Source organism: Natator depressus, chromosome 6, assembly GCF_965152275.1.
Source record: "Natator depressus isolate rNatDep1 chromosome 6, rNatDep2.hap1, whole genome shotgun sequence".
Taxonomy (NCBI): domain Eukaryota; kingdom Metazoa; phylum Chordata; order Testudines; family Cheloniidae; genus Natator; species Natator depressus.
This window is the reverse complement of record NC_134239.1, coordinates 35,981,750-36,053,838: the sequence shown is the minus strand read 5'-3', so window position 1 is coordinate 36,053,838 and position 72,089 is coordinate 35,981,750.

Here is a 72,089-nt window from a genome sequence, read left to right as displayed (position 1 = left end):
TCCATTTGACATTTCTGATCATTCACAGAGAATAGTAAAGGTAGGTTTCTTGTGAATATCAGTTTGATGTTTCAAAAGCTGGGTTACAATTTCCTCTGGTACAGCTCTTTCCATATATATATTTGATGTTAAGATTGCATCCACTGCTTCTAAAAATGTCTATATACTGAACTGTATAACCTTTACATGTTAGTATAGACAAGTGACACAGTATTATGAATCTTTATGAGGTACATGATGGAATGTTCACCCAAGTTATGTATAGCACATACTGTTCAGGGTTAACAGGTTCATCCTTCAGTAGATTATTAATGCTTCAGTGATACACAAAAAGCCAATGTTTGCAATAGTTAGATATGGTTTAAAAGCAAATCTCTCTAGCTATAAAAAGCAAATTCTTCTAACAGTTACACTGATTGACAGACAAAATGCACTATGGCTCAGGCTTTGATTAGAAAGATGACAAAGGCAGGAAGTAAAAAATCAAAAACTTTCTGAAAATTTGGGTCACTGCCATTTGCTGTTAAATTCACACTATCATTATTTTAAAAGGAGATTATTTGTCCACAACTATTAACTCTTAAGATAAAATATATTGTATATTCCCTGACTTTGGCTTTTCTACTTTCTTTTGTTTCCCTCCTACATTCTCTTATTTTTGTGCCTCTCTGTCCAAAGTTTTAATGTTTTAAAGGGCGGAGCTTATTTAAGCTTCTCTTTCAATGCCTTTGTGCTAAAACAGCATCAGTAATTAATATCAGGGAGTTTATTTCTAGGTGATTATAGCACACTTTGAGTAATATTACAAAGGCATATGTCCAAAGATTGAGTGATTAATTGTTGCAGAAGTATGGTAACTATCCTGTAGCGCACTGTCTGGGTTTTCCTTTCTGGCATTATGAAATGTATAAATAAAAAATTAGTGATCAATGAACCCCAGGAAGTTCAGTTTGGAGAAACAGACTCTGCAATTTTGTCTTATCCAAAGACACTCAATCTCAAGCAGAGCTGGGTGGGAAATGGTTTTCCTGGCACATGAGAATTTGAGATTTTGAAAAATTTTCCCATTCTAAATCACAGGACAAAAATTTCAACCTCAAAAACATTCATGAACCAAAAATTCAAAAATAAAATAAATAAATTAATAAATAAACATTAAGTGAGTCAAGAGAAACTTTTTTATTTCAACCTTTGATTTTTTTATTTTTTCCTTTTTTAAAAAACTATATATTAACTTAAATTTTAAAACAAGATCCTAAATGGAACTTTTCATAAGAAATTATAAAAACAAGATGTTTGGACAGCTTTGAAACTTTTTTCAAAAAACTTTTTTTAAATAGGGTTGGTTTTGACAAATGCCGTTTCTGTGAACAGCTTCAGTTGCAACAAATCAGCATTTGCTGACCAAAAAAACTCCCGAAAAAAACAAAAAACAGTTTTATCGACAAATTCCCAACCATCTCTAAACCAGGATGAACTGATAACAAATAATGGAAACACTTAGGATGAAATTCTGTCCTTACTGGAAGAAGTAAATCTGGATTGGGTGGAGTGTTGCTTGATGGATAGTTGCTTAATTATAAGTATTACAATGCTTGAGCACAGCAGCCTGGTTCAGGCTGGACATCCTCATGTGTAGCGTAGTGACTTTCCGCTACCTTTGAAAGGAAACAGTTTGTCCCCATAGCTAATGTGGGCTGGGAACTGATGGCCTAGCCATAGGTGCTGGAACTAGGGGTGCTGCCGCACCCCCTGGCTTGAAGTGGTTTCCATTATATACAGGGTTTACAGTTTGGTTCAATGGCTCTCAGCACCCCTGGGCCTACCGCATGTCTCTTTGGGCCCACGCTGCAGACAACAGTTACTAGAATTCATACACTGACGTGGAGTTGGGACTAGAACCCCAGTTCTTCAGCTCCCAAAACTATAGATTTCTACTACGTACACTAAGAATGATCTACCATAACATGTACCATTCCTATACCATGGTGAACCTCTACAGAGTAGAACAGTAATAACTGTATAGGCCAGCCACTAGAATGTAACGTCCCCATCTCCCATACACATCCACAGAGCCAATACAATAGTGTGCCAGCTCTTATGAGTGTCAGGTCTCTTCCTGGCACTCTGGAGCACTAGGACAAGAAACCAGACAACTTACTGCATAGGTCTGGTATACCCCTTTCGCTAGAAGCGTAGCATCCACACCGTGCAGGGCAGGATTTGGTCCTCAGTTTGGATACACCTCCAAAATTTCAGTAGCACATCCTAAATAAAATATAGCTTCTCTGGTCTAGAAATTTGGCTAAAAATAACACAGCATTTACCATCTACATCATTGTTCATTTTAAAAATGATGATTCTGATCTCACACCACTTCTACCTCTGTATAATCCTACTGATTTCAATGAAGTTGCTCCTGTATACATCTGATTCTGATCGGTCATATGCTGACCTGTTCTCTCACTCAGCCTTACAACTACTTTGTGAAGTGCCAAGAGATCAGATTCTCCTTGCAAAATTTCCAATTCTCCCACACAGACATATGTCCTGCCCACATGGACATTCTCCAGGGACAGCAGTCTTCTCTCTCCCAGCATTTTGGTGCTTCTCCTTGGGGTAACAGGCAAACCAGGGAGTGGACAGTCATGCAAAAACAAGGTGGGTAAAAAACAAATCAGAACATTTTAAAATCTCAAAAAGTGGTTGAATTTTATTCTTATTTTCATACAAAATCATCTTGTTCATCTAGTATGAAAGAAAGGAAAACAGGCATGTGCATTTACCGGGCACCAGACATGAGTATGACATGCTGATACAACCAACCGGAAAGATCCAAACTTCCAAAGTCATTTCCTCTTAAAGAAGTATGGATTCATAGAGTATGGTGGATTAACTGGTTAAATTCAGCACAGGAGTAATGGATGCTGAAACGTCTGACATTTAATTTAAAGTATTTTCTAATATTAAGCTGCTGCATTATAGCCTGCAATTTTCTACCATGTCAATAAATTAAACTTGTTCTGATATAGTTTGGACCTTCAATTATAATGATGCTCCAACCTTGTCAGACTCAATCAGGCATGAAATGGTTTGATGATCCTATATACAGAGGCACTCTTACTCTAAAATATAAAATGGTAAAGGTTAAACCTGCAGTTAAAAACAAGAAAAATGGCTCTCCTATGACACTAAAATAAGGAAATTCCCAATCCTCCCCTTAGGAAGTTAAGCACCATACTTTAGCTCGAGTGATTAATAATTTTTCTAAATCATTACTTGCCTCTGCTTATACTACAGACATAATAATGACAAGCAAGCTCACTTTGAAAAGAAGAAACCACGACCTTTGTTCAACAAGACACTGGGCAAACCCTGAACCTGCCCCAGAAGAGTGCAAAATAATGCCCTTATTATGGAATAAACGGTTGTAACTTTACAATATCGGCAGTGTTAGGGGCAGTGTGTAACTGCATCACCAGATGAACAAACCAGAGATTTAACTGTGGTTCAGAGGTGCTATTCGCTCCCAGAATGCTCCACTTCTCATCAGAGGATGAGTATGCGACTTAACTCCTTTTTATGGAGCAGCAACTCTGTGCCGCATGCCAGGCCAGCTAGTCCTGTTTGTCTCTTCCCCCTTCTCACCCACTTGTTCACAGAGGGGGAGCATCAGGTAAAATGCACTTTCTCCCTTCCCCTCCACCACACAGCCAAAGTCACACCTGAGTGGGGGCTGGGAGGGGGGCAGGTTTAGTTCCCCTTAATGATGTGTAGGGCAAAGGGCTGGGAGTTGTCTACGCTACTATGACCTGTGTAGTTTGCAGGTGGAAGAACAGATACACAAAAAGAGAACTTTCGCTTTCTAGTCATAAATAGTTGCAGTCATTATATAAGCCATTTCAAAGACATCTACTCAAGTTATTTGCAAGGGCGACTAGCTAGATACTGTGACATACTGTAAACCGTGTTACCCCCTGTGCCCACATGTTCACCATTGGTATATATTTTGTACAAAGTATGCCTTGTGGGGTATTATTTGAAAAGTTTTGATTTGATGAACTTCATTATCCTGTTGAAATGTATGTATCAATGTATATTAAGTTATGAGAGATTTTGCTATACGTTAGTCACTGAAACGTATTGTGAGCCTGGGAATGCCCACAGACTAGCCCCTCAGAGAGGACAAAGGAACTGTAAACACAGAGGCCTTACATGCCAAACCTAATATAGACAAAAGGTGCAAGCAAGAACTTGCAATTCATAATGAAGGACTGTCAGCAGAGCACCTACATGATGCGGCTGCCTAAACCCCATGACACAGCAAGGATTTTTCTAGCATCTGGAGAAAAGTATAAATGAAGGACAGTGACATCACCACTGGGCCTGCCTCTTCCCCCCATCTGTACACAAGGAAGCAAGATTGTCTGGAAAACAAAGAGATATCCATTGAGCTTTTGGGAGGGGCTGGACCTAACTGTAAGGCATTCCAGTTAGCATGAACGTCTGTGAAGTTTTGGGTGAGAGAAATTATTGCTTTAAGAATTATTAGCCTGGTGAAGTTTAGGATTAGAAGATTTCAGTTTTGCTATTTTATTTCCTTTTGTGACCAATTCTCATCTTCTATGCCAATACCACTTAATCACTAAAAATCTATCTTTCTCTAGTTAATAAATTTATTTGGGTGCTTAATCTAGACCTGTGAGTTTGTCTATAGTATTAGGGGGATCTGTTCAGATTACAGAGTCCAAGTCACAACCTAGCCAAGACAATGTAAATGCATCTTTTGGAACAAGGCCATTTTATTATTGCAAAAGACTGAAGTTATTAAAAGAAAATCCAAAGGCTGGTTAAAAGACTTTATGATGGTGTTAGTAACAAATTAAATGAGGAATTCCAGCTGGTAACCTAGACACACAATAGTGCAATTCCTAGCATAAGCATGGTTAATGCTGAGAAAAGCTGTATGTATCCTGAATACAGCTGCAATAAATTCTTGCCAACCTGTTTTAATCTATGTCTCAGAGGGTCTTGGGAAGTTCACCTGATATTTTGTAGTCTAGAGTATATGATTATTTCAAGACACTTAGCAGAAATGCAAGAGACACAAAGAGATAATCCAAAGTATCTGGACCAAAATATTCTTGACATCAAAAGGCATTAAACATGTGGAACCAAAAGAGTGACCAAGGTGGTCCATGGAATGCCAAATGACTCAAGTGTCATGACTGTTTCCCTCCCCCCCCCGCCCCCAAAAAACAACATATTCCACTGAGGGCTTTTTTGTTAAAACTAAATTACTAACCATCCCTGTTAAGAAACAGGGGTCAAATTCTCTGTTTGTGTTATGTAAATGAGCTTAACACCCTTGACTTCAATAGAGTTTGTTTTCCCCATTTTACTCCAGTGGAGAATTTGACTTCAGATAATTCGTAGACTCCTAGAAAATCACCATGTCTTAAAGTGTTCTCTGAAGGAGAAAGAATAAATGTTTTGCTCTTTTTTGTCATCTTTCGGATCTACAGAATCAGTTCTTTCTGACCAGACCTCCTTTTTGTTGCCTTACATGATGAGCTACTTTAACTCAGTGACAGTGGTGAATGTTGCCTGTTTTGATTAAACTGAAGATTTACTCTCAGAGTACTGGCAGTTGTTTTGAACACAATAAGATTTTATTTTTAAATTTACTTCCACAATATTGAGGTGTCAGACAAGTTAGCAGGACTGGAGTAGAAAAGCTTTGAAAGAATTTATGTTCTTTTGCCTCTCCCTTCATGTTAATCATCACTTGAGAAGCTAGCTTGATCATTGCCTATCTCCTAAACTTTTTGGGGGGTTACCACAGCCAGTCTGTGAGTTGGGAGGCATCTGAAGAGACCAAGATTTCCAACCTTTGTCACAGGGGAATAGTCAATAAAAATGCCCAAGCTATTATTTTGAGAATCTCCTGCTCAATAAAACTTATTGCTGCCTTTTGTGACTCTGAAAATCCTTTGCCAACAGTCAATAGCAGTTAGGAGTATTCAAGCTGTTTTCTCATTTCAATTTTAATTGCTGTACTTCAGCTTTGGACAGAACTGCTGACATAATGTTGCTATTGTACACAGTTTCCAGGAAGGTTTATGTATACTGCACTTGAGAGAATGGTACAGAAAGCTTTGCCAGTAAATAAGTACCGGATATCAACACAGGGATAAATCTTCCCCTCTACCCCTGAGAATGGAGAGGACCTCTGGCACACAGAGGCTTGCGGGGGTGGAAGGAAAAAGACAGAAGGGAGAAAAATGTCAGCTCCCTGACCCTGCAGAAGTCCCTCTCTGGGTGTATCACATAGACTGGGCTCTCCAGATTGGAGGAGAACGAATCCAGAACAAGAATATGGCCATTCTACATAGCATAATTCCCTTCCAAATTTATAGAGAATCCCCACCTAAGACAATACTGCTGGTGGTGAATGTCCCAACTGCTAATGAGATATTTAGAAGCTGTAGAAAACAGGGAGGCATTGGAAGCCCAGATTTTCATGAGGCCTTCATAGGGACCTTCGTAGACTTAAAAAGATTTGAGGGAGTTGAATGCCCTGCCTATTCCATGAGGGGAGAAAACCCTGCTTCTGTATGCAGTGTTGGTGACTGAGAGGAAACGCCACAAGTGGAAGCTTAAGAAATTTCCTGCCACATGGATTTTCTTCTTTACAATTCTTCCATGTGTAGCACACCAATTGTCAATCATGTTCAAAAATATGTTTACGTTGTATTATGCCAAAAATTAGAATTTTTACAGGATGCACATAGGTTAAAAGTGGCACATCACCTATTATTTGTATTGCAGTAATGCACAGAGGCCCAATCTCTGACCAGGGCCCCATTGTGCTAAGCTCTGTAAAATGTTAAAAAAGAAAAGAAAAGAAAAGAAAAGAAAAGAAAAGAAAAGAAAAGAAAAGAAGCAAAATGGCAAACAGCTTACAATCATATAATGGGAGCATAAACCAAAGGAGTTATAGTGTGGTTTTCACACAAAAAGACTGTATAAATATTGGGTGATAACGTATACGTTAATATAGCACATCAAGATTAGATGTCTTTCTAAAAGATATGCTCTATCTCAACCATAAATTGTAGGGCTTTATGCAGGAATTGATGGGTGATATTCTATGGTCTGCATTATCCTGAAGTCAGACTAGATAACAGCTGGGATTGTCTCTTTTCATTGTACAGTGCCCAGAACAATGGGTCTCCAATCCTGATCGGGGCCTAATACTTATTTAATAATAATAGCCCTTATAGGCCTTAAAGTCTATGACTTTATGACAATATAGTAATAATCCCAAATGCTAATATTAGGTCATTTGAAGATTTGTTTCACATGTAAAAACGTATTCACTTGAAATGGATTTGTAACAGAAATCCAAAACTGAAGTTCCAACCACCAAGTGAACCTTTTATTTGAAGGGGCAGAGTGTCAAAATCCAGACAAACTCAGACATGAATTTCACCGCCAGGCTCCATTTGTATTGCCTTACTCAAAAAAATTATTATTAGGGCCACTGTTCTTGGTTAAAATTGGGAGAAAGTGCTAAAGCTCAGAGAAATCAGGACAATTATGAGAAGCCTGTTTGGTGGTATCTAAACTATATTTGATGAACCAGACAGGATTCCAAGTTTCCACCTCCCCACCTGCTCCCCAAATATCTGAATCCCACTCCCCACCCTCACGTAAAATAGGCTTGACTCAAGAGCATGTGGCAGCAGCCTGGGTAACAGAATCCTTCTTGCCCCCTCCCCAGAGCCTCAACTACTGCCATGGGGCAGGGGGCAGCTGGCTGATGGAATCATTTGCCCTTTAATCCTGTGCATACTTAACTACTGATCCCATCCCTCTTCACAGAGGAACTCTTTACAGAGCCAGGCTTTAGTTTTTCTTCGTTACTGTCTTTAAATATGACTAGGAACCCTACCAACGCCCTTGCTGGCCTTTACCTAGCTCTTCCCAATGATGCAACTCCAAGTACAGCTGGCTGAAATTTTTTGATGAGATTTTACTTTTAAACAAAAACTTTTACATAAAATTTTGGTTTCCTTCAAACCTTTCCAGCTTTTCAAGGTTTTCAAAAAAAAAAACAACTAAACAAAAAAACCAGAAAAACTGAAAAAAGATTTTTTTTTATTTTTCACACAAAAAAGTTTGAGAATTTATTGAAGATAGGGGAAAGAAAGATTTTTTTGTTCCTTCCATAGAAAGTTGAAGTAAATTCTGACCATTTTCCAACCAGAGTTGATTCTATCCCCACTGATCCTCTACTATTCCTATCCATTTACAAACAGCACCAAACGTAGGGGGAAAGCACTGATATTAGTGTTTGTAACCCAGAGTCTCTCAATGCCAGCTGGCAGAGGGCATGGCATAACACATCAGACCTGATACACTCATAGTCCCAACACATTGGTGTCATAATCTGTATTTAAAAGGTGTCATGTGGGGTATCCTATGCAAACTGGTAACACACTGGTCATTAATATTATTGCATGATATATGTATGGGTGAGTATAAAGTATTATAGATGTGTGATGGAAATATGTTCTTTAAAGGTGCTTAAACCCAGCCAGTCCTAGACAAAGGAATGTTGTTTCACCTGTTTTCCTGTGCCTCCAATGTAAACTGAGCCAGGTAACACCTCATAGGACAAAGAAAAGTACATCTAAACAGAAGGTAAAGAAAGCTATCAAGCTAAACAAGCAGAGATGTAGTAGGGTGGGAAAGACTTCCTAACGATCATGATGGGGGATGGAGCCTACACCCCAAAAAAGCCTTCCTGGCTCTTGAAACAGACACTAGACTTCAGAAGAAAATAAGTAAAGGCAGGAAGCCATTTTGGCATCCATTACTGGGCAGACAAAAGAGGCCAGAGCTCTTGTAATCTGAGAAAGGTGGATCCTTCAGCCAAGGGGTTGAAGTCTCTGAGAACTGACTGTAGGAAAGAGACCTGCTTAGACAAAGATTGTAATTTGCTGAAGCTAAGTTTTAGGCAGTAGATAGGGTGTTGTGTTTTGTTTTACATGTAACCATAACTGTGCCTTCTATTCTTGTTTATAATCATTTAAACCTCTCTCCTTTGTTAATAAACTTATTCTTGTTTTATTACAAAGGCATCTCTGTGCTTTGTGTTAAATTGAAGTGTAGGTCTTCAGCTAAACTAACAGACTGGTGTGTGTTCTGCTTCTTTGGAGGCAGCAAACGTAACTTCTGTGAGTGTCCAGTGAGAGGGATTGGGACACTGCAGAAAGAGGTCTCAGGGGAACTCAGGAACTGGGGTTCACTGATTATTACCTGCATGGCAAAGGTTGGACTGACAGAGTCATGATGGGTTTGCTGGCAAGGCAGGCAAGCAGGTGTGTCAGGGTGCTGAAACATAGGTTAGCAACAGCAAAGCTCATTCTCACTGAGACAGAGTGGTAGCAGAGTGGCTCACAGTTCTGGGTGACCCGAGCAAGACATCACAGTGCCTTAATGCATGATACCCAGGGAATCCATGATCCTCACAACAAAGAGAGCTGGTCAAAACTCAGCCTTTCCATTCCATCGGAAATTCCTACATTTCAAAACTTGCTTTTGTACTAAATCAGAATGAAAAGTTGAAATTTCCTACAAAACAAAGTTTCAAAATAAGTTAATATTGGAAATATTTACTTAACTTTATTGAAGCACTTTATTTCAATCAGGTCAAAGTGCTTTGCTTCCAATGTATCATTTCAATGTTGATATAATAAAAGCACTGTGACCTTATTGAAACAAAATGTTTCAGTAATTTTTCAGAAATTTTGATGAAATCAAAATGTTCCTGTGAAATGTTTCAATTTAACTGCTCCATCAGAAAATTTTCAACGATCTCCAATGACAAGCTTTATGCCAAGTTATCATAGTACCTACAACTAAGAATTACCAGAGTTTAACTGCTAACATTGCATCAGAGTAAGTGCACAATTACAGCATGTAGGTTGTAATGAATATAGAATAATTTCTTCATGAGTAATCAAGGAGAATGTTACTACCTACTTAAGTCAATTAACAGTATGTCCAGATCCCAGGTTGTGCTATTTCTTGTTCCTCTTTCAGTCTTTGCCTCAAGAATGAGGTGTCGGAGTTTTAGTGCCTCATTTATTCCGTGAAAGATGGGAGTAAACTTTACTACTGTGACCTTTTCTATGTTGCTTATTTGAATTGCTGGCCATGCCCTGTTCTCCCTGTTCAAAATAGCCATAGCCTGTATAAGTTCATGTATGTGAAAGATTTGGAATAAGCAGTCAATCAAAATACAGAATATTAAAAATTTTAAAGTCCATCTTTACAACTCTTTTAAACTTTATAGTCTTTACTGACTTTACTAGGTAGTAACATTCTCCTAGATCACTGGTGATGAAAACTGTAGCAGGAATACAATTTAACTGCTTTGCTGCAGCATTTCACTGCACCATCCTTATGTGCCAACATTCCATGGTGTCACTGGCTCATCAAGACAGATGAACCAGGCAAATGGGACTACATTGCAGGTGTATTTTGACACATGTTTTATGACCTAGTGTCATTTACAATATTTGTATAATTTTGTCTCCTTTTTATTGTACTACTGAATTTGTGACCTTGATGTGCGCCTCAGATATTGTAACCCAGCCCTTGTATTTACCTTCCCATGCATCTCACCATCCGCTGCAGTTCAGCTGTCCAGCTATATCATGTTTTCCATTTCTTCCAATTCATCTTGCAAATATTATCCAGCATTACTCCTTCCTCTTCCCCTCACCCCCTGCTTTGATAGACTTCTAACTCTTTTAGAAGGATGTTTGGGAAAGTCAGCTCTATGTTTTTTTTCTGAGATTATACCTGAAAAGTTGAAAGTATGAACATTTGAACTAAAAGGAGAAACACAGTAAGGAGAAACAAATCAGTAAATTCAGATGGACCTTCAACCACCCTGGGTGAAATAAATGTCTGATGATCAGATTTTCAAAAGGGCTGAGTGCCCAATGGCTTCCAGGTGAATCGGATCTGCTGGGTGTTTGCCACATTTGCAGATGAATAAAAGCGCCTAATGTATTCAAGCTTAGACACCACCCTGCTTATCCTCATTTCTGGGCAACTCAGCGCCATCTAGATATTAACAAACTGGAGAGAGTTCAAAGCAATGCAACAAAAGTGGGGGCATGAGCGATTGATTTATGGAGAAAGCAGAAAAGTATCAGAAATGTGTAGACATTGGTTAAGCAACATCCAAGGGAAGGACATCAGAGCCAATCATGAGTATCTTCAAGGTGTAGACATCCAGAGGAATAGAAGTTATTTTGGGTGCTACAAGGGGTTAGAAATGGAAGTAATAGGTGCTCCCCAAAGAGTGTTTACCCTCTTCTCCTGAGCTCTCTAACATGAAACTCTACAAAGTGCTGTTTTCTCCCCCAGCCCTTGTTCAACATGTGTGTCTCAACCCTGGTTAGAGTGCAAAGTGTTAGGATCTTAAATGCCAGCAATATGAAAACATCATCCAGCAATATGTTTTCACATCAGACGCAAACCCTGACATTTCCCATCTCTCTCAGAGTTAGGACAAGATCAGCTCCTGGTTAAAGAGCAGCTGAACTAAAGTAGACTCAGGCAAGACTGAGGGAATTACAGTGGGTGCCAAAACAACTTGTCAAAATTACAATCACCTTCAATAGAGCATGCTTCTCATTATAATCAAAGAGCATAAGCTTATGCTCAAATAAATTTGTTAGTCTCTAAGGTGCCACAAGTATTCCTTTTCTTTTTTCATAGATATTGAAATACTCCAGCTAGTATAACATGCAGCAGTCCACCGGTTGAATATCACTCTGGCACTAGGATCACTTCACAGAGGATCAACTTTAAAGGTCCTGGTCACAGTCTTCAAAATGCTCAATGGACCGGACCATCCCAGACATCGAGCAGGGGGTTGGACTAGATGACCTTCTGGGGTCCCTTCCAACCCTGATATTCTATGATTCTATGATCACTTCGCCCTCTATAATAGCTGCAGTCTTCAAGAGCAACACAACTTTCAACAGCAAGACTGAGCATAGTGGGAACTGGAGACAGAGACTTCTCAGTAGCTGGTCTACAGCTGTGCAACTCCTTTCCACAAACCTTACCCTCCTCAGGACAAAATGCAAAACCCACTTCTGAGTTTTTCTGGAGTAAGTAATAAATATCTCCCCACCCTTGGAAATGGAGAGAGAAGGAGAAAGATAGGATCGTAACCCATGTGTACACCATCTGTGTGGATACATGTGTTTTGTAACATGCTTGGATCCCAAGGTGCTGAGTGTGGTATAAATAATACTCTAGTAACCACAAATCCAAGTTAAGGTACTGAGTACCAGGAAAAATGTCCTGACCATCAGATTTATTAGGTTCTGAGTAATCTCCCAGGAACATGATGGGAACTTAAAAGCATGTAGGTTACAGTCCTGCATTAGCAGACAGCTGGACTGGATGACCCAGTAGGCTGTTTCTAATTCCACTGAAGATGCACACTGGTTCCTTTTCTGTCCTGAACTAGCCCGTTTGACTCTCATACACCTTGGGGTTGTTGTTTTTTCTGACAGAGGCTGAAAAAGAATGGATATTGGTCTCCTTCCACCTCTTTACTTTAATGTTACAATTTAAACTAAATGTGGGAAAACCAACTGCATTCCTCTCTCAGCCACACAGGTGTGATCAAATGCAAGCTATACTGAATGCGTCAGGTTGTATCACATGTAAAGCTTCCTCAGCAGCTGTTTAGAAAAACCTCATTCTCTACTACAGACCAAATTCAACAATAATTAGTTTTGATTCCCAATCAAAATATTGTAATGTTGGATTTGTCCAGAGGCATTAAGAGAGAGGCAGTAAAATGCTATTACATTAATTATAATTATAAGGCAAGAAGAGAGGGGGAGTTCTTTTTGTTACACATTTACCAGCAAGACCTGGAAACAAGTGCATATCTGTACAAATGCAGGTTGTAGAAAAAGCACATATATATTTTCTCCAGTAACTGTCTCAGGATATTCACTTTTTCATTCATGCACAGTATTTGCAAGCTCTTGCTGCCATTATAGACCATGAACAGAGAGTTAATAGATCTCAGACTGCCAACCACCTCTCTGCAGCAAGCTTCAAAGCAATCATTGCCTGCTGCTAATTAAAGCTATGACTTTTCCTCAGTATGATAAGAAATCCTTTGCATTCCTCCTCCTCTTGTTTTATCCTCTCCAAGGAGCTAGGCATATGTGAAGCTTTTTAGGTCTTCACATCTTCCGTAATGAGAAGAAAATCTCTATGGGGGAAGTGACAATGTGAATTAGACAGGGGGCAAGAATGGGAAGAAAGACAAAGCAACTGCAAATTTGAAGATCTGAACAATAAAAACCTCTCGGGCTATGTATTTAAAGAGCACATGCTGTATAATTTGCAAGTCAACTTATTATTAGTTCTGCATTGCATAAGAGAAGCATGCACTTATTTTTGTATAAACCACTGCAAATAGGATCCTTTTGGCCACAGAATTTAGAGATGTTTGTTTGAATTAATTTTTTTTCTCCCAGGAGTTTCTACAGATATATCATAGCCCATAAATATTACCTACATCACCTTTCCCCACACATATCTGTAACCCATGCCTCCCTGGCGTGGTGCGCTGTTCTAGAGATTGATGCGTCTGCTACAGCCTTGGCTAAGAGCCACATGGCTTTTAGTTCATGCAGTAGAAACTCATACACTAAACTTCAGCAGTCCCAGGTTCGATCCCACCCACTGCCAACTGGTCTAGGGGGACAGAGCACCACACCAAACAGGCATGGGTTACACTTATCCTCTTAGTTAGCCTCTTTTCTACCTTTCCCCTCTCTCTTCCCTTCTCCCTCCTTTTTTGTTCTGACTTTATTATCATTTACCCACACCACAATACATCTCTACCTTGGGAAAATTTTCAAAAGTGATTGAGGCACTTAGGATTCTAAATCCCACTGACTTTCAATTGGACTGTGGCCCCTAAGCCACCTAGGCACTTCTACATTTTTTGCTCATCTATTATGATAATGCCACTTTTGTTTTCCACTTTCTTTATCCTTCCAATATATTATTCCATTATAAGAATGTAAACAAAAAAGTCAATCAACACTTTTTACTGCACCTGTATTCAAATTTTTTAAAGAAATGCTTTTTTTTTTTTTTAAGAATGAGCTACAAAAATATGTTGTTATCCAAGTCCATTGCCCTCACCAGTATTGGATTGATCCTTCTGAGCATTAGAGAATTAGACTAGGCACGCCTCAGAAAACAATCACTCAGAGACTGAACCCACCCAGGGATGAAGATGGGAAGAAGTCCTCCAGCATCAGATTGTCAGGGAAGAAAACTAAGCATTTGGAAATAAACCTGTACCTAAAACATTGATCTGAGATAGCACTCTTGAATTTTTGGAAAGTTGGGTCTAGATCCAAACTGTGCAGATCAGTCCCATCTCTACAAAATATATAAACAAGGCAATTAATTTTGCAGACTGGATGGATATGTTCACACAGTGGAAAATTAGGATAGCTTTGGATATTGACAGTTCTTTAGTGAATCAGGAAAACATGGGGACTTAATCAGTGTTTAGGGTTTTTTGTAAAGCTACTGACACAAGATACTATATGTTTAGCCAAGTCTACCCGTTTAAGAAAATTTGAATTTGCGATATAATCTGAGTGTTTAATGAGAAGTAGGATGCATAACCTTTCGGTAGCTGATAGACCATGTTAAAGCTTTCTAGTTTAATGTACAGAGAGGTTACTTAAGAAATGTAAAACTCATACTAAACCTCATCAATAATAAACAGGAACAGAGTTCTTTTCAATAAGCTTTATCCCTTGGGTTTATGCAAGAAGTGTTAGTGCAAGAGTTTCACTTGTCAGCTCTGCCGCCTAGCAGCCTAACAGTAAAATTGCAGTTAAGTACTCTTATTTAAATGCCCAAACAAAAGCGGTAGGAAAGGTAGAGCACACTAATTGGATATCGGAGCTGCTGATACCGTGTTAATAAATGAAAAGTTGCTTCCAATGTAGGCAAAATATGAGAGGGCACGTAGGCCAGCTACTGTATGTGCCTAGACTGTGATTACTGAATTTAATCTCCCTAGTATATAGTTTTCTCCATAATACTAAGCAGTTTTATGGAATGAAAAAAAAATCTTTTTAGAGCACCTAAAAAATAAACGCAGCTTAATAAAACACTGTTTTTATGCTGCAGTTACAGAGTTTTAGATCTGACTTTATACCTTAAAAGTGATTGAAAATTTTAACATTTCACTCCCTAGAAGAGCTGTCAATCAAAAGTCTCTTTTCTATTAGCACAAGGCTAGAATTTTGAACAATGCATGAAGAGGTAAACTGCTCCTGTGGGGCTCAGCTCAGCAAAGTTGTGACTGGGGTCCTAATGGGGAACCAGCTGTGGTCACTTAATTAGGGTGAACTGCAAAGAAAGGGGCAGACAATCCCCATAAAGCTGGTGGATATTCCAATACTTAGATTCACCAAGCCAGCATAAAACAGCTTCTTTATTACCTCACCGGTTACTCAGAAGTCCAAACAACACAGTTCCTTTAAAGTGATCCAGCCTCAGGCCTCCATCCAGGTACCTAAGTCAAATATGATTATTTCTGAAAATCGTATTTCATCATATAAAAAAAAAAAGGTTCTACCAATCCCAAAGGATCGGACACATTCCCTCCCAGGTTACTGAATATTCCAGATCTTACCCAAATACACGCTTACAGCCAATTCTTATTAAACTAAAAAATTTTAAAAAACAAAAGAGAGAGAGTATGGTTAAAGGATCAATATACATATAGACATGCGTTCAATTCATTGAGGTGCACATTCATAGCAGAGATGCAGAGCAGAGCAGAACTTTGCAGAGCTTTGTAGTTGCAAAGAAATAGTTCATAGGCTATAGTCCAACGTCCAAATATCATATTCAGGGCATACCAGCATAACTGGGACCTCAGTCTTGCGACTCAAACTTCCCCTGATGAACCCTAAGCAGATCTGAGATGACAGAATCAGGACAAAACTCCACCGAGTGGCTAATCTGACCAATCAAAATTGGCAATGCACAAAAACTGAAAAACAAACAAACAAAATTTGCAGAAGAGAGACAAAACAAACAAACAAACACAAACAAGCCCCCAAAAACTTGTTTAAAAGTTTCCACGAAAATTTTTGAAAAAAGAAAATTAAAGAGAAGGGTTTTCATAAAATTTTTCATTTTTGATCAAAGGCAAAAATTTTGATAGAAAAAAATGCTAAAATTTTTTCAAATAGATCCATAATATTTTGTTTTCTAGGTGCAGTAGGCAGGATGGTGTCAGTATCAGTGTGTTACTATGGAGATTTAACCTTCTTTTTTACAAGCCCAAGGTCTCTGCATAAGTGGAATTATTTACAGAAGTTCAACATTAAATGTCTTAATTTAACTGCTGTGGATTATAATCCCATTAGAGAGAAGAGTACTGGTAGATCAGACTTTGAATAAGTTTATTTTAAAGAGAGCTACTATATTCCCCCTCGCCCCTTGACCCCCTTTTGTTTTTAATGCCAATGTTAAGCTTACGGCCCCAGTCCTGCAATGAACTCTGTACAGCCAAAGGAGTCTGCCTATGCTACTATAGAATCAGAACCTTAGATCTGACAAACAAATCAAGAACATCATGAATTCGTTCTTATTGCCAGATAAGGCCAAACAGATCAATGTAAAGGAACAGGAGACGAACATTAATCTTCCCTTTGCCTTTGACATTTGTTCACATAATAACAGGCTATCAGGAAGATATTATTTGTTTCTGTTTCCTGGGATGTAACAGCTCAATAGCTAAGTAAATTTATAAGAGCTTTCAAATGCCAAGAGAGGATTACTACTCAAACCGAGGCTCTTCCCCTCTCTTTCCCTCCCCCACCCCCTCGAAGGATCCTCCTTTTATTTATTCTTCTTGTTTACCTAAGGGCTTAAGCTCAGAACTTGTCTTATCAAATTATTCTTTTGCAGTAGGTCCCAAGCCTCTGACATTTCACAGCATATGCTTCCCAGTAAGTAAAGAAATACATGTGTGCATGTGTTTTACATTGGGGAGGGGAAACCATGTGTTTAAAACCATAGGGAAAGAGGTAATTAACTCAAATTAAAGTTTGCAACCCCCAGAATGTAGTCCAAGAGGTTCAAAACCTCAAGCATCATCAGATTCTTCCAGCTCTACCTTCAGCCAGTCAGTACTGATGACTAGTGGGATATCACATGAAGTTCCCATATGTAAGATAGTGCTGCTGGGACTGCCAAGCCCCTGGGATATTAACTATTGATTGGGGATGCCGGATTTAAGACACCTTGAAAGGGCCTCATTTTAAGAGGGCATACGCTCAGAACATTCTGAAAATTCAAGCTTCTTTAAGATATATAAGGTTGCTCATCTCCTTCCTATGTGGCATCTACATTACTGGAGGTTTGCAACCATGGTAGCCCATTCTGTATGATCCTCTACTAATCTCTTTGTGGATGAATAAACCTGATTCACCCAGGATACCAATTTGACCGTCCAAGATCTTTTTCTGCCTCATATTCTTTTGCCATCAACTTTCCCTTCTAGTCCTTATAAACATGCACTGTCTGCTCAGCTTCTTGAGATGTGCCCTGCAAATAGCCCCTCTCTTTTTATAAGAGCTGAACATCAATCATGCTGAGTTCCAACATTCTCCAGTACTTTTTCATTGGTTATATAGTCTATCCATGATATTTTCAGAATAATTCTATAACACCATCATTCAAAGGACTGTAGTTCCTTTATTATCGACTGTTTGAATATCCATATCTCAGGTTGAGGCACCCAAAACCAGTAGCCACTTTTTAAAATCTTGGCACGATATGGCAGAGCCCCCAGGTGCAGAGGCAGAGGGCATATTTATAGTACCTGAGATATTAATACTTGGCAGCCTTGTTGGCAATCTCAACAGAGACAGCAAAAATTCAGGTTTTGATTCTCCACTGTTTTGCTCCTTCGGTAGAATCTGCACAAGAATGAGCATGGAGAGTGAACAGCCCTCTTCCTCCTAGGGTTGCAGCATATTGGTGGGGAGGAAGGTAGGAAACTTGCACTGTCATGGTGCTCCTGTTCCACAAATAAAGAAGGAACTTCAGACTCCCAGGTTGTCAAACCTGGTATCTTTCAACAGCACCACTCTCACTACAAGAATTAAAAATTAATTAAAAAGAAGTCACTCGTATTTCCCTGTTTTGTTTTTTCACCTTGTTGACGACCCCTTGCTTTCTTCCTAAATTAAACACTAGCCCTGCTGGTTAAGCCTTTTATCTCCTATAGTTTTGTGATTTTTAGTTCTCCGAGATCTATATCTTTTCTCATACAGATTACTTGTCTGCCTTACATTTTATATCATTTCTCTTGAGATATCATCAACAGTAATGATCAATAGGTGAGTTACTTATAATAATCCTGCTGCTGGCAAGCTCTCAAGTGTGAAATTTCTTCTGACGCTTGTGCAGTTGTCAGAATCACGAGCAAATGGCAAGGAGTTGGAAGATCCATATCTTGCAGGATTTTTAAGGGGACGCTATCATCTTAAAGATCAGACATACAGACACATCTGGCAAGAAGGAGAGAATCCGTGTATAGGAGGTGGCATAAAGAAAGGCAAAATGCCAACAGTGGAAGACAGACAAAGGGACCACTTAGGAGAGAGGATGCAAGGATCGAGGCTATAGGATGATAAAAGAAGAGGAATGGAGATGTGCTAAGCATTGAAGACTATGAGAAGAAAGCGGAATTTAGTGCAGAAGGACAGAAAAAGATAGCAAAGGGAATCAAGGATAGGGGAGGAATTAGAGATATGAGAGAAACTGGCCATGTAATTTTGCTCCTTTAGGGAGGGACTGTTGGACCCCCAACCTGGCTTCTACTAAAGGCTGTTTTCCTTACCTAATTGGCTAGATGCAAACTGGGTGATTTTCTGGCTGACTGATATTCTCTAGGAGGGAGGTGTCTAGGGCTCTACCTCATCTACCTACTATGGGAAGACGGGGCTTTCCTCTTCCTCTCTCCAATCAGAGATCATCTCTTGGATCCCCTTCTCCCTCCTTTCACTCAGGACAGGGCAGCTCCAAAAATGTATTAAATATTTGTATTATCGTATTGCCTAGGAGCTCCAGTCATGGACCAGGACCCTATTGTACTAGGCACAGTACAAACAAAATCCAAGACAGTCACTGCCACACCCTAACATGACCAGAGTGGGCTGGTAATTTCCAGCATGACTGGTGCATTTAGAGCAATGGAAGACATTTCTGGTTTCCACCTCTACTTCCCCTCCTCTGATTAAGAGATTTGGATATGTAGACACAGGGCAGAGTTAGCTGATGTTGGGAGATCACTCAGAATGACAGCAGTTCTCTCAATAAGCATTAGGGAGGCTGCAAAGCAACCCAGCCACTCCAAAAGCTGCAACTGAAAAGCACGAGGAAGATGACTCCATGCCTGATCACAACATTTTGGGCACTGGGGTGGAAAAACACATTATTGGAAGGTCTCTTCCCCAACCAATGGCAAAATGGGTTATGAGTGTGTCTGCAGCAAAGGTCTAGTGATTTCAAATGTGCATTTTTTTTTAATTGTATTTTTTTTCCAAATGTCTAATACCAATTTTTCAAACTGATTACATTGTGCTGTGCCTTTAAATGAAGATCGATGTGCGAGATCTTTTTAGACTGGACAGAAATGTAGAGACCATGGATGGGAAACAAGATGATTAGGTGGCAGCTAAAGAGGTACAAAGGACAAAGTGTGCTGAAGATGTGTGAGTTGGGGGGAGAGGGCGCGGAGCGGGGAGTCCTCAGATTGCTGTGGGCACTCTCCAGTATAAGCTACAGATCCAGGAGCAATAGAACTAGCAGGAATAAAGTGATGTTTTTTCTTGCCTTACACAGTGTTGTATTTATTTGATTTATACTGAACTAAGAGGTGGCTGTCACAGACATCTAACCAGGGACCTGACTAAAAAAATATCAGGACTGGGACCTCGATACTGGAAAGGAAAAACAGAAAAAGAAAAGAAGCACAGCAATCAGTATAGATTTTCTCTTACAGTTACTAGAGGCCATAGCTCACTTTCGGTCTTTGTGCAAAACACCCATAGATATCAGTGGGTCTTCCACGCGAAAAGCAAGGGTGGAATAGGATCCTATATATTCTGTTAAACTTGCAACATTCCAATAAAGTAATTGTATTTCACCCTAGGCAGCATGGAAGACAAACATCTGTCTGTTTTACTGCAGGTAGGTTTGAAAGCTTCTCTCATCTATTAAAGATGACACGAAGCAGATCAAAATATAAAACGAGGTATATCTATGTATATACAGCTCGAAACCAGGAGACCTAGATGAGGAGTGAAGCTCATCTTGCAAACAGCTCATCTTGCAGAACTGTTTGGATGCCTCTTTAATTCATTATTGTTATGGAGGATATGTGTCATCTAAAGCAGTCATAAAGAAAAGCAACAAAATCATAGTGATTATAGCTGAGGGAACTTTTCCTCATTTTTCCCCAAGAGCTGATGTCACTATGCATATTTTATCAAACATTAATCTTAAAATCAAGCTGCCCCAGTTTGAGTCTTCTGTTTAGTGAAAACTGCAAAAGAACAGCACAGACACAAAGCTCAGAGTCCTGTGGGAATGCATTCTCAATTCAGATAAAACAACCCCACAATTATTTATGTGGAGATACTTTTCAGACAGCTATAATTCATCCTTGGAATGCATTTTGGGATAGATATTCTGGGATGCACACCTTCTGGTATTTAATCTGGGACATGTTCAGCTGGAGGTATTTCCACGCCCCCCTTGTCCCTAAATCGTGCTTTATCGCCAGTGAAACAGCATGCTCAGCACTACAGCCCCTTTTAGAACTACTTGGAGAGGCATGATCTAGCAGTCTGAGTTCAGGACAGAGTGACGGGCCCTCAGAAATTCTCACACGGACTCCTACCATGATCTTGGGCAAATCACTTAACTTCTCTACTTTGGGTTTTCCCTGGGTAAAATGAGGAAGAAAATACCCCATACAGATTTTGTTAAGCTAGGCGGTGCCCTCAGCACTAATAGGCATGCTTTATGGGATGGGGTACAGAAGAGCCATGCTGATCTAGAGTTCCCAGAAGGACTCCTGGCCGACTCAGTCAGAATACTTCCTGGGAGCTACGGGGCAATTTGCACCAGAGCAGCCTACGTTAGCCTTGGAGATGGTGCTGCAGGATTCCCAGCCTCCACACCCCACCAGCTCTGCTAATCATGGCCTTACCCTCATCCCACCCCTCCCCTATTTCTCTTCAGGCTTCTGAACCTGTGAAGGCATTGGGGTGGGTGGAGGGAAAATTTTCCTTGTGCTGTCCTCCCTCCCCTGCTCTTGTGCATCCACAACCTGCCCTTTAATATCAGAGAAGTGCTTTGAAGATGTCGTGTGAAGTAGATACCTACTACCTATTCTACTGTCTTCATAGAAGCAGCTATTCCATTAAAAACAAAATCTCAAAGAACGTGATGACACCCCTGTGAACAGATGAGTAAATATTGGCTGCAATCATAAGTCTCTCCATATTGAGAAGCAAACAGGGGCATCACTGCTCATTATGCTTTCTTTTAACAGCAGCAACGTGTGCTCAGTAAGTGGTTTAAAATAAAACAAAAACAAAACATCTGGGCATGTTGGAATTCTTAACAATTCAGGGCCCAAAGGCACATTAGCCAATGAGTGACAGTCATTTGATGGCAACCTCAACTTCAAAACCTACTGAACCAATGTCAGGTCTAACTCCTGCAGCCACACACACTCTCTAAAGGTTTCCTGGGAAAAGTATTCTGCTGGTTTTCAAAGTCCCCAGTCCTGTCAGTGCACATTGCAAGATAATGCATGCTTGTCCACGCTGGATTAGCAGCCCCCTCCTTTTCCCTCTGGGGCTATTAATGATGTGCCAATGGCCATGAAATGAGAAGAAAGTCATTTGAAAGATTTAAAGTATATTCCCAGCTGAAAATTAGACATAATGCATTTTCTTTTCTGTGGTCCTTAACAAAAAGGCTTTGGAAAAGTCTTTATGCAGACAAGGTAGAAACCATGCAAGCAGTAATAAGGCAGATAAATCATTTATGAAGAAAATGAAGGGAGAAAATTTCCTAATGCCAATGCAAGAAGCATTTCCCCTAACATATGGGGCATAATAAATATATTCTATTTTAAAATAAGCAAATGGATAACTGCAATGACCAAACAAACATTACAGGAGGAAGATGTGAATTATTATAGTAAATTGGCAGAGCGCAAGCAACCCAGTGCTCACTCAGCCTGTTTTCTTAAGAAGCAAAATTCCTGCTGAGAAAATAGGACCCTACCTGTCTCTTCAGCTACAAATCAGTTGAAGTATTAAAGCAATGAGTCTTGAGAAGCAGCCTTGAAAACTTCATAAGCAGGGTTATTGTGCTTTATGAAACTATGAACATTACACTCCCTTATCTTTTTTTTCATCAAATGGATAAGGACTGTTTTCATTTTCTAATACTGTCTAATCACATCAATCAAAGACAAGGTTCTTTATTTTATTGTTAGTTTCCTATGCCAATAAAGCATTTTCTCTGCAGGAAAAATACAAAGTGGGTTATTATTAGAGACATATTCACGCTAGTAGAGATTTGGGGCCAGAATCTCAGCTGGTGTAAGTCAGCAGTGCCTCCTTGACCCACATGAGTTATGCCAAATTATACCAGCCGAGGATCTGAGCTATGGTGTCATTATCTGATTAAAATATGACCATGCAAATCATTGTTGCTACCACTGTTACATAATTGCAACAAATCTTATACAAAGTGTGTCAATAGAAAGGGTTAAGTGGCTCACAGGCTAATGACCCAGAGCCAACCTTTAGAGACATGTTAGAAAAGTATGTGAATGGTCATTAGGGCCACTCCATGCTAGATAGGCTAGAACCTTGAAATGCAAATCTGTATTGTTAGAGAATTGGAGGTGATACTAACTGTATATGTATACTTATATCTTGTTAGATGTTAGCCATATAAACAGACAGTTCATGTCTGTCACTGTAACTATTGATTCAGAGATCCAAAGAAAAGGAGTACTTGTGGCACCTTAGAGACTAACAAAGTTATTTAAGCATAAGCTTTCGTGAGCTAAAAGTGAGCTGTAGCTCACGAAACCTTATGCTCAAATAAATCTGTTAATCTCTAAAGTGCCACAAGTACTCCTTTTCTTTTTGCGAATACAGACTAACACAGCTGCTACTCTGAAAAGAGATCCAAAGGACATCTTAACATTCAAATGAACTGTAAACATAGTAATATCACTATATTCATCTCTCTTTGAAATGTATAGCAAATCACCTGTGAATGGTGAAAAAACAGGCAATTGCCTTATGTTAATCTATGTAACTAATTACCGGTGATGCTTAGGAAATAAGTCTACTTCAAAGTCTCCATGATTCCCTATTGTTCGCCTAAGGACTCCAACCTGTCAGAGAAGGCCTGGAACTGTACAAAAACCCCTTGGGTCCTGATCCTTTTTATCTCAGATCTGCTTGATGCTTCATGTGAGGGAAGCTTAAGCCGTAAGGCTGAGATCTCCAGAGTCCCATCTGGACCGCCCTGAATATGGACATTGGACTATAACCTATGGGCTGATTCTGAAAGAACTCTTTTCAACTACAAAGATCACCATCTCTGCTATGAATCTGATCTCAGAAGTGTACTCATGTCTGTATGTATATTGATCTTTTAACCGATACTCTCTCTCTTTTCTTTTTTAATAAATTTTAGTTTAGTTAATAAGAATTGGCTGTAAGTGTGTATTTGGGTAAGATCTGGAATATTCATTAACCTGGGAGGTAATGTGTCCGATCCTTTGGGATTGGTAGAACTTTCTTATATGATGAATAAGATTTTCAGTAATCCTCATCATATCTGACTTGGTGTCTGGGTGGAGGCATAAAGCTGGGTTACTTTAAGGGAACTGTGTTGTTGGCTTCTGGGTAACCAGTAAGGTATTATAGAAGCTGTTTTGTGCTGGTTTGGTAAATCTAAGTGTTGGAATATTGACAAGCTTTGGGGATTGTCTACCCCACTCTTTGTAGTTCACCCTAATTGAGTAACCTCAGAGCGGCTCCCTGGGGACTCTGGTCACAGTCATGTAATAAAAAGTTGGCCTCTATAAAGTATTGGCTTTGCTTGAACTTGCTTACTTGCAAGTAAAAATGAAACTTCTTGGTGTTTAAGTTACCCCAGAGATTCACTCATGCCTACTATTTTGGATTAGATCCTCTGAGCTCCAGAGGGCACTGGGGAATTAATCATTTTGCTTCCTCAGCACCTATTCCTGCCCCCTCAATAAAAGTTTTTATGCTAATAAAGTTCAGAATCAGTGAAAATACACACACAGCAACTTACAGGAATAGAAACGGGCCTGTTTTTACATGCAAGTAGTCCCTGATATTTACTGAATACAAATTCATTGCCGTGTATTCAGACTGCACATTCTTAGAAATTAATAGAATTCGCTGAACTTTACTTAATGAGACATGACAGTGAATAATTATTTGCCCTTTGTATTATCCACTGTTAGCTATTCTGCTCGTGCATGTATTAAACATTAAAGTAGATCACAAGGAACTCCATAAACTTGAAGCCATTGAATGGGTTTTTTTCATCCTTCCATATTTCACGCTTTATAAAAAAAAAACCTAGCTCGCTGAGAAAAAACACAGGAGCCAGGTGACAATCTGGAAGCGGAATTCACCTATGCTTTTCCACAATATTCTGATTCTGAAGTATGCCAGTTATGGGCCTGACCGAAAGCCCATTGTAGCCAGTGGAAAGATTCCCCCATTGACTTCAAAAGGCTTTGGATCTGGCCCTGAACACTTGGCGATTATAGTGCAAGCATTTTTTACAGTAAAAAATAAAATAAACTGTAAGCAGAACCATGGAAAGAATTCCTCTGAGTTAGCAGTGCTAATTAGCTGCAGACACAAATGCATTAACAATTTTATTAATTAAGCAGTAAAACACAACAGTCATTCATGGCAGAAGTAGGCAATCCAACAACAGGGATACAAGCCCCCTCCCCCCCCCACACACACACATACCCCCTCCACACACAGTTTTTTCCTCTTTCATGAGGATCTGCACTCTGCAAGCATAAGATCTGCAGACGGTTCAACTTGTTCAGAACTCACAGACTCCTGCTGCAGCAGCCCCACTGGAGCCTGATAGAGAGTGAGGAACAAGATCAGGCAGACAGACTTGACCTCTTTCCTACTTACAATTCATAACCCAACTAAAGGGAAAACCATGCTTAAATAATATTCTTTTGATGAAGATTAAGCAAATGAGCAAGTATAATTAGTAAAACTATAATTACAGGTACAACGTTCCCATTACTGCAATAAACTGAGAGTGCCTGTGGAATAAATTCAAGCTTCCTTCCTTCCAGAATAACCAACCAGAGAAAGAAATGCAAAAGTCATGAATAATTCAGGCTTCAACTTGCTTTATGCAAAAAAATTATGTAAATTCAGATGAGTCCCACATTTGCTGAAAAACAACTCATTGACTTTCAGAATGGTTAATGGATAAAATTTCCTTTTGGGCTACTGTACTGTGTGTCTGTTTTGTGTGTGTCTATTTTACGTGCTATTGAACAATCAGTGAAGGATTAACTGGCAAAACGTCTCAATGCCTCCTTTTCTGGAGATACGAATTTCGATGTTGAAAGCCTCCATAAACTCAGATTTTGACTTTTTTATTATTAAGGGCACTTGCCCAGACAAGGCTGTCAAAAATTAGTCACAGGAGCATATTAAATAATAAACCAGCATAATTAGATCAATATTGAAAATTGCTTTTTCTCCCCCCATCAACTCAAATGAGGAAAAGGTGAGTGACAAGACTCATGATCTTGTTCCTGAAACTAATTCTATAAAGGGCTAGGCTACACTTTACAGACACTGCCAGTACAATTATACTGGCATAGCTATGATGACAGAGCTCCCTAGCGCAGTAGTTCCCAAACTGTGGGTTACGTCCTGATGTGGGGTCACACAATCAGTGAATGGGATCACGGGACCAATGGGCCGGATTCGGTCCACGAGATGATTTCGTTTACCCCCAGATCTGTCTGCACCTGCTCCACAAACACCTTTGTGGCAGGACTCCATTTTAATTTATAAAATGCCCCCCTCCTGGGCATTTTATACGATACGCACCATCCAAAGGCTCTGCAAGCATCCAACTGAGACTTGAACCCAGAAGATTCCTTATCTGTGGGCAGTAGCCTCATCAAGACAGCATCCTATCTGCTTGAGCTGTGCTAAGCTCTTCCGAGATGGACCCTGGAGCAGCTTTAAGGTCCTTAAGGCAGGGCCCAAGTCTTCTTCTATGTGCATATGGTAAAGAATCATAGTAATTCATTGTCACTTTGCACATGGGCATACGTCTGTTCAAAGAGGTTTTGATGAATTTAATGATCTTTAAGGCAGGATGGTAATTTGATGGTCAAATCTTTAGAAAGTGATTCTCTTGTTTTCCAGTTAGCAAGACCCACTCTGGAAAGAATGAAAGTTCTCATGCCATGTCTCTCATGATTGAAGACTGATGGGACTGGGATGTAAGGAATATGAAGGGGATTCTTCACTGAAGCTGCAGGATACAAGACAGATCCTGTAGTTCTCTCTGGTTGCCAGACTGACTAACACAGTCTGTGTTGCCCAGTATCACCATACAGGGCTTTCCTAAGTCCTGGCCTAATTTACTTAACAGTGAGTGTGCTAATTTTTAAATCAAGTTATTACCACAAATTCCTCATTCTGATTTGGGATAGAAGAGGCACAATAGACTCAGTGTTATACAGAGTATCTGGTTCAGCCTCTAGCAGTGAGTCTAGTGATGTGTTATGAATGAAGACAAGAGTGCAAGAAACGTGCTTGCAAATATGACAATGTTTTCCTTAAGCATGGCTTCACAGTGTTTTCGTCAAGAACGAAGAAACGCCAAATTGCTTGATATGTCACACAGTGTTATTTAGTAAAAGCAAGAAGCCTAATGAAACAAATGACACCTGGAAGACTTTCACAAGGAACACATAGGAAAACCAAAGATATTTTTACAGCGCTGGAAAGAAGAAATTTTGCGTCAACAAGTGCAATTCAAGAGAGTCACGTCTGTCTCTGACCAAACATCATTTGAGATGAGTTACTCGCATTGCACAGGCCAAGAGCCCTCACATGATTGGAGATACCTTGATTTACCGCCCCCAATCAATATGGTGAAGATAATGTGAGGGGAAAATAAGGCAAACAACTGAAAGCCATACACCATTCTCCAACACCACAGTGAAGTGGCGGCTCTTCAAGATGATGTGAGCACTGAGGGGTGTGATGCACATTTCTTGGCTTTTGTGCCATACATATAGGAGGGTGCAATTCTCAAAGACATTCTGTTCTGTCTCCCTCTTCCTGGGCTTCAGAAAGCACAAGGAATGTTTGTTGCATTACATGCAAAACAAAAATACCCTGTGGGATCACGTGGTGGGCTTTTGCACAGATGGAACTCCATCTATGGAAGGCCACAAAGCAGCTCTGGACACCTTGCTCAAGAAAGTTGCTCTGTTTGTTGTGTGGACTCACAGAGACCAACTGGCATTTAAAACTCTGAGTCCACAGCTAGGTGAAGTCTTGCAGTAGGACTCATCCATTGTGAATTACAAGACTCAGCCTCTTCGTGTACACTGTTTGCAAAACTGTGTGAAGACATGGGGTCTGACCATGACATATTGTCCCACGCTGAAGCTTGTTACGTCTTGAGACGAAAAGTACTGCGATGATTTTTTTGAACTGAGACACAAGCTGCATGCCTCTGGAATGGACTGCATAAAGAGTGAATTCTCCGGGAGCAAAAGAAGATGAGGCTTCTTGCCTACACCAGAGACATATCTGGGAGACTGAATTAACTAAAAGCAAGCCTGCAAGAAAAGTACTCCAAATCCTTCAGCTGAGTGATCAAATCACAGGATTCATGAAAAAAATGTTTTTGGGAAGAATAATGTATTGAAGACTAACTGACTTTCATTTTGAAAGAGCAACAAAAACTAAATGGAAAGGCATCCATTATCAAGTTTTTAACTTTGCCCCAGCAGGTCCTGGAGCAGAATTCCATATCTCAACCCTTTACACTGCTATTTTTAGCCCTGCAGCCCAAGTCCTGGGAGCCCAAGTCAAGTGACGCGGGCTCTGAGACTTGGTGCAAAAGGTTTTTCTTTGCGGTATAGATATATCCTAAAGTGTTTTAGGAGCACAGATGCCATTGAAAAGTCATTGGAACTTATGCCCCTAAGTCACTTAGGCACTTCTGAAAATTCCACCCTAAACCCTCTCATATCACAGCTTAGTAAAAACACATAACAACTGTGGGTGCTTTTTAAAAACTGTCAAGTGAGCAGAAATAATAAAATACAGACACAGTGTATAATTAGAGATGGCTTCCCTAAAAGTACAGGTCTTTTCTAGAGAGGAAGGTATTTATTTGTGTGTTTTGTATCGCACCCATTACCATCAAGCTGGAGCACATGAAGGAACCAGGGATGTAGGTAAATTTCAGCAGCTGAGGAGACAGGAGGGTTTGGTTCAACCAACTTCACCGCTCATTTGCATTACCCCTCCTTAAATGACATTTTTAAAATATTAGGATTGGGGAAAGAGGTTGAGATTTCATGATCACTAGTTTAATCTAGGTGTGGCTTTATATGCACACTCATTAATAAACACTCATTAAAACATACTTATAAATTAACCTTCAGAGAGAGGATTGCTTGCTTTAAAGGTTACTGTCTCTGTACTGAGGCAAAAATCATAAGTGCTATTTTATTATCGACCTTCTGGAAAAGAGACACATGGGTGTGTATAATTTACCATCCGATTTCCAGCTGAGACAAAAAAAATTATCAGATATGTTTAGGTTCTTTATTCAGAATGAAATGATTCTTCCCTGCAGTACAAATCTTCTCTGATCACAAAGGCCATGAAAAAGCCAGGTCAAGTGACAGGCAGATCACAACAGGAGTCTACAGTCTTTTAAATTTGCTGTTTGTTGGTTAAAACTAAGCAACCAAAAGAAAAACTCTGTCTTGAGGTGAGACACAGTACAGAGGTTCTGGAAGAGGTCCCTGTGCACTTTCACAAAGTAATGAAGATTAATGGGCTGTCATCTGGAACTATGTGCTTAGATAATGATCTCCTAGGTGTGGTCATTGATCAATAGTCTAAATGTGGAGTAGTTCCTCATTTATCATGATGCACTGGATAAGGGAAATTGTTCCAAGTGGGAAGGAACAGATAGAAGATTTCAGTGCATATGCATCCAATGGAAGCTCCTCATAGCAGGCAGGGTGTTCAGTGTCCATCCCGTTTCAGATCTGATGCACTGTTGTTTGTATTACAGCCCTGTCTGGAGGCCAGGGCATCATTGTACGAGGCACTGTTCAGGCATAGAACAAAGGCTTCCCCAAAACACCTTGCACGCTTTACCTTCTGCTGTAAACTGACTCCCATGCATACCAGTTACGTCTATCCATTTTCCTATGTTACCAGCCTCCACCACATTTAGCGAGGGACACAGCAGAACAGAGAAACTATCTGAAAACATTTGGAGAGAGAAACATTTGAAAAGGTAGGGAAAGACTGGAAGGCCCCAAAATGTCTCCAGAAAAGACAGAAAGGGGCCACTGAAAAAAATCACAAGGGTTTTTTTATTGAAATTTTGCACTGTTTGACCTTTCTTTAAGGCCAGATACAGGTACACACTGGATTTGTTTCTTTAAACTTACTAGGTGGTCTTGAAAGCACAAGTGGAATGTTACTCAATTTTGCTCACAGAGGAAAAACACTGAACTCACTGAGTCACTGAACTCAAAAGCTGGAGTGAGTCATATGCTCCCTGTGTTAATGGTAGGGTTGTCATAGTAATGATTTCTCCCTGTAATTTTTTGTTTTAGTGTTAGAGTCTGTGGGCTGGATTATGCTTGGTCTTGCAAGGGGAAATATACAGGAAGGAGAAGAAGGGCACAAGGAACTTTTGCTTTTCTCCCACCTCACTGCCATCATCTGCACAGGGTATATGGACACAGTACCAGTTATGCTACAATGACACTGACTCCCACTGCACCAGCCAGCAGCACTGGCCCTGTGTGGAGAAGAAAGCAAATTGCTTCCTTTTAAAGGGCCAGGCTTCAAGATCTATTCTGCCCCCATCCAAGGGTATGAATTAAAGCCATAATGTAGCCTTAAGTGTGGTTTGTACATATGCACTAGAAAGTATCATTGGACGGTCACTTGTTTTAGACACAGGAATAAGAAGGTCATAGTTTTGCAATGCTTTTGGTCGGAGGCATATTAATTCACTGCACCAAGTTGCTGAGAATGATACGAGTTGGCACTGTTGGTGCTTTGCCTAAGTGCAATGGTGCCCAAACTTTTCCTCTCGTGCCCCCACCTTACCAGTAATGGAATCTTCTCCCCACCTCTAGCCCCCCATAACTGCACAGTTGGCTCAGCAGAGGAGGGACCTGGACAAATTGGAGGATTGGGCCAAAAGAAACCTGATGAGGTTCAATAAGGATAAATGCAGGGTCCTGCACTTAGGACGGAAGAACCCAATGCACAGCTACAGACTAGGGACCGAATGGCTAGGCAGCAGTTCTGCGGAAAAGGACCTAGGGGTTACAGTGGACGAGAAGCTGGATATGAGTCAGCAGTGTGCCCTTGTTGCCAAGAAGGCCAATGGCATTTTGGGATGTATAAGTAGGGGCGTAGCGAGCAGATCGAGGGACGTGATCGTTCCCCTCTATTCGACATTGGTGAGGCCTCATCTGGAGTTTTGGGCCCCACACTACAAGAAGGATGTGGATAAATTGGAGAGAGTCCAGCGAAGGGCAACAAAAATGATTAGGGGTCTGGAACACATGACTTATGAGGAGAGGCTGAGGGAACTGGGATTGTTTAGTCTGCGGAAGAGAAGAATGAGGGGGGATTTGATAGCTGCTTTCAACTACCTGAGAGGTGGTTCCAAAGAGGATGGTTCTAGACTATTCTCAGTGGTAGAAGATGACAGGACAAGGAGTAATGGTCTCAAGTTGCAGTTGGGGAGATTTCGGTTGGATATTAGGAAAAACTTTTTCACTAGGAGGGTGGTGAAACACTGGAATGCGTTACCTAGGGAGGTGGTAGAATCTCCTTCCTTAGAAGTTTTTAAGGTCAGGCTTGACAAAGCCCTGGCTGGGATGATTTAATTGGGGATTGGTCCTGCTTTGAGCAGGGGGTTGGACTAGATGACCTCCTGAGGTCCCTTCCAACCCTCATATTCTATGATTCTATGATTCTATAGGTTGGGCTGAAGGCAGAGCTGGCCTGGGGGCAGAGAGGGGCTAAGGGCTGAGTTGGGCGGCCAATGGAGCTGTGGCTGGCACTGGAGCTGTGGCTGGGGACGGAGCGGAGCTACAGCTGGGGGCAGACCAGGGGATGAGTGGCGCTCCCCTTTCCCCCTGTGGGGGCTGGCCTTGGCCCCACCATGCGCCCTCCCCAAACATTCCTCCATGCCTCCCTACAGGGTGCACCCCACCATATGGGGACCACTGGCCTAGTGGTAGCAGATGTTGGGACCCTGCAACACAACTTGGTTGCCCAATGGAAGAGAAATCGGTGATGCAGAATCAGGGTGTTCTCTGGAGTAATGTATTCATTTACAGGTTGCACACATCCTGTTTACCTTGAACAGATGTGCTCCCAAGCTGCACATAGGCAATTTACTTTTGCAGAAGCCTCAGTTAAAACACCATAGCCCAGCTACCAAGAAACAGCAAACTTGTTCACGGCCTCTCTTTGTGGTTGATGGCTTTAGCACAGTCATTACCCCTTTTCCTGCCCAAGTCCCTGACCTTCTTACTTTGGAAACCCCTAGTTAAAAGCTGTTCACTGCATGGTCTTGCCGGGTCATCCTGGGTGTTCACTCTCCTTTCCTGAAGCTGTTCTGTACCAGGAAGGAACTTCAAACAGATTTACCCGGAGCCAGCTCAGCCAGCCTCCAAGTTGACGAAAGAAAGTTCTTAACCCCTTAATGACCATCAGGGACGGTTACTGTATGGGGTTCCATGGATGTGGCTGTCTGTATTTAACCCTTTGTATGGAGAGTTCCACACTGAGTGCTTATCCAGAAATGATTCATAACAGGAACATTTGGGGCCATAACATTGCTACAACAACAACAAGCAGCAGAACCTAAATTATTTAAATATTTTAAATGTCTAAAATATTTGTCATTATTGCTTTTCCTACTTTAGCTCATGGCTGAGGCTCTTCAACACCCTCCTTCCTAACAAAAATGCTCACCTGTACTCTATGGAAAGGAAAGGCAAGGCAAAGGTAAGAGAGGAGCTTGGTGGTTGGGGTGCGGGAGAGAATGGATTCAATAACTAAGACAGAGGCATCCATTTCAGGGAGGGAAAGGGCTGTCTGGGTCATTTAACTTATATCTCTACACAACAGCATGGTTACTGTTTTGTTTCTTTAGCATTTTCACCGATTTACTTTTGAATACCTTTAGGAGCTGGTGCCTCATCAACCCACCCATGGCAAATTCTTCTTTGTCCAATTGAACTGACAGAAAAATTGTGTAGACATTAGGAAACAATTTTTTGCATTCTTTTAGTTTCAGGCTGTTGCTCCTTATTATGCCATCTTTAAAATACTTTAAAAAAAATCTGCCCCTTCTTTTATACCATTATGTGTAAAGGATACATAGACAGCAAATCTATCCCTCTCTGAGCTTCTTTTCTGAAAGCAGATTCAATGGATAGTTCATAACCTATAACGCTTTGATCATCTTTGGCACTATTAAGATTTCCTCTATTTCACCTATCCTATGCCTATTATACATAAATAAAGGAGCCTGAAACTGTGAACAGTAATCTAAGTGTGAAACTGATACATGTTGGGGTCCTACGTATGGTACAATTATTTATACACCCTCACTTTGTATTTGCCTTCCCCCCAAAAAAACATTATTATTTCTACTTAAAATTAATTTTTCAGTAGTGCCTACAGGCTCAGCCTGGTCAGAACCTTATTGTAGTAAGCACTTTACAAACATATAGTATAATGTTGAGTAAAGGAACATTCTCTAGATGTGTCAAACTATACTGTAGTTTTCTGTTACCTGGATACTACTTTAAACAAACAGCCATTGTTGGTCCATGAATACCCATTGAAATGAGGTTATGCTAAAGACTGGTATGCATAATATTAGTTATGAACCCAGTAATGAAAAAATTAAAGTTTGACACTGTCCTATCCAGTTCATTTTGCCATCATATCTCAGTCAGACAAACACTGGAGCCAATAATTTTCAAAAACTAATGCCTACAGTCCATGTTTAGGCACCTAAATAAGGGGCCTGAATTTCAAAAGGTGCTAAGCAGTCAACAATCCCCAGTTAAGCCAACCCATTTTTAAAAATCTTGGCTTGTACTTTTTCTGGGAATACTGGTCACTTAAATTGCCAAACATTACGGCCAAGCTTTTCAAACTTAGAAGGCTAAGTTAAGTGCCAAGGCCAAACTCTTCAAAGTCAGGCTCATAAATCAGGATTTTCATTGGTCCTCAGCACCCACAACTATCTTGACTGGGGTCTGTAGATGCTACCTTAATATAAGTACCATTCCTATGAATAATAGAAGTCAATGGGTGCTGCAGGAGCTCAACGCATCTCAGAATCAGGCCACCGACTTAGGTGCCTAAATATAGATTATGGGTCTATCTACACTAGAAACGCTACAGCGGCACAGCTGCAGGGCTATCGCATAGACACTGTAGCCACTGAAGGGGTTTTTCCATCATTGCAGCATATCCACCTCTGTAAGAATCATATCATAGAATCATAGAATATGAGGGTTGGAAGGGACCTCAGGAGGTCATCTAGTCCAACCCCCTGCTCAAAGCAGGACCAATCCCCAATTAAATCATCCCAGCCAGGGCTTTGTCAAGCCTGACCTTAAAAACTTCTAAGGAAGGAGATTCTACCACCTCCCTAGGTAACGCATTCCAGTGTTTCACCACCCTCCTAGTGAAAAAGTTTTTCCTAATATCCAACCTAAACCTCCCCCACTGCAACTTGAGACCATTACTCCTTGTCCTGTCATCTTCTACCACTGAGAATAGTCTAGAACCATCCTCTTTGGAACCACCTCTCAGGTAGTTGAAAGCAGCTATCAAATCCCCCCTCATTCTTCTCTTCCGCAGACTAAACAATCCCAGTTCCCTCAGCCTCTCCTCATAAGTCATGTGTTCCAGACCCCTAATCATTTTTGTTGCCCTTCGCTGGACTTTCTCCAATTTATCCACATCCTTCTTGTAGTCTGGGGCCCAAAACTGGACACAGTACTCCAGATGAGGCCTCACCAATGTCGAATAGAGGGGAACGATCACGTCCCTCGATCTGCTCGCTACGCCCCTACTTATACATCCCAAAATGCCATTGGCCTTCTTGGCAACAAGGGCACACTGCTGACTCATATCCAGCTTCTCGTCCACTGTAACCCCTAGGTCCTTTTCCGCAGAACTGCTGCCTAGCCATTCGGTCCCTAGTCTGTAGCTGTGCATTGGGTTCTTCCGTCCTAAGTGCAGGACCCTGCATTTATCCTTATTGAACCTCATCAGGTTTCTTTTGGCCCAATCCTCCAATTTGTTCAGGTCCCTCTGTATCCTATCTCTGCCCTCCAACGTATCTACCACTCCTCCCAGTTTAGTATCATCCGCAAATTTGCTAAAAGTGCAATCCACACCATCCTCCAGATCATTTATGAAGATATTGAACAAAACCGGCCCCAGGACCGACCCCTGGGGCACTCCACTTGACACCGGCTGCCAACTAGACATGGAGCCATTGATCACTACCCGTTGAGCCCGACAATCTAGCCAACTTTCTACCCACCTTATAGTACATTCATCCAGCCCATACTTCTTTAACTTGCTGACAAGAATACTGTGGGAGACAGTGTCAAAAGCTTTGCTAAAGTCAAGAAACAATACATCCACTGCTTTCCCTTCATCCACAGAATCAGTAATCTCATCATAGAAGGCGATTAGATTAGTCAGGCATGACCTTCCCTTGGTGAATCCATGCTGACTGTTCCTGATCACTTTACTCTCATCTAAGTGCTTCAGGATTGATTCCTTGAGGACCTGCTCCATGATTTTTCCGGGGACTGAGGTGAGGCTGACCGGCCTGTAGTTCCCAGGATCCTCCTTCTTCCCTTTTTTAAAGATTGGCACTACATTAGCCTTTTTCCAGTCATCTGGGACTTCCCCCGTTCGCCACGAGTTTTCAAAGATAATGGCCAATGGCTCTGCAATCACATCCGCCAATTCCTTTAGCACTCTTGGATGCAACTCGTCCGGCCCCATGGACTTGTGCACGTCCAGCTTTTCTAAATAGTCCCTGACCACCTCTTTCTCCACAGAGGGCTGGCCATCTACTCCCCATGTTGCGATGCCCAGCGCAGCAGTCTGGGAACTGTCCTTGTTAGTGAAGACAGAGGCAAAAAAAGCATTGAGCACATTAGCTTTTTCCACATCCTCTGTCACTGAGGTGGTAGCCAGGTTGCTGGAAGAATCCTTCCATTGACCTAGCAGCGTCTACAGCGGGGGTTAGGTTAACTTACTTATATCACCCAGGGCATGACTTTTTCACAGCCCTGAGCGATGTAGTTAAGCCAACCTCACTGTGTCATGTGAACGAGACCTTAGATGCCTAGTTCTAAGCACCCACATTTGAAAATTTAGGATTATCATTCTATTTAACCTTTCAAATCTTTTCATATTTTAAATTACTTTTGCACAGAGAAGACAGCAATTATATTATTACATTATATCAGTTATTATATCCTTTCAGAATTTAACTGCAGACTGTTAACAAATAACAGAATAGCACAGAAATTGTAATATGCAGAAGATCAAAACCTAGCAAGACAATAAGCAGAAAAAGTATGATAAGAAAACTATATGAAAAGCAAATGTAACCCAATTATTCCAAAAGGGGCTCCCAAGTAGTCATAATATGAGCAGGTCATACAAGACTAAACTTTCATAACTTCTAATATTAAAATCTTTGCCTCTGGCTGTTAAAGCAGGAGGTAATATCTCTGGGATTAGGAGACTTCTGCTGCATTCTAGAAGTATAGCTCTGCAATGAGGCTATGAGAATCTCCCTAGATTATTAACATTTAGTGATTCTTAAATCGCCAGCTTTATTGCAAAACTGTATAATATAAACAGTAATTTGTTTCAAATTCTTCCATAATAAAAAAAATACATGGCTTACTATGACCGTCCTGATAAAACAAATAGGTTGTTTCTCTGATAAAAAAAAGAAGATTTATTCCTAGCTGTCTCAACATCCTCTAACCATTATGTATCTTGCAGACTGGACTAGGGACATTCATCAGAAACAAACACAACGCAAGACCAAGAATCTAAAATACAGCTGAGGTACAGCATTATTTTAGGCACTTCACACAGGTTGTATACCATTCATTTTACTCCTGATTACAGCGACATTCTCCAGATGGCATGGCTAGAGGTCTAGTTTCAGGGCAGTGTAGCCCAGATGTCACTTCCACAAAGGTCTCCAGTTACCTGTGAACCACAATTAACAGAGGATGCTCCAGTCTGAGACTCTTCGAGTGCTACTGCCATTTAGCAGCACAACTGGGAACAATTTGCTACGTTTATAAAAAACAGAGGAAGTGTCTGTTGTATTATTATTTGTAGTAGAGTAACCAGCAGAGCCCCAACTGAGGTTAGGGCCCCATTGTGTCAGGCACTGAATAAACAAAAATAAGAAAAAGTAAATGCCCCCAAGAATTTTCAGTTTAAATAGACAATACTAGAAATGTAGGACTGCATGGGACTTCGATAGGTCAGCTAGTCCAGTCCCCTACATTCAGGCAGGACTAAGCATTAGGTAGACCATTCCTGAGAGGTGTTTGTCTAACCTGTTCTTAAAAACCTCCAATGATGGCGATTCCACAACCTCCCTAGATAATTTGTGCCAGTGCTTAACTACCCTGACAGTTAGGAAGTTTTCCCTAATGTCTAGCCTAAATCCTGCTTGCTGCAACTTAAGACCTTTTACTTCTTATCCTGTCTTCAGTGGATAAGGAGAACAATTTATCACACTCCTCTTTATAAAAACCTTTCACATACTTGAAGTTATATCATGTCCCCACCTCAATCTTCTCTTTTCCAGATTAACAACCCATTTTTTTTCAATCTTTCCTCGTAGGTCATGCTTTCTAGACCTTTATTAATTTTGTTGCTCTCCTCTGGGCTCTCTCCAATTTGTCTACATCTTTCCTGAAGCACGGTGCCCAGAACTGGACACACTAATCCAGTTGAGACCTTATCAGTGCTGAGTAGAGTAGAAGAATTACTTCTTCTGTCTTGCTTACAACAGTCCTGCTAATACATCTCAGAATGATGTTCACTTTTTGTGAAACAGTATTACATTATTGACTCATGTTTAGTTTGTGATCCACTTAACCCCCAGATCCTTTTCTGCAGTACTGAGTCCTTCCTAGGCAGTCACTTCCCATTTTGTATTTGTGCAATTGATTATTCATTCCCAAGTATAGTACTTGACATTTGTCCTTATTGAATTTCATCCCATTTACTTCAGACCATTTCTCCAGGTTGTCAAGATCATTTTGAATTCTAATCCTGTCCCCCAAAGCATTTGAAACACTTCCCAGATTGGTATCGGCTGCAAACAGTATGTAAACAGTATGCATCCGATGAAGTGAGCTGTAGCTCACGAAAGCTTATGCTCAAATAAATTGGTTAGTCTCTAAGGTGCCACAAGTACTACTTTTCTTTTTGCGAATACAGACTAACACGGCTGTTACTCTGAAATTTTATAAGTGTACTCTCTATGCTATTATCAGATCACTTATGAAGATATTGAACAGAACTGGACCCTGGACAGATCCCTGCAGGATCCCACTTGATATGCCCTTCCAGCTTGACTGTGAACCACTCATAACTGAGTAAAGTTTTCCAACCAGTTCTGGACCCACCTTATAGTAGGTTCATCTAGGTTGTATTTCCCTGGTTTGTTTATGAGAAGGTCATATGAGACAGTAACAAAAGCCTTACTAATGTCAAGATATATCACATCTATCTCTTCCCCCAATCCTCAAGTCTTGTTACTCTGTCAAAGGAGGATATTAGGTTGGTTTGACATAATTTGTTCTTGACAAATCCATGTTGACTGTTACTTATCATCTTGCTACGTTTTAGGTGCTTACAAATTGATTGTTTGATTATTTGCTTCAATATCTTTCTAGGTACTGAAGTTAAGATTACTGGTCTATAATTCCATGGGTTGTCCTTATACAAAAAGACAAACCAGGTGAGGGAACAGAGGCACAAGGATGAATTAGCTTTTCCAAGGTCACACAGCTGGCAAGTGGCAGAGTCAGGAGCAGAATTCAGGTTTCCTGAGTCCAAATCCAGTGCCTCAATCCATCAGATCATATTGCCTCTCAAAGTAGACTAATTATTCTGGAATAAAGTCACTTTTATTCCAAAATAGTGTCCACATGGGGGAGTTATACCATTATAACTATTCTGCTATAGCTATGCCGATCAATTTTCCTGCATAGACAAGCCGTCAGTATTAGAAGGAAAATTACTGATCAGTTTAGACCATCTCTCTCTCTTTCTCTTTTTTTTTTTTTTTTTTTTTTTTAAAACCACTTCTCATTCAAGAAACTTTCTGGCCATAGCAGGTTAGTTGAAAATTTGCTTTATGGGAATGACCTCAGTTCTGAATTATACTTACTATGGAAAGTTTTCACCTGCTGCTCAACCAAAGGGTTGTGGGAAGATTCAAATAGTTATTATGTGCACAAACACTTGTTTGACTATTGCTCTTCCAAGTAAGTGTATGCTTTTGCATGTGCAGATTTTACATCCAGGCTTGAAAACATGGCCTTATTTTGTTAAGCAGATTGCAAGTTACATATAGGTTTTATAGTCCCCAGTGAAAAGTTTTCCTCCTGTGTCAACTGAAGTTGATGCAATAAATTTATAACCATTACCCTTGTCCTTCACTTGCTGCACAAGCCAAATATCATAACCCTAGTGTCAGAAAAACCGGCATGCTATTAGGCACTGACGCCATAAATGATGGCCTAAAGAGTTTCTGAGATATAAGGGCCTCAAGGGAAGTATTTCGCATAACTCCCCTCAGCCAAACCTCAGTATTAATGACTATTGTCCCTGTGCAATAGGCAGTATGAATATGAGTTAATCAGATTAGGAATGACTGTAAACAGAGTAGAAGGTCAAAAAGAATAATTCTTTTTGATAGAACTTGGCATGAATTTTCAGTGCTGCCAATGTAGGTTCTTTTTGGGGAGGGAAGCTAAATCCACTCTGGCAATGAATGATATGATAATACAGACATATATCCTTCTGCTTGCCAGTTCACATGTTCAGGTGACTGGTTTATAATAGGTTGTGCATGGGAAACTAGATCTCCTTGATCAACAATGGGTAATAAAAGCAAGGCAAGGCTACTGAGCTGACATTTTAAAAAACACCTGCCACAGATCCCATAGGGAATCAGAAGTAAAAGCAGTGTATGTCAGTTCCCAAGATGGCAAAATAAGCATAGTGTCTCTCATAAGTGTGTGAGGCAAACTCTCCAAGCCCCCTCACTCTCATACACACAGAACAACTGCAGAGGTGTATAAAGTTTGAGAAGAGTCAAGAATACTTAAGAAATAAATGTATCCATTCCCTAGTCATTGGATCACCATTGGCTCAAAATCAAAAACACAGAAAAGCACAGGTGGGTGATGTGCACAGACAGTTCAGATAAAGTTTTACAGTGGTTTCAAAATTGGTCTCTGGCTCAGTGAAGCCAAGTTATCGGTGCATAACATTTTAAGGCTCAGACAAAAACTTTGTGACTGTTTCCTTAGAGTGAGCAGGGTAGTATTTTTAATACTATCTAACAGAGGCAAAATGGTCTGAACTTACCAGTCAGGCAACATTTCCTGACTGCATCAATCCCCACATGGCTTGTCTAGGCTAGAGTTTGTAGTCCCGTTTTAACTTGAGTGAACCAACTGCCAATTAAGTTAAATATAAGGATTGTAAACGCTAGTCTAGATGCTTCACAAACATTCGTTCCAGGACACAGGTTGATCCTTGGGGAAAACTGCGAACATGTGTCTTGAACCAATGCTTTTTGGAGTATCTAGATTCATATTTACAATCATGTTAGTCAAAACAGGACCACAAACTCTAGACAACCCACAGGATATGGCTACACTGCAATTAAACACACATGTCTGGTTCATGTGAACTGACTCACGTTCATGGGGCTCAGGTTGCAGGGCTGTAAAACTGCAGTGTAGATGTCCAGGCTCAGGCTGGGTGGGAGGATCCCAGAGCCCGTGATTCAGCCCGAGCCCAGACATCAACACCACAATTTTACAGCCCTGCAGCCCAAGCCCCATGAGTCCAAGTCATCTGACATGGGCCAGCTGCAGGATTCAATTACAGACAGAACCTTAAGGATAGCCCTGGATGGGTCTGGAATGGTGAAACAGCATGGCCCAGCTTGGTTCTATGTTGCAGCTGGTAAATGGCAGGATTGTCAAACCCCAAAGTACAAAACACAACACTCCTGTGAGATTTACTTCCTTACTGAAACACACCCAAAACTCATTCCCACTGCATATGCCTCTGATTGAACAGTGTATGCATTGTGGCACCATTGCTGTGCCTTAAAAGAGCAGGAAATCTACAGGAAAATAGCCTGAGCTTGTGGATTATCACTTATCACCATCTCTTTTTTGCCAGTTAAGAAGCACTGTAGATAGGGTTGCCAACAGTACCATGTTATAAGGGACATCCCTTATTTGAATAAAAAATTTCCTGTCCTTTTTAGTCTGGGATTTTTTTTATTCTGTTTTCTACCAGGGGCTCAGTGGTGCCACAGCGGTCTGGACTTTGCTCCAGCAGCACGATACTGCTGGCTGAAGTGTGGGATCAAAGGTGGCTGATACTGATTTAGAATACTGATGAAGGGCAGGCAGGACAAGTTTGAGCAGTGTTGCAACTTAGCACATGCCACTTAAATTTGACCCAGCTGCTCCTCCCTCATGCCAGACAGAGAGGCAGCTGAGCTAAATTTGAGTGGCATTGCATGATGGATGGGTGGCCAGAACAATCTGAGTGCCAATGCAACCATGTGTGCCAGGTCTCTCTGCCACACAAATTTGGCCTGGCCAACCCTGTCATGCACAACCTGTAATTTTGGAAGACAATGTTGGCAGCCACAACTACAGATCAGACTTTGATCATGTCACCACTACTGCAGCAACAACCAACCCATCTCGCTCTCTTGTGCTGTATCTGAGGCCCTAAGCGAACCAATTCAAAATTATTTCAATGCATACACTGCTTGCTAACTTCCTTGCAGCTCCTCCTCTTTTAAAGGGGCACTGCAGGATACTGTTGTATGGCTACTAACTGAAAAACTAGTGACCTAAAATCTTCTAGAGGCAAGTGATCTAGAGTGAACCAAGTTTATTTTGTGTCCAGAAAATCTGTAGGCGTTTGTACATGGCAATTAATTTTTTTAGGGACCTAATGGGGAAGAATCAGACCATCTGCTATATCGTTTTCTGACACTAGATATGTGGAACTAAAATTGGTCAGGGCTTCCTAGTTTACTCCCAGGAACTTGGTTTCTATAACAAGAATTAAATTGGATCTCTTGGCTAAATGCAGTTTTGAAAACTGAGATCTGTACCCCTGGTAAATAAAAACTGGTCTTATTATACTTCAGCAACAATGGACTTTATGTAAGATTAAGGCACTGTGGCATTTTTCCACGAGGGTCTCTACTGTCCAAAGGCAAGCCAATTACACCTGTTTGTCACTTTCAACATGAATTTCATTAATAGCTTCATCAGTAGCAAAAAAGTGTGATTGGCTATGTGTGACAGCTCACACATAGCCAACAATTCACAATAAATTGCCTTCCTGCTTGTATAAAAGAAGGCACAAGTGCTCAGTCTTATGTGTATATTTCATCACTGAGGCAGTGGGCTACTCTGAGATATGAAACTCTACCAAGTTTTCTGTGCAAAGGTGTGGAATCTTCATCACTATTCTAGCACCTGGAGATTCATTACAGCATTAAAGTTTTATCTGTTTTGAAAATCAGGAAAACTACTGGTTTGGCTCAATTGTGTTTAATTATTAACAACCTTGGACTAATACAACTCTCTCTGAGATACTGCAGTAGAGATCAGAGTTTCATTTTCAAGCTCGTAATTTAACTATGTGACAAAAAATGGCCTCTGATTTTCTACCTAGACAGTTCATTTCCTAGTATGGAAGAAAAGAAGCCCCGGGAATGGGTTGTTAAGATTTTTTTTTCCAGATTATTTTATGCAAGGTTGAGATATTTCAGGGACAAGCAAAATCACTTACTTCAGAAGCCTCACTACAAGAAGTGTCTCTTTTTGTTAGGGTATGTCTACACTATGAGATTAGGTCGAATTTATAGAAATCGTTTTTTTAGAAATTGTTTTTATATAGTCGATTGTGCGTGTCCCCACACAAAATGCTCTAAGTGCATTAACTCGGCGGAGTGCTTCCACAGTACTGAGGCTAGCGTTGACTTCCGGAGTGTTGCACTGTGGGTAGCTATCCCACAGTTCCTGCAGTCCCCACCGCCCATTGGAATTCTGGGTTGAGATCCCAATGCCTGATGGGGCAAAAAACATTGTCACGGGTGGTTCTGGGTACATGTCATCATGCCCTCCCTCCCTCCCTCTCTCCCTCTGTGAAAGCAATGGCAGACAATCGTTTCATGCCTTTTTTCCTGAGTTTCCTGTGCAGACGCCATACCACGGCAAGCATGGTGCCCACTCAGCTCACTGTCACTGTATGTCTCCTGGGTGCTGGCAGACGCGGTAAAGCAGTGCTACACAGCAGCAGCAACCCATTGCCTTGTGGCAGCAGACGGTACAATAGGACTGGTAGCCGTCATCGTCCTGTCCGAGGTGCTCCTGGCCGTGTCGGTCAGGAGCACCTGGGCAGACATGGGTGCTTGGACTACATTAGGAGTGACTCGACCAGGTCACTCTCTTTAGTCCTGCAGGCAGTCCTATTGTACCGTCTTCTGCCGAGCACCCAGGAGATGTGGATGACTTGCAATCTTTCTGCACCGTCTGCTGCCAGCCAAAGATGTAAAAGATAGATGGAGTGGATCAAAGCAAGAAATAGACCAGATCTGTTTTGTATTCATTTGCTCCCCCCTTCCTCCCTCCCTCCATGAAGTCCTGCCTGAAATACCAGAGGGAGGGATAGCTTAGTGGGTTGAGCATTGGCTTGCTAAACCCAGGGTTTTGAGTTCAATCCTTGAGGGGGCCATTCTGTGTGACAGTTGTTTTTGTTTCTCCTTGATGTAAAGCCACCCCCTTCATTGATTTTAATTCCCTGTAAGCCAACCCTGTAAGCCATGTCATCAGTCGCCCCTCCCTCCGTCAGAGCAACGGCAGACAATCGTTCCGCGCCTTTTTTCTGTGTAGACGCCATAGCACGGCAAGCATGGAGCCCGCTCAGATCACTTTGGCAGTTAGGAGCACTTTAAACACCACACGCATTATCCAGCACTATATGCAGCACCAGAACCTGGTAAAGCGAAACCGGGCGAGTAGGCAACGTCAGCGCGGTGACGAGAGTGATGAGGACATGGAGACAGACTTCTCTTAAAGCATGGACCCTGGCAATGCAGGCATCATGGTGCTAATGGGGCAGGTTCATGCTGTGGAACGCCGATTCTGGGCCCCGGGAAACAAGCACAGACTGGTGGGACCGCATAGTGTTGCAGGTCTGGGATTATTCCCAGTGGCTGCAAAAGTTTCGCATGCATAAGGGCACTTTCATGGAACTTTGTGACTTTCTTTCCCCTGCCCTGAAGCGCATGAATACAAAGATGAGAGCAGCCCTCACAGCTGAGAAGCGAGTGGCAATAGCCCCGTGGAAGCTTGCAACGCCAGACAGCTACTGGTCAGTTGGGAATCAATTTGGAGTGGGCAAATCTACTGTGGGGGCTGCTGTGATGCAAGTAGCCAACGCAATCAAAGATCTGCTGATATCAAGGGTAGTGACCCTGGGAAATGTGCAGGTCATAGTGGATGGCTTTGCTGCAATGGGATTCCCTAACTGTGGTGGGGCGATAGACGGAACCCATATCCCTACCTTGGCACTGGAGCACCAAGCTGGCGAGTACATAAACCGCAAGGGGTACTTTTCAATAATGCTGCAAGCACTGGTGGATCACAAGGGACATTTCACCAACATCAACGTGGGATGGCCGGGAAAGGTACATGACGCTTGCATCTTCAGGAACTCTGGTCTGTTTCAAAAGCTGCAGGCAGGGACTTTATTCCCAGACCAGAAAATAACCATTGGGGACGTTGAAATGCCTATAGTTATCCTTGGAGACCCAGCCTACCCCTTAATGCCACGGCTCATGAAGCCTACACAGGCAGCCTGGACAGTAGTCAGGAGCTGTTCAACTACAGGCTGAGCAAGTGCAGAATGGTGGTAGAATGTGTATTTGGATGTTTAAAAGCGCGCTGGCACAGTTTACTGACTCGGTTAGACCTCAGTAAAACCAATATTCCCATTGTTATTACTGCTTGCTGTGCGCTCCACAATATCTGTGAGAGTAAGGGGGAGACGTTTATGGCAGGGTGGGAGGTTGAGGCAAATCGCCTGGCTGCTGGTTACACACAGTCAGACACCAGGGCGGTTAGAAGAGCACAGGAGGGCACGGTGTGCATCAGAGAAGCTTTGAAAACCAGTTTCATGACTGGCCAGGCTATGGTGTGAAAGTTCTGTTTGTTTCTCCTTGACAAAATCCCCTTCCCCTTGGTTCACTCTACTTCCCTGTAAGCTAACCACCCTTCCCTCCTCCCTTCGATCACCGCTTGCAGAGGCAATAAAGTCATTGTTGCTTCACATTCATGCATTCTTTATTAATTCATCACACAAATAGGGGGATAACTGCCAAGATAGCCCAGGAGGGGTGGTGGAGGAGAGAAGCACCGGGAGGGGTGGTGGAGGAGGAAAGGACAAGGCCACACAGCACTTTTAAAGTTTAAAACTTTAAAACTTATTGAATGCCAGCCTTCTGTTGCTTGGGCAATCCTCTGGAGGCCCCCCCACCGTGTTCTTGGGCGTCTGGGTGAGGAGGCTATGGAACTTGGGGAGGAAGGCGGTTGGTTACACAGGGGCTGTAGCAGCAGTCTGTGCTCCTGCTGCCTTTCCTGCAGCTCACCCATATGCTGGAGTGTATTAGTTTGATCCTCCAGCAGCCTCAGCATTGAATCCTGCCTCCTCTCATCATGCTGCTGCCACCTTTCAGCTTCAGCCTTCTCTTCAGCCCCCACTTACTCTCCTCAGCCCGCCACCTCTCCTCATGGTCATTTTGTGCTTTCCTGCACTCTGACATCGTCTGCCTCCACACATTCATCTGTGCTCTGTCAGTGTAGGAGGACAGCCTGAGCTCAGAGAACATTTCATCACGAGTGCATTTTTTTTGCCCTCTAATCTTCACTAGCCTCTGGGAAGGGGAAGATCCTGTGATCCTTGAAACACATGCAGCTGGTGGAGAAAAAAAAGGGACAGTGGTATTTAAAAAGACACATTTTATAGAACAATGGGTACACTCTTTCATGGTAAACCTTGCTGTTACCATTACATACGTAGCACATGTGCTTTCATTCCAAGGTCACATTTTGGAACATGGCTAACAGCGGGGAACATTTCTGTTCAGCCCAGCAGGAACAGGCCACCTCTGAATGTCTGAACGGGCACCTCTGAATGTCCCCTTAAGAAAAGTGCCCTATTTTAACCAGGTGACCATGAATGATATCACTCTCCTGAGGATAACACAGAGAGATAAAGAACGGATGTTGTTTGAATACCAGCAAACATACACTGCAATGCTTTGTTCTACAATGATTCCCGAGTATGTGCTACTGGCCTGGTGTGGTAAAGTGTCCTACCATGGTGGACGGAATAAGGCTGCCCTCCCCAGAAACCTTTTGCAAAGACTTTGGGAGTACATCCAGGAGAGCTGCAAATGCCAGGGCAAATTAATCATTAAACATGCTTGCTTTTAAACCATGTATAGTATTTTAAAGGTACACTCACAGAGGTCCCTTCTCTGCCTGGCGGGTCCAGGAGGCAGCCTTGGGTGGGTTCGGGAGGTACTGGCTCCAGGTCCAGGGTGAGAAACAGTTCCTGGCTGTTGGGAAAACCAGTTTCTCTGCTTGCTTGCTGTGAGCTATCTACAACTTCATCATCATTATCTTCCTCATCCCCAAAACCTGCTTCCATGTTGCCTCCATCTCCATTGAAGGAGTCAAACAACACAGCTGGGGTAGTGGTGGCTGAACCCCCTAAAATGGCATGCAGCTCATCATAGAAGCGGCATGTTTGGGGCTCTGACCCGGAGCGGCCGTTTGCCTCTCTGGTTTTCTGGTACGCTTGCCTCAGCTCCTTAAGTTTCACGCGGCACTGCTTTGGGTCCCTGTTATGGCCTCTGTCCTTCATGCCCTGGGAGATTTTGACAAATGTTTTGGCATTTCGAAAACTGGAATGGAGTTCTGATAGCATGGATTCCTCTCCCCATACAGCGATCAGATCCCGTACCTCCCATTTGGTCCATGCTGGAGTTCTTTTGCGATTCTGGGACTGCATCATGGTCACCTCTGCTGATGAGCTCTGCATGGTCACCCGCAGCTTGCCACGCTGGCCAAACAGGAAATTGAAATTCAAAAGTTTGCGGGCCTTTTCCTGTCTACCTGGCCAGTGCATCTGAGTTGAGAGTGCTGTCCAGAGCAGTCACAATGGAGCACTCTGGGATAGCTCCCGGAGGCCAATACCATCTAATTGTGTCCACAGTACCCCAAATTCGACCCAGCAAGGCCGATTTCAGCGCTAATCCCCTTGTCAGGGGTGGAGTAAGGAAATAGATTTTAAGAGCCCTTTAAGTTGAAAAAAAGGGCTTCGTCGTGTGGACGGGTGCGGGGTTAAATCGATTTAATGCTGCTAAATTTGACCTCAACTCTTAGTGTAGACCAGGGCTTAGAGAGAGAGAGAGAGAGAGAGAGAACAATAACAAAATACAACTTCAAATTAACTATTTAAGATCCTGTAGAGGAGTATGAGTGATGAAAGCGCTTTGGGCATATACTCTTCACAGTTTACCTCACAGTAGGGTTGTCATCCCCCCAGGATTGGTCTGGAGTCTCCAGGAATTAAAGATTAATCTTTAATTAAAGATTATGTGGTGTGATAAAATCTCCAGGAATACGTCCAACCAAAATTAGCAACCCTACCTCATACTCTGGAATCCATCTAGAAATTCCTGAGAGGTTGTTGTGTGTTGGTCATCTCCAATGTATTTTATTGGTATCAACAGTCTGCATTTGCTGGGTAACTGCATCTGTATTCCCCCACCCTCCCATGGTCCACTAAGGGCACCCATTTTGGACTCCCAGCTCCTCAGCGACCACCTTTCTTAAGGCAAAAGCAATACAGAGAAAAAACATATTAAAAACAATAAAAATAACCTACATGCATGCTAAAAAACTAACAAGAGGTCACCCCCAGCTCCAACCTTGTACTCTGGGAGGTGTCAGTCCTTCAAAAGCCCACAACTGGGTTTTCCCTGTGGTTACAATTTTATGACAGTCTCAGATTCAGAACCAAGGTTTAGCAAATCAGCAGTTTCTTTATATGGCTTGGCCCTTTTATCTCCAGTAATAGGTAATCAGCAAATAATAAGCCACTACTCAAGGTGTAGCTTCAAAAGGCTAGATTTTTGTATAATAGGGGGTGGGGAATTTGCATTAACCTCTCCCTTAGGTCCCAAAAGTCCATTCTTGTCTGGCGCATGTTCAACATAGTCCTTTGAACTCCCAGGCCTCACATCACATCTACCCCCTGGAGAGGTTACATTCAACCCTGGCCCACAATAACACATCAACTTTGTATTTAAAACAATGGACCCTGAAGATACTTCAACTTATTTCAATAAGGTCTCCCAAGGATACACCAGAAATTGCTTTAGCTGTCACAAACAGCTTTTGGTCTTTTCACTCTCTCTACAGGGAGTCTATGGTATGACAGACGAGAAATGTCTGAGACAAACGCCTCCAACTAACATTACCACGTAACAACTAGTGCGCAGGAGGAACAGACTTCTGATCAAAGGCATGCCAGTGGAAACTCCTATAAAAAGCTCCCTAAAACACTTACCACTACTACATAATGTTTTTATAAGGGGGGGGGGAAGCAAAATAAAATACTAATGGAGCTTGCCTGTCTGCATTTTCATTCACTGGAGATGAAAATCAATGCTTATTTCATTGGCTTCTTAACTGTATTACTAGTCAGTCAGCCTCTCTCTCATATATATTATTTAGCAGGTAAGGATAATTGACTAAATAAAAGATGGTGAGAGATATACAGACATTGTAAAACTACAAGGATGCCTCCAACTACAAGGATGCCATGAAACTTATGAGCATCGCACCACAGCGGAATTCCACATTTCTCCTGAAGCAGTCACTTAGAACTTGTTTCCAAAGTTTTCTCTGAATATAAAGCTCAGGATAAGTTATATGTGCAGTTAATGCCAAGAAAGGGTGTTTTTTTTTCTTTTCTTAAGTGTGAATATTTTGTAGCCAGTCAACCAGATTTATTTCCCATGATCTTCAGATACAAAAAGCACAAGCTTCTACCACTTGAACTAAAGCTTACTTGACAGCAGAAGTAAGTTGTTATGATCTTTGTGGTTCAGTTAAAGAGTGACGAGTAAAACACCATGCAGCCATGTTACAATGTGTATTCAAAAACAGTTTTGTGTTGGTTGCTTGTTTAGGTGCCGACTTCTACTGGCGCCAGTGGGTACTCGACCCCCTGGCCCCGCCCCAACTCCACCCCTTCCCCGCCCCCTCCTGCCCCCATTCCAACCCCTTCCCCAAAGTCCCCACCCCAACTCCCCCCCCTCCCTGCCCCTATTCCAACTTCTTCCCCAAATCCCCTCCCTGGCCCCACCTCTTTCCCTCCTCCTCCCATGAGTGCACCACAGTCTCACTCCTCCCCCCTCCCTCCCGGAGCTTCCTACAGCTGTTTGGCGGTGGGAAGCGCTGGGAGGTAGGCAGAGGAGCAGGGACACAGCGCGCTCAGGGGAGGAGGCAGAGGCAAGGCGGGGTGGGGAGAGGAGTTTGGCTGCCGGTGGGTGCACTAATTTTTCCCCCATGGAGTCGGCACCTATGGTGCTTGTACCCAACAGATTCTTCATTCCCAGCAACTTCAATTTCAGGATGTGGATGAAAAAAACATAGGGTTTCAGTAATGTAAACCCTAACTCACATCACATGATTTCAATTCCTCTGTCTCTCCCATTTTTAGCATAACAAATAATAGCCTCATTGCAAGCACTTCCTTGGAATAAATGGCTCCATTAATCCCCAGAAAGCTTCTTGCACCACTACTGTTATTGCTTATCCAATGTAGTGAACCTTATGCTTTGCAACACATTTCTAGGAGAAACTAAAACTAGCATACTTTCTTTTAAAGACTTTTTTGTTCAAGTTCCTGGAGATATTTTAAGAAGCAGGTGACCTCAGTCAGATGCAATGAATTGCTTAGAACTATTGTCACAGACATATTCTGAAATTGTTGCTGGCGATGACTACCGTGCTACTTTTAAACAAAAGATATTGTTTTAGATTGCTAATTATGCATTATTTTGGGGGGGGAGGCAAGGACCGCTGATTCTTGCTGCTCATAGCTTTGCTGTGACTGGCTCCTCCAAATGAGGGGGAGCTAAACATCTGACTAACCCAGGAAGACAAGGAAGGGGAGGCGAAAAATGGTCACCAGCCCCGAATAACCCTCCAAAGTGAGGATGGGATACTGTTGCCAGGGCTAAAGGGTGGAGGGGCACCGTGGGGTGTTCCTGGGTGAGTCATAGGGGACGAGAGCAAGTGAAGGAGGGAGAAAGAGGTTCATGCAGATAGGAAATGGGGATATTTCAACTGATCTGTTGGGTAGATAGACTTGGGTGCTGGGGGCATTAGAAGGGCCCGGTGGGGGAATAAGGGGTGGTGAAGTAGCGTGGAGGGAAGTCATTTTGTGGATGGGCGAGTAGGAGATCTTTTAAGAGGTGAGTTTATTTGGGACTGGGGCTTGCGAGGCGGGTTTTGGCAGGGCAATGTTTTATGGGTTGTTTATTTGGGGGGTGGGTTGTGAGACAAGGGTTATTTGGGGCAATGGGGTTGGTGTGGCACGGAGGTGGAAGGAGCACACGGAGCTTTGTGACGGTGGCCACAGCTGGCTCCGGCTGTGTCTGGCTCCCTCCTTAGCAGCTCCTTTCCCTTCTCCTCTCCTCTGCTTCCTTTGTCTCACTCACTCCCTTCCTCCCAGGCACCAGGGACATGGCTAGCTCACTGGGCCCTAGCCCTAGTTGTGACAGACTCAACGTGCAGCATTCTGACCCCCACCGGGCTCTGGTGACTCTCCCTAAGTGTCCTGCTGCTGGGCAGCCAGGCAGCTCAGAACCAACTGGCCCTGGCACCACCAGAGTCAGAACCCATCAGCCCTACCCCACCCCCTGAGCCTTCCCCATACCTGACTTATTGTTGAGCTGGGCAGTGCTCACAGGTGGCAGGGATGGCTCAAATTTGGGGGGTTTGTCATCTAGTCCTAGCCTCCTGCCCCCATGCTTATACTAACACAGCTGTGACACAATCATGTCATTAGTGTCCCAAAAATGCTTCTAAAATTAAAAGGCCTCAATTCTCCACTAGCTCGTTCACTTCATGTCGTTATTTGCACTTGCCCAAGGTGGGTGTAAATCATGATCATTCTGATGAGCACTGCAGATCCTCATTGCATGGATACAAATGACTACCACAAGGTGCAAGGCAGTGGAGAATTGGGCCCAAAGACACAGAGTGATTAAATAAAGTTGCGAGATTGTGTGATGGCTCAGAGTTGGCTGGGTCTAGATTATAGCCCACACTTGTCACTAAATATATGAGGTAACATCTCAATCAGACCCTCTCTTATTACGGTTTTAAAAATGGACCGTCAGTACAATATATGGTGCAACATGGAAGCTCATACATTGTTACAAAACTGAATTAGATCCAGACAAGTCCATTTCATTACATCCTGAAGAAATGTCTCTCAATATATTGCTGTTAGAATAATCATGGTGCAGTGAGTGCCTTTTACTTTCTGTAGCTACAAAACTAGTAAACCACCTATGAAAAAATCTCTCATTTTCAAAGTCCTGCAAAGATTTTAGCAGATAGCGTGTCTTAGAATTAAAACATTTCACCATAAATTTTGATAAGTCTCAATGTAACGTGCATTTATGGTATATTTTACTATAGTCTTGTCTTCAGACTTCCCCAGCCTAAAGCTTTCATCACTGCCATCTGCAGAGACTTCAGACACTGCTGACCAGTTGACTAAAAAGGCTTCTCAATAATGTTCATTCTGCCATTCAGATAAAGATGAGGTAGTTTTTGCATCCCACAGTATTTTACTGCATGTTGCATACTGTTTCCTTATATTCTCTTGGCAAGGACTCACCTGGTCCTTCTTGTACACACATGATTAGTTTTTATTTTGCGTGCAAGGGTGGGGGGGGGGAAGAAGTGGTGAAGGGTTTTGGAGTTGGAGGTTTTTTTTCCAAGTCTCTGCCATTAGCTCGAATTGACATTTATTGCTCACTATGTCACTTTAAATCCCATTTAAGATTTCTATTGCTCTCTGTCCCACTTAAAGTAAAAGTCATTTAAGATTTCTAACTGAGTAATAATTATCTTGGCACCTCTAGACCAATCATGATCCCCTTCTTACCCTATCCTCTGTTTCTAACTTGGAGAATGAAATTAATCAATGAGAGATAACCATTTATATTCAACTTTACATGATGTGCATTGAATATTTCATCAAGGTCTTAAGAAATCACTTTCCTCTACCACATTCTTTTAAATTAGTTGCTTTGTCTCTCTCCTTTTGCCATTGATTCTTGCATCTCATTAAAGCTCATTCTGATCTAAAGAATTAATGAGCCAGCAACATAACATCAGCTGTTACCCTGAGAGTGTTCCCTCTTCCTCCCTAATGTAGTCTTCACAATGGATTTAATGCAGTGGAGTTTTTCAGTTTTTGCTCTAGGGACTTACGGATAGCCTGTTATGAGAATTGTCTTTAATATCTCAATTATTTTTGGAATATACAGCATGGATGGAATTCACAATAGGTATTTAGGTGCCTAATTCCTATTGACTTTAGTGACGTTAAGTGCCTAAATACTTTTGGAAATTCCACCAAATGTGCTAAAGCAAGAAAAAGACTGAATGTCATAAGGAGAATTAATCAAAGAGCCAAGAGGATGACTTCTCAGGAATGATGAACAGATTGTCCCATTTTAGAACACAGATCTCTATTTATGGATTGCATATGAGAATGGGTTCATTGTGGAGAAGATTATGATTACACTATCAGGATGGGTTGGGAAGAGGTGTAGTAAACCAAAAGAGAATTGGATACTCCTCTGCCAATTATTAGCAACAAAGGTGTGCCATACTCAGAGCCTAAGTGTTGAAACTTAAGAGCTAGGTGTTCTCAGAGCACTTTAGTGGTGCAAGTGTAACACAGCAAGCAACCTCACTTGTGCAACAAAATGAACTTAGCAGACTAGCTCCCCTTCAGCAGAACTCTCCAAAAGCGTGCTTGTGATAGAAAGAACTGATATGGGGATACTGTATTTCTGCTTGACCATTGCATAGAATTTAAAAATTTGTTCTAGCTCTCCCCTTTCTATATAGGGTTTCCCTAAAAATTTTAACTGCCAAATTAAAAAGAAGAACTGGGACTGCCGTGAAGGCAGTGACTGATATCTATAGATAATCACCAAGTGGCTGATAAACCAAGAAGTCCTACTGATACAGTTGTCGCAAGTCAATGCTAAAATCAAAATCTGTGAATTAAACCATTCGTGTAGATACCTTGCTTAGTTACCATTTACAATCCAGTGTTATATTTGTGTTGACTTTATAAATACAATATACAGAAAGAGAGCTTTTTTACTGTGCTTTTGCTTGTAGTATACTAAATATGTGAAGTGTCATTTTTGGTCCTAGGCTAGTTGAATGACCCACATACACTCTGAACACAGATGCACACCCTGGACAGAAGTAGGCTGAAACCAGGACCTTTGTCTCCGAGCTGAAGCTTCTCAAAGTTTGGCAAAGTTAAAATCTAGGGTGGTTGGTTTGATTTGATTCCATCTCTAATAAAGGTATACATGGAGGAATACCTTTTTCCCTTGGGGGAGTGCCAATTCTTTATTTCTACGCCCACCAATATTTGTTTCATTTTGCACCTTTTCTCTTTCCCTGTTACTTCTCCTACCAGCTTTCCCACTTCCCTCCTGGCTCTGTGGCTGCCTTGTCTCAACTCCCTAACCTGAAAAGGAGCAGACTTCTCCCACAATATCTTTTTCTCGGGGGGGGGGGGGGGGGTCAAAGGAAGATCTAGAGCAGGTTTGCATGCTACAGGGACAAATAATCCTGGCTGGCATGGCTGTGCTAGACCCAGCCCCTCTATGTTGTCAAGAAGTATCAAAGTTTAACAGCAGGCAGGTGAGGGAATTTGCAAATCCTTGGTGCTGCATTTAATGGCCACATCAGTCATCCATTGTTTACAGGGGACAACACAGGAGGTCTGCTAGAGCACTACTGTCCCCATGCATGGTCTAATAAAAAGAGAAAACTTCAAAGGTTCCAAGAATAAGTCACACTACAGAGTGGGGAGGACGGTTTTATTTCACTATTCACCCATTGTGCTCAAACAGCATGCAGTCTTCCCCTAGCCTCAGTGTTATTTGGTACAATGAATTATTATTATTTGTTTGTATTATTGTAGCCGCTAGCAGCCTCAGTTATGGACCACAGAACAAAAAGACAGTCCCTGCCCCAAATACCTTACAATCTAAGTAGCCATTTGAGTTTTATAATGGGCATCTTAGTTTTCTGAAGTTAGAACAGACTTTCAAAGGAAACATTTAGAATGGGCAAAAATCCACCCATTTCATACCTTGAAAATCATGACAGTTGTTCATAATAAAGAGAAAAATATTGTGACAGGCAATTGAATTTTATGTCTACACAAGAACAAAGGGTAGCCATTATAAAATGTTTGCAGTAGAAAATATTTTCTTCTTAATAACAAAATTGAATATCTCCATACATTGAATTTCTGTATTTTTTTTTACTGAATAAAAGCTTTTAGAAACTCGGGAAATTAGTTTCTGAAGAGTTTTTATATTGATGACTATAGAAATGGTTGTAATTTATGGTTATAAAAATATTCAGCTATTTCCAATAAATTACAGACACAACATTCTTTTTGTGCAGCAATCAGTGCTAAGGTTATGGTTTCAAAGGAGTAGCCTATAGCATACTTCACCAACTACTATCTCTATTTCTCTTAACACAGCCTAAAGGTTTGTGTATATGGGGACATCCAGGAGAGTTATCCTGAATTAACTGAAGGTGTGAATTTGAAATGGGTTAGTTAAACCACATTAAATAACTGTGTGAACATTGTTATTCGGAATTTAATTTACCTTAATTAGTTTATCTTAATTCACTTCATCTTTGGAGAGCAAAGCCTGGTCCTCTGAGTGTATCAGACCATTAAAGAACTTTTAGGGCTTGCTTTCATGTACAGTGCAGATGCTACTACGCCAAAGGGAGAGCTTCTCCTAATGGTGTAGTTAATCCACATCCCTGAGAGGCAGTAGCTGTGTCAATGGGAAAGCTCTCCTATCGACCTAGCGTTGTCTACAGAGGGGGTTAGGTCAGTAAAACTGCGTCGCTCAGAGGTGTGGATTTTTCACATTCCTGAGTGACATAATTATACCAATAAAGGTCTGTAGTGTAGACCTGGCCTTAGTTATTACTAAAGAGGTTTATTTTTGCTCCATGACAATACAGCAGAGGCGAAGACCACCCTGAATCTCACAAAATAGAGAAAGTTAGCGTTGGTCAGTACTCAGACAAGAGATGTCCATGGAACTGTCAAAGTGCTGCAGGAACTGGTGCTCGTGGTTCAGGAAGTGGCACGGATGCTCAGTGTCAGTGCTGAAGCAATGTTCCAGAATGCTATTAGGAAGCATAGTACCATTCCAGAGGTTCTCTTTAGGATTAGGCAAACCTGAGTACTGACCAGTTGAGGTCATTACAGATTCCATAGTACTTTCCACCAGAGAAGTAATTTTAGCCTCAGCGTCCTGTCCAAATTATAGATTGAGTAATTACATTCTGCCTCTCTAAATTTCCCGTCATTTCAATTGACTATGGCATTCTTCACTTCCTGTCCTAGACCATTCTGTGGTGCAGCAAGGGCACTGTTAGCAATTGCCATCTTGTCACCGAGAGATGGCGACACTTTAGTGGTAGACGAACACACCTGAATATGTAAAGTTTGTAAAGCACTTTGAGATAAACAGTTCTCGCGCTCTTCTTTTTTGATTCCCGTCCCTCAGCCCAACAACAATGATGGGGCCAAATGAAGTCTTTTCCATTTGGTTTCTATGGTCTAATATTTGCCAAGTGTTTGTCAATGACACCTTGGCATGCATTTGGAAGGCCAGATGTGCCCTTCACTAGCAGTTGCAGGTGCTAGCTACCCTCACTAGATTTAGCATGCCAGCCAAGGCAAGGTCCTGGGATATGGAGCTGCAGTGCACACACAGCTACTTTTGAACCCACTAAGAAGAACTGAGAGAGTCGCCAGGACCAACTGCAAGCAAGCCACCCCCTACAAGGGAAGGTGTCTACTATGCAGAGGTATTGCCTCTTGAACTCACCATACCCCAAAAGGTTTATATAAATATTAGATATTATATACCAATGATTTAGGTTGAATTATGAAAACTAAACCATACTCAGAAAAATGATCCAGATCACCAAATCTACTGAACATGCTGGTTATATCTGAATTTACTATGTTAAGAAACTTTTCTATTTGTTCACTGCATCAGCAATGAGTAGGTGAATGACTTTGTCTCTCACAGTATGCAATTAGGCTTCCAGAACCTAATGCAGATCTAGGAGACTTACATGGCAAATTATCTTGTCCTGCACAAATATCTTACCAGTCTCATGGATACAGTTACTACTAAATAAAGACATTTAAATACAAACAAACAAAAAAACAACCCACCCACCATTAAAACCTGTGACAATTTAAAAAGGAAAATTAAACAAATATTCTAATGGATAAATTCCCAGGCAGGAATGTTTACAGAAGCAATGAACTAAGCAAATGTTAGAGAAGGTGGCTCAAAACATCTGATTGCCAATTGTTAGCTGAAGCATCAGAACTTGTTTGTCCCTTTCAAATGAAAGTAGCAAGCTGCTGAGAGAATTTAACAGTACTGTTTGTGTGCTCTGTGCTTAGGCTCAACAGCATGGTAACTTTGTGCCAGGATTCTAAAGTCACTTTGCTCTTTAATCCTGGCACATAAGTGGCTTTAGAACCCAGTTATAAATTGTCAATTGAAAAAACATCTCTGTGTATCTAGGGCACAGACAACACAGACAGTACTGTGAAGTCACAGCTAGATTGGCTGGTCTTGGGCATAATATAAAATATATTATTCCAAGTGCTTCACACACATTGTTTGTTCCAAAATTGTTGTAGATGTCAGAAAAATAATGAAAAGATTCCCTCCAATAAAAAGTAAAGTGAAGTTTTTATCCACCGAGGTTTTCTTTTTGTGCTTTACTCACAATGTTTTCTCTTTTCTCCCTGTTAAGTCACATATGGAATAAATATCTCCTTTTTAAAAAGGAAACACATACACTTCGGGGCCTTGTCTTCTACTCACCTCAACTCCTTTCTGTCTAGGATGAAATAGCATTTCCATTATTCATTTGGTGCTATATGCTCCCTGAGTCTTCAGTGACTTTGCTAATCAAACCTTGTCCCACATGCCCCAGTACTCCTTTCAAGAAAGCATATGGTGCTCATTACTTGATGGTCTCAATAACTACAATGGCTATCACACTTGGATCATTTTAAATGTTGTATCAGATCTGTGACACAATTTTCAGAAGTTTTTTTTTTGTATTGTCTCTTTATCTTGAACTAGTATTTGAAATCCAGTTTGTGAATTTAATCAATAAGCCTTGCACTGAACAGTTCCCTGGAACTAAATTATTTACGCCAGTGAAAGATGCAATTCTTGAGAGATGACTGTGAAGAAATACTGCAATTAAAAACATATCGATGAAGGTTTTTCTAAGGCTGCTCATGTACACAGTAGAAAAAACACTTATTTGTTAAGCTCTTAGCCTGTAAGTATAAAGGGCTGAAAATGATGGCTTGCTCCTGCAGTTTGCAAGACTCCGCAGTGTTTTATAGCATTATTTTTGGAGGGTTTCAATACAACTGTATAGGCATGTAGGTGTTACAAATATGCAGCAAAATGTATATTTAATTAAAACAATTGAATTAAAAATGGTCTCAACCCAGTAGAAAAAGGGGGGAAAATATCACAAAAGTGGGAGTAATTTTAAATTTATGATGAAGCACAACAGTGTTCCTATTTTGTCTATTTGTAGTTTTGTTAAAAGTATTTTCAATCTCCTATAGAAATTAAGATGTGGTCGCCTGTAGTTATGTTACGAATTACACCACCATCTATAGCATACTTGAAAACGTGCCTGTGTATCTCTTCCCCATGATTGTGCATTATGAAAGTATGTTTTCTGTATTAGAATGTTCTTCTGTTACATTCTCTGCTACCGAAAGCCAAGGATTAAGGGCCTGCTCCATTAGGGTCAATGGAGGGACTCTCATTGACTTCAGTGGACTTTGGATCAGGCCCTAATAGCACTACCTGCGGCCAGACATAGTGAGATGAAGTTGGCCATAAATCCACTGAAATAAACAGTTATGCCAGAGATGAACCTGGCTCCTTGCAAGTAGTCTGAAAGCTTTCCCACACAGCTCTGCCAGAATATCTCACTGTAATCTAGAGAAATGTTGTATTCCTCTTCTAAGTCACTGGGCAGAGACTTCTGATGTGGTCAGGTGTCCACTTAAACACTAAGATCAGAATATGAAACTGATTCTTATTTGTAAATTTAAGGACTTAAACCTGAAAACATTTGCTACCACAGTCATGACTGCTGCTATGATTCCCCCAATGAAGCCCATGGTACTCATGGCAATAAACACTATGTCAAGAAGCAAATATTTCCAGGATAGGGCTTCAAATTAGCATTCTCCAGAAGTGACAGGTTAATGTCACTAATCGACTGTGCCAGCCAGTCTGCTGAACTTTGGGATCTAAATTAATATATAAGACAGTATAATCAATTTAAAAGTATTTGTGCAATATAATTTGGGCAGGGTCTGAGTAATTTAATTCTAAAACACGCAATCTTTTATTATTAGTTTTAGCAGGTCATGAGAAATTCAATTCTGAAATATAAAGTATGGCTTTAGGTTTGGTCAGCACACCAGGGAGCAATATGCAATTTGCAAAACATCAGAGTACAAAATGAACTTCTGAAACAAACAAATATAACCCCAGAGAGGTGTCCTTGGCAGTTCTTTAATATTTACCTGGCACGTGAGATTGCATGGTCTCCAACAGTTCCTGAGAAATAGTTAGGTTTCATATCGGTGACAGCAAGTTTGTATAAATAATTGCATTTTAGTTTTTAAGTAAAAGAAAGCAGTGAAGGAAGATCAGTGTTGTGCACCCAGTTCATATTTCTAAGGGTCTCTTTCTACTTATGGAGAAATACTGGCCACTAGAAAGGCACGGTAGCAGAGATGGGACGGCAAACTGCAGCCAGTGGGAGCTGTGAGCAGCCAAACCTACAGACACTGCAGGTAAACAAACCACCCTGGCCCACCAGCGGCTTTCCCTGGCGGGCCGCGGGCCAAAGGTTGCCGATTCCTGCTTTAGCCCAACAGGCATAGAATACTGATCTGGGGCCTGGTGCACAGCCTGCTCAACTGCAGATACACCTAATTTTCAGGGGTTGTGCAGGGCAGTACTGATTGTGGAGTGAATTCTGCTTGATGGGTAAGGCCTTCACATGCCTGAAATATTGCACATGGGGACTTCTATTTGTATTCCACAGCATGTATCTCTTCCCTACAGAACCAGGCATCCTAACCAGAGACCTTGATTACTGAGAAATTTGATTTGAAAATTCAGTGATTCATAACAAAATAAAATAAAGCTTAATTGTAGACGAAAAAAATTAGTCCAAAGCTTCAGAATATATTATAAATCCCATCTTTTCCTCAACACCTTCTTGCAGTAAAAGGTGACCAATGTGTGTATGTACAGTACATTTTTTAAGAATTGTTGAAGTAGCTCAACGACGGGTCCAGCATTAATGTTTTCTGTAAGTCTTAATGCTATATATAAATATACTCTAGCAGTACGCATTCAGAATCACTTTAGTTTCGGTAGTTTGCAACCACTTGGAGTCAACAGCTCTGCATTTTTCAATTAGAGCATTCATTAGAAATCAAAAGGTCTACATTTGGCTCAAGGAGTGCAAGACTCATGTGGACAGCTAGCACAGCTTACAACAGTTCCTAGATAAACCAGAGCTCTGAAGCTAGGATTTTGAATGTATAATGTAACAAAGATGTCACCATAGCAAAGCAGAACTTCACAACAAGAACAGAATTCAGGTCCTCCCAAAAAACATGTGCCCTAACCCTAAAAGGAGCTTGACAGAATATTTCAATAGATAAAGTTGAATGCTGCAGAATTCTGACTTTCTCAATTCTCAAGCCTACCTGCATCTTTTCCAATATTTTTGGCACTTTTACAACATTTTATAGCACTTCAGCTCACTTTTTGATAATTTATATCATTGTACAGATAAAATTAAAATGACTAATAACCACCAGAAGAAGTTGAACCCATTAATCTGTCAGAAAAGGTCACACAGTTCAGTTACTGCTAAGTTATAGACACGTGAAAGTATGGATGATTTGGAGGGGGGGAGAGGGATTTCCCTCATACTATTTACTTGGAGCCCTAAATCTGTCATAACATGGTATATTTCAGTGTAAGTTTAATTAGAGCTTCAAAATGGAAGGCATTATTTTTTTTATAGCCAATAAATGTGAAGTTTTGAAGTCCAGTTTTCTGAGAATTTCTCAAATGATTTCTCTTCCCCTTCAGCTTCCCTGGATATGTTCACCATCAGTTTGGTGACCTCTACAATCTGTTATTTGGCTAGCTATTACAGAAGACCAATAAATCTGGGATCAAACATCAGGAGTGACCTGAAGCTTTTCCAGAGGAGTGATTGGAGATGTCGGTATGAAACAATATTAATCACTGAAGTGAAGAGAGTTTATTTAGTAGCATCTTGTCAGTACGTAGTTTAGACAGTATAATCATAAGCCCTAATTAGGGTGACCAGACGTCCCGTTTTTAAAGGGACAGTCCTGTATTTAAGCCCTTCTGCAGGTGCCCAGACTTTTTCTTAAAAACAGACAAATTATCCCATATTTTCTGTCACCCTTCCGCGCCCCCCCCCCCCAATCAATACTGGCGGGTCCTGCTGATCCCTGCTCACCAGCCACCTCCCCACCAACAGCGAGTGGGGCGGGGGCCCAGTGGCTGATGATGGGGTGGGTGTTCAAGACTGGTGGCGGGGCCGGCCGCTCCCCCTACTCATCCATCAGCGCAGCCCCCGCTGCATGCCGGCTCTCGGCCAGCAGGACCCCACCCCCCGTCCAGTTTCTGTCCAGCACTGGCTATGTGCTGCGAGCTGCGGTGGCTGGTGAGTGTGGGCAGGCGCCACCTGGTTACATGTCTTTTCTGCTGCCCACCCATCAGCCCTTTATGTGCTCCCTGGCTTGCTGTCCACTCCCTGCTTTACCCCTTCAAATCCCCCCAGCCCCACTGCTCCTCTATGTTCCCCCCCCAAACCCCCAGCAGGGTACATCCTGCTCCCAGTGCTGCGGAGAACCAGCCCCTGGTCAGAGTGCTCAGCTCAGCAACCGCCTGGCCGGCAGGCTCCTTCCTTCCCCTACTGCCTCTGGAAAGCCCAAGACCCTCCAGCCTGGGGCGCTGGTCAGGATGAGCTGAGCCCTGCATGTGCCAAAGCCCCGCACAGCACTGGCATGGGGAAGTCTCTCTGCCCCTCAGCTAAGCTCTGGAGTGGGGCAGGGAAGCGATTTCCAGCCTGTTTGCACCCCGACCTTGCAGGCTCCACAGCAGCCCCCCATGCAGGGGTTTAGCACCCTCTTTACCACCCACCCTCGCGCCCTAGGTCCTGCCCCCAGGGAGCGCAGGGCTGCTCTGTCCCCTAGGCACCTCTCTGGGTAGGTTCGCTGAAGCCCCTGCAGTCAGGTTCCCTGGGCCCTGGTGCACAATGCATCCTTAAGGCTTAACCCCTTCCTGCCCGTGCTGTAGCCAGGGGACAGGAGGCAGCTGTGTTATGTTGGTGGCCAGCAGCAGCCTGGAGGTGTTAGCTGCCTTTCATCAGTGTGCATGCAGGATGGGACAAGCAGCTTCCAGCCACAGAGGAGTGGGGGTGGGGGAAGAGATGAGCTCTGCAAAGACGCAGGCCAGGTAATCCCTTCCCCTCCTCCACTGTGACTAGAAGCAGCTCCCGTCCCTTCCCTCCCACACAGTGGCAAAAGGCTGCTGCTGGCCATATTCTAGTGTGAACCCTGGCAGAAATCTGGGGGTAGTGGGCATGTGACCCTGCATGCTCTCCGCTCCCCATGTGTTGCCTCAGGAAGATGTGGTGCCAGATACTAGGAGAGGCAGGTCCATCCCAGGGGCCCAGCCAGGCATGGAGGGTGAAGAGCACCAGGAGGGGAGGGTCAAGTTGGTGGGTCATGCTCCTGCCCCGTGTGAGAGAGGTGTATGAGAGTGTGTGTGTCACCTCTTCCCCTATGAACCCTAAAGCCTTAAAGATAAGAAGGTAAATAAAAAGAATCCAACTACACCATATTTCTTTTTAACAGGGGCTCAGTCAACTTGCCGTTAATTTGAATGTTTGTACTACATAGTTCTGATAGATTGCTGTTGAACTCACTTGAGGACGAGTAATTTTACCAGGTGTCCCATTGCTATTTTCACATCTGTACAGCCTCTGAATTAGAGACAGATTCTTCACTTTAACCACTAGGTATGATGGGGTAACAATAGGGGGAGCAGTCAAAGTAGTGTTTTCCTCCTAAGCCAAGGGGAGGAGAGAGCTCTCCTCTGCATTTAGCAAAGGTAGCTGTACTCCCCCGAACCCCGGCCACTAGCACCTACGTTAACCACTGGTCACATCAGTTTTGGTTGGTTTAACTCCTGTCACATCAATGAAGTTACACTGGCCTAAAACTGGCATAAAGTAATAGAGAACCAGGGCCTCTGTGTCTGACTGAAGTTACTCTGCAGAGCTTCCAAGCAGTAAGGCCTGTGACTTCTCACCAATGATACAATGGACAATACTGGTCATGTTTCATTAAATAAGCACACTCAGAGAGGAGACTGGACACCATGCAAAAGTCTCATCCAACCTTAAAATTAATTGTATGAAGCCCTTAAAATGGGTTTTACTATGAAAATGCTGGAAGTCTGAATGATCACATCATTTCCTTCTGTATATTCCACTCTGGAAAATATATGCATTGCATTTTCATGCCACCAGGAAGATGGATCTTAGCAAGGTGTATTTGTCAAAGGTCCTTCAATGCTCTCCCTTGGTGTTCTCTTCCCTAACCTACACCACTCCCTTCCATCTTGCCTCCACTCATTCTCTTCCTCTCCATGTTTCTTTGTCTGTGATTCCAGGGTCTTGTCTATTTCTCTCCTTTGAGTGCTCTATCTTTCTTCTCCAGACTTGTCTCTCCAAAAATATTAGTCAAACTGGACAGAGAACAAATGCACATTAAAATTCGACACAACCTGATTGAGATGTTTGAAACCAAATGAAATGGCATTCTGTGAACTGAATGCTACAAAACATATATGAGACCACAGTGGAGGAGAACTGAGACTCATTTTCCATCATACTAATGGAAATAAAACAGCAGGTCTCCATCTGATTGGAACACTTTTTTGGGGTGAAGTGAACAGAGAAGTGAGGAAGAGTCAAGCGAGACATTATCAGTTTAGAAGTCACATCTCTGTCTGAAAATGTTACCTACTGTTGTCTGAAGTAACACCTATGATCATTATAAACAGGCAAATTAGAGAAAAGAATACTTTCTGCTTTTTCAATTTGTCCACCTTCTACGTTTGACAGAGCTCTGTGTATAGTCAGGTTCACTGACCCTCCTTAATAGTCAGTCACTTAGTTCCCTCCTATTGTTTTTGTGGTCTTTCACACAGCAATAGGGAAGAGAAAAATAATTTTTAAACAAGAAAATGTGACTGTAAAAATGACTCGGGATGGAAGGGAGAAGACTGCAGAGGAACCGGATAACAGTCTTCATATATATTAAGGGCTCTTATAAAGAGAGCAGTGGGCAATTGTTCTCCACGTTCACTGAAGGTAGGACAAGAAGTAATGAGCTTACTCTGCAGCAAGGGAGATTTAGGTTCATGTTAGAAAGTTTTTCTTACTATCTAAGGATAGTTAAGCACTGGAATAGGCTAGCAAGGAAAGTTGTGGAATTCCCATCATTGGAGGTTTTTAGAACAAAACACCTCCCAGGGATGGTCTACGTATACTTGATCCTTCCTCAGCACGGGGGACTGGATTAGATGACCTACTAAAGTCCCTTCCAGCCCTATATTTCTATGAAAACCACAAAAAAATTGGCAGGAGGCCCAAGGGCACCTGAAACATCTTTTAAATAGGTTTTAAAGTTGACTTATTTTAAAGGGTAACAGTGACCCTTTAAGCCTCAGAATGGCCTTGATTCAGTACTAGTTTGCACTGGCCCAAATCCTGACATCTTAACTTTTTAATTCAGTCTTTATCCATTTAAAATAAATAGAAAGAGAAACACTCTGGCTCTAAATAGGAATTTTTCCTGTATAAGGACTTCAGAATTTGGCCCAAGATGAAGGCCTGGGAAGTAAAACGGAAGAAATGAAACTGTTAAAGTTCTATTTCTGAAAAAACAAAAAACAATAGATGGATTACTGTTAAATATTTAACGAGGAAACAATGTCTTTCATAACGATAAATGCTAGGTTGGGCAATAAGCACACTGCTAGTTTTCACATTTGTTACACACATCTAGTTTAAGGGGGTTTGCAAATTACACAGCAAATTGAGTCTGTCTTCGGAATTATACAGTCATGTTCAGAAGCGATGTGAAGTTATATTTCTCTCTAGGCCTCTTGGTATATTAGTTACACCAACTTAGATTCCCCTCTGAAATTCACCCAAACTTGTTTTTGATCAAGGTGTCAAGAATTTTTTCTTCACTTCCTTTAAATAAGTGCAGTTGAATCCAGACCCATTATAGATGAGGGTTTGGTTTTGCTAGAAATAGTATGGGAGATGAATGTTCCTCTCGCAGTTAAACTGCAGCCAAAGTGTTCCCTATTTTGGGCTGTGATGTAGCAGGGTGCGGAAGAGGAGCAGGGTTGCTCCCTTACACATCTTTTTTCTTACTACCCTGGTAACCCCATTAGAGTCCATCAGGTTTAAAACAGTTGTCACAAGCGTAGAGGGTAAATCCAGCATCGTATCTCCTTGCCAGGTGGTAGGTTCATTTCACACAAAAAATATCAGAGATTCTCCTTCATGTCCAGTTTGATTGTCCCATGGAGACAATCTTTTACAAACTCAGAGGGTTGAAGCCAGCCAACTCCATCCAGCAGATCCAATGTACTTTTACTTTTCACCTCAGTCTGATTTTAAAACCTTTCAGTCTTGTCAGATTAAATTTTCTTGTGATAATCCATCCATTGCCTATCAGCTCCAGGGATAATCTTGTTCAGAATAGGACTAATCACGTATCAGTAAGACTAGCATGCAGTTACATATTGTTAGATATAATTTACCAAGGCTACAAATCCTAATGCATAATCGGTGGCTCCTACCAACATAAACTGAAGTATAAATGGAAGGAAATCTACCCTCCGTGGTATAATATTGCAAAATTAAATTGTTTTATGCCTTCATCTGTCTGGCAGTAACTACTGTTACTCTTAGGGCACGTCTACACGTGCAAAGTTACAGCGCCGGCAATTACAGTGCCACTCAGAAAGCACGGAAGGAAAACTGCTGTTGTGTGTTCACACTGACAGCTACCTGCGCAATAGCGTGTTCACACTTGCGGCACTATTCGGAGCGGTGCACTCTGGGCAGCTATCCCACAGAGCACCTCTTTCTCTTTTGCCACTAAGACTTGTGGGAAGGCAGAAGGGGTCGCGGGGCATCCTAGGTCCCGTCCCAATGCCCTGTAATGCATTGCTTCGCATGCCAGCAATCCCTGTGCTTCCGTCCGCATTTAGTGCCATCTTTCAACGGTTTATGTACTGCACACCCTGCCCTGCCTCTTTCAGGCTGCAGGAATGGATCCCGAGCTGTTGACCAGAATGCTGCTCGCACTGACCAACACATCACGAGTGGCAGTGGAGTTATTCCTTAAACTACAAAGGCAAGAGGAGTGTGACATTGATCTCACCATGCGAAGTAGCTATAACATGAGATTGCTTGTATCATTCACGGAGGTGCTGACCAGTGGAACGCCACTTTTGGGCTCGGGAAACAAGCACTAAGTGGTGCAATCACATCATGATGCATGTCTGGGATGACAAGCAGTGGCTGCAGAACTTCCGCGTGAGGAAAACCACATTCATGGGACTGTGTGATGAGCTCGCCCCAGCCCTGCGGTGCAAGAACATGAGATTGAGAACTGCCGACTTCTTGCTGGAGAAGCACGTGGCAATTGCACTGTGGAAGCTGGCTACTCCAGACTACCACCAGTTCAGAGTGGGAAAAAGTCAACCATTGGAGTCGTGTTGATGGAAGTGAGCAGGGCCATTAATCGCATCCTGCTCTGAAAGACTGTGACTCTGGGGAATGTGTGCGACATTGTGGATGGCTTTGTACAAATGGGCTTCCCTAACTGCAGAGGGGTGATTGATGGCACACACATTCCAATTCTGGCACCAGACCACCTAGCCACTGAGTATGTTAATCGCAAGAGGTATTTCTGAATGGTTCTCCAGGAGCTTGTGGATCATTGTTACAGACATTAATGCAGGCTGGTCTGGAAAGATGCAAGCAGGGACTTTCTTCCCTGACCAAAAGATCACCGTAGGGGAAATTGAAATGCCCATTGTGATCCTGGGAGACCCTGCCTACCCCATAATGCCACGGCTCATGAAGTCATACACGGGGCAACTTGACAGCATCAAGGAGCAGTTCAACAACAGGCTGAGCAAGTGCAGAATAACTGTGGAGTGTGCATTTGGCCAATTAAAAACCCATTGGCTATGCCTGTATGGGAAGCTGGACATGGCCGATGATAATATTCTTATGCTTATAGCCGCATGCTGTACGCTCCATAATATTTGTGAAGGGAAGGGTGAAAGCTTCATTCAGGGCTGGACCACAGAGGCACAGTGCCTGGAAGCTGAGTTTGAACAGCCAGACACCAGGGCTATTAGAGTGGCACACCGTGGGCCATAAGGACCGGGGATGCCTTGAGGCAGCAATTTGAAAGCCACGAATATTTGTTGCTATGCTTGGGATTGCAGTGCTTGTAATGTTAGGAGGTGACTAGTGCACATGATGCAAGAAGGGGCCTTAACATAATTGTATGTTGCTTTGCAGTACTCTTTTTGCTTTCACTTAATACAATAAAGATTGCTTTCAAAGCACACACAATTTTTTTATTGAAAGACAATGACCAGATGAGAGAGTCAAACGAAAAAAATCAGCAGGGAGGGGGATGGGGAAAGGGAAGGTCTCAAGGAGGAGGAGGGGTCCCGGGACGGCTACCAATTTGTGTATGTCCAGGGATCATACCCAACCTTCTCCTTTGGGGTACGATGCAGCGGGTGCTGTACTTCAGCAGGGACAAACTGAAGAGGGATGGGTGTTGAGTGCAGTGGGTATTGGGCATCCACACTGCTGGACTGTGAGGAGGAAGGAGTGGAATGCTGTGGGTAGAGAGTGGAGCCAGGAGGTTGATAACAGTGTATTGGTGGTGTTGGGGGGGGCTGTGGGGAGATGCACATGGGAAAGAGTTTTGTGACATGGGCTGCAGGGGAGGGTGGGCGTGGAGCTGCTCAGTTTGAAGAGCTAGTGTCACCTGGAGTGTGTCCACTTGGCGCTCCATAACTGTTAAGAGCCGCTCCGTGGCTTCTTTCTGGTGTGCCTCATTCTCCTTTCGGTCCCTCTTCTCGCTGTCCCGCCACTCCTTCAATTCTTTTTTCTCAGCGGCAGAGTGCATCATAACTTCCCGCATAAAGTCCTCCTTAGTTCTTCTTGGACGCTTTCTAATTCTGCACAGCCATTCTGCCGCCGATAAAGAGGGAAGCTGTGCTCCCAAGGTCATTTCTGTGAAGTTTAGATGCAACATTTTACAGACGCAGTATTGTTTGCAATACAGACAACACTGTTAAAGTGCTTTAAAACTGAACCAGTACTCTCACACCTGTCACTAACTGGCTGACCCCAGGCAAGCACGCATGAGCCACCAGACCCCCAAAATGGTGAGTAGCCACAGGGGCAGGGTAAATCAGTGTTCCTGGACCCTGTTGTACACTGGGCGTGTGGCTCTTGGACACTTGGAGCCAGCACTGTAGGGTGGGCCTGATAATCATTCCTGTCCCCACACTTTCCGCAGGAGGTGATCATTATGGAAGATATCTCGCTGCTGACGGTGAGCAGGGAATCAAGGGAGGGTCTTCTCCAAGCCTGCGGCTTCTGCCCTGGCGCCTATGCGACTAGCCCGTGTGCAGCAATGGTCCCCCCACCCGTCATGGCAGAGTGGCGCAGGAAAGTTACTGTTAATGGGGCAAGAAACAAAGCAGCTCTGCCAAGGAACCTGCAGCAGCGGATTGCCCAGTATCTCCACGAAAGTTTCCTGGAGTTCTCTGAGGGAGATTCCCATGAAGTGAGGGAGTGTATCAACAGCCTGTTCCGCTGTTCAGACTAGGCATGAGTTGGGAGACAAGCCTGCTCTCTGCAACCCTCCTGCTCCCAACAACTTGCTTCAGCAATTCCCAAAATTAGATCCACTTACCAGAGGCCTCCTCTTCTGTTTGTGCTTCACCTGTGACTGGCTACGCTCCTCCAGGGTAAAAAAGTGCTCCTGACTGCATGCATCTCTGGCCTCTGAGTCATCCTCTGCCCATGGGTCCCCCTCCCCCTCTTAGTCTGAGATTGCCTCCTTCTGGCTCGGTCCACTCTCAATTGGCATGCAAGTCAACGAAGTATCCACAGGGTCCTTCACAGTGGAGGTGGGGTCACCCCAAAGTATCGCGTCCGGCTCTTTGTAGAGCCGGCAGCTCATGGGTGCAGCACTGAGGCAGCAGTTTGCCTCCCATGCCTTGTGGTAGGAGTTCCACAGCTCCTTCACTTTGACCCTGAACTGCAGTGTCCTGGTCATGGCCCCTTTCTGTCATGCATCGTGAAATCTGTCCGTAGGTATCATAATTCCTACAGCTGGAGCGCAGCTGGGACTGGACAGCCTTTTCTCCCCAAATGCTGATGAGGTCCAGCAGCTCGGCATTGCTCCAAGTGGGGGATTGTCTGGTGCGTGGAGCAGGCATGGCCACCTGGAAAAATGCACTGAGACCACTGCACACATCACTGAGCAAAGAGGAAGGGGACTTTCAAATCTGCAAAGGAATGTATGGGGTGGAGATGATGGTTGGTCACCTGAGGGCAGGGCAGTAGAGTTCAAACCAATATCCAGAGAGGCAAGAACAGGCATTGTGGGACACCTCCCGGAGGCCAATCACAGCACTGTAATGACCATGGTGTCTACACTGGCACCGCAGCACTGTAGCCCCAGCAAAGAAAGCTGTATGCCTCTCGTCGGGGTGGTTTTTTTAGAGCACTGCATCTGCGCACTAAGTGGCTTGGCAGTATATACACTTCAGGAGTTACAGCTGCTTTACTGCGCACAAACTTGCTAGTGTAGACGAGGCCTAAATAATAGGTTGTTCCATTGAATTCGTTCTAACTTTGAGATTTGTGATGCAGAACTTGACCAAGTTAAGGTTAGCATTGTTCAGTTAACATTATACCACAGTGATAGCAGCCTCTTAGTTTTATCTCCTGCAGAAAGCCAAGGCTTAAAGGAAAAAAAAAAACAGTCAACCCTATTTCACGCCCGCTTGGATTTTAAGTATCCTGATTTAACTCAGGTTTCCATTAAAATTTCATCCAACAGAATCGTCTCAAAGTCATCGGGACTCAGAACTGCAACCCAAATTAAATTAAAAGCATTTCTATTTAAAAACAAAGTTTCAAGCCACATGTAGACATAGCTCAATAGAAGCAACGCTCTTCCTTCCAACTTCCTCAGGGGAAAAAAAAACAAACAAAAAAAAAACATTTATAGAATTATTTTTATTTTACTGGTTGAGTGGTAGCACCAGATGCTAAACTTGTATAATCTGGTGTAGTTCCATCGAAGTCAATGGAACTACCCCTCTATACCAGAGGAAGATCAGGTCCATAAAGTTTATGCACTCTCTGATGTGTATTGCAACAAGCATTAGAGAATTTGCTAATGCACTCAGGTTTATATTTGAGGTAAACTGTTTTCCAGGTTACATAATGTTGTGACACATATTGGGGATGAAGCCCCTAAATTAGAGAAGTTAGTCACTTGCAAGCATACAAAAATCACTCACATTCTTAAGAAACGTGTCCTATTTTAAAATGAAATATCTAAGGCTGCAAACATGAAAAATGCAATGACAGTAACCCCGAGGGAGAAGAATTGAGATGGCTGGTCTGGTTTTAATCAAAGTATTTATTAAACTTCAGAACATAGTACCATCCTATATTGTGAAGGGGGGAAAAAAATCTCATTACTTTGTCAATGCCATGTACATGAGCTTGGCTTCATAAGGAAACTCAGAATGATTGGGTCTCTCTGTGCTCCAAGCCACCTTGCATTCTGCAAACTATGGGGCTGTGAAATTTATTATACATTTATATTGCAAATGTATGCCTACAGAGAAACCTTATATAGTTTCTGGCTAGTTTCACAGCTTCAGCAAGCATCACTTGACAGAACTCTCTCTATGAGGTTCAGTATAATATCACAGCAAAATATTAGAATGTACAATCGCCTCTTCTCATATTGGATCAGGTATTTATGACAAAGATTACTTAAGGTACATCTTTTTAATCAACAGATTGTCATTCTGTAATATATAAAAAAAAGATAAAAATGTCAGTATGGAAGAGCTATAATAGAGGCCAAACTGCGACACTGTATTCAAAACTTCCTCAAACTTTTTTTTTTTTTTTGAGGGATGGGGCTGGAGCGGGGAAGAGTTCAGATGTGGATCAGAACTTCACATCTTGGGACTAGCACTAAAAAGGGGTGCTCTTAGGAAAGGGGATGGCCACCATAATCACAGTGAAACAAAATCAATTCTTAGCTTTGTTGAGCTTTTGTTTTACGTTAAGATCAAGTGCTATAAGGGTTTGTGATAGGAAAACCTTAATGAAATACATTTACTCCTCTCCCATCTACCAGGTTACAGAGTACAGGGGTCACCCACCATTCAGAAGTCAAGGAATACCATGGGGTTACTAGAATTATTTCCCATTCAACATACAGAGCTAAAACCAGAGTTTCTCACATACCTCTTTCCTTACTTAAGACCTCCCCGCCCCCATCATTTAGTCAAATGACAGCCACCATACCCGATTCCCCCCAGCATGACACATTGCTGTAGCTAATGTCATCTTTCCCTTTGTGAAAGCACATGACAGCTGTGTGCTGACAGATTTATATAGGCATTTTTGGGGCTGTACATATGCCATACTTTCTGAAACTGAAGAATTAAAGTCCTGGATGTTGAGAGGATATCTATGAAACTTAGACTAAAGAGAAAGATTGAAGTGGAATTTTTTGATAAAGATCACTCTAAGAGAAGCTTTCCTGTGTTGACTAAAGACATATGATCGTTACTCTGTCCAATGCAAGCACCAGAGCTGGGATAAACTTTAAAAACACACAACACCTCCACCCCACCCTCAAACCCTGAATCTCTTGAATTGATGCTCAGTAAAGAACAGTATTAAGATCAGAAATCCATTTTTTTCTTTTCAGGATTCACGTTGAATTTCTGGATACCATGCAAATGGTCTTTATACCACATTCAGGAAAACACAAGGACAGAGCACAATAAAACTGTCATTCCCCAAAATTAATAATGGTCTCAAGGACACATTTCTTTTGGCAGAGATGAAGCTTCACAGCCTTCCCTTGCTCTTTCGTAATTTCTCCTTTGAACCCATTTTACTTTTCTTTAATACGTGCTTCAAATCTATTACCTTGTTCTATTTCTGCTTTGTTTTCCCCCTTAGGCAGCTTCACAGTCTTACTTTGTATTCTTTTCATTTATTCCATTTTTCATGCAGGACTTGGTGTTGCTGTTATTTCTTCTCTTCTTCTGCCCTTCATACTTAATTGCATTCTTTATTTCTAGATCAGAAGCTTTCTCCGGTCTTGACTCTTATATTTCTTTTACAAGCCTCAGAAGTTTTATTTATAGAACAATTATTTAATTGCCACAATTCCGTATTTTAGATT